A 57500-nucleotide genomic window follows, 5' to 3' on the forward strand; every position below is an offset into this window, starting at 1 on the left:
TTAAATAATTTAATAAATTTTAAATAATTTAATAAATTTTAAATAATTTAATAAATTTTAAATAATTTAATAAATTTTAAATAATTTAATAAATTTTAAATAATTTAATAAATTTTAAATAATTCAAAACTTAATAAATTAATCAACTTTATTATATTCATTGCTTTAAATAATTCTCAAGTCAATAAAAATAAGTTAACAGTATTTACTGACAGGCTTTAATGATATGGCATGTGAAAGTATAAAGTAAGAGTTATGTTTTTGAAGCTTCCACAAATACTTTGGTAAAAAAAAGTCAACACACATTAACTGTTTATTTCATAAAAATGATGCAGGGAAATAAAACCAAAAAGTGATACTAATATCAAAACGTGTCACATTTATTTAAAATTTTTTTTATATAAATGTGACACACTACATAAATACATGATAAATATGTAAAAAACACTCAATATATTTTTATTTGATTAGTTCACTGAAAATGTCTTAAATAGGATACATATCTATAGAAAAGGGATAATATTTCAAATTTGTTTTTATAAAATATTAAAAGAGAAGTAATGGGGATGAGAAGTCCCAAAATAGATTCTGGTTTCAATTCAATCAAGATAACTTTATTTGATTTTGGACATAACCAAAATCAACTAAAGATATCTTGAATATTTTTTACATCCTTATCATGTTTTTATATTAGTGTGTCACATTTATATAAAAAATTTCTTATACAAGAAGCAGGTTTTTATATTAGTGAATCACTTTTTGATTCAATTCCCCAACATCCATAAGCTACAAAACCAATATTTACATTGATATTTAGTGTCCAGGAGCTTTACAAATATTATGAGCTAAAAAACTAATAGATTTCAAAACATTTTATGTATTTATTTTCCTAATACAGTCCATAATCCTCTCAACATTTTTAGAGCTCCTGGACACCAGAGACTAAAATCAAAGTTTCTTATTTCCAAACTTGCAAATAAATAAACAGCATAAATAGTTTAAACTCTGGCATAAATGGATCAATTTTATGTCGGAAAATTTTTTTTCTAGAAAAATATAACTAGAGCTGTTGTAAATGATACTTACCCAAATGGGGTAATCATTAAAAGTCGTCAAAGGTTCCTCAAGGCTCTATCAGTGCTACTTTTTATTATATATGTTAACACCTGACACAATCAAACCTAAAGCTTCACTTTTTGCTGACGATACCAAAACCTTTCACTCTCTTGAAAATATTTAATCTCAGCAAGAATTATAAAACAATATTGAAGCTCTTTTCATATAATCTCAAAAATGGGGAATGAAAATTAACATTAAATGTTTCTTTTTAGTTATACAAACTCTGATATTAACAACTTTTTCTATAATCAGGTTGACATAAATTTTATGCCTATACAATTTATTTATTGCAAACTTTATTTATAATAATATAAAAAAATCAAATGGTAATTTTATGCTTGAGAAATTTTTGGGACTTTGTATCCCTGGGTAAATAGTCATCAATTTAGGATCTAGTTGATTAGTTTGGAATAATAGCAGAGAACATCAAAAAAAAAAAGTGTTTTGAAGCCAAGTTGATAGAAAATTTTTCAGCGCCAAACCAGTTTATGCAAAGCACACTGTCAGAATCATTTTTATCTATTATAATAAATAAATTTTTTTTTCTTCAAATGATTATTGAAGCATAAAGGACTTATACAATTTATAAGTCATAGCTATGTAACATTAAGTTATAAATAATTAATATGTTCGACTTTGTGTGTTATAAATATAGTCAATTTTTAATCTTTACAATAGAAATATAAAAATAGGGTTTCTAATATTAACTAAAAAATGAATTTTAAATGCAAATTTTTATTTTTTATTTTTTGACAGTGGCTTATCTATCTCACATTGGTACTGACAGAAATGATAGGTAATGGAGAGAAAAAAACTCTCAAACAAAGTTAGAGGATAGAATTTTGGGGTTTAAAAGATTTGGACTTATTAACAAACTTAAGTAACTTAATTTTAAAATTTATTTTATTTTAATAAATAATTTATTAATTAAAAATATTATTATATTAAACTTTTCATTCAGACTTTTTATCACATAAAAAAATTATAATTTTAATTCAATCCAATATTTGAAAAGAAAAAAATTATTGAAAAAAGGTAAGATATGATACATAACATAAAACTAATTAACATACTTTCAAGAATAAAGTAGTAAGAAAATATCTATGAATTGTAAATGCAAGTGTAATAGCAACAACAATTGCAACTTCCTCAAACAATATATGATTAGTTTCAACTACTTCTGCAAAAAAAGTGGGCAAAATTTTGTTAAAAGGTCCAATTTCAAGCCATCTTTTTTGTAACTCATTAATAGAGAGTGAAAACATTTCACTTGAATCTGACATGATAGTAATTCCGATTTGATAAACAACTTCCTGGACACTTTGTATATCTCTAAAAAAATTCAATTATAAAAATATTAATTTTTTAACCAAATATTGTGAACTTAAATATATAACTGTAACCTCACAAATCCAAATTATATGTATGTATGTATGTATGTATGTATGTATGTATGTATGTATGTATGTATGTATGTATGTATGTATGTATGTATGTATGTATGTATGTATGTATGTATATATATATATATATATATATATATATATATATATATATAGGGTCATTCCATATCAAATCACTTAATGGTCCCCAGGGTACCACCTCAAATTTGCTTCAAATTTTAACCATCCACAGCTTTTATGAAAAAAACACAATCCCGAAAATTTCAGCTTGATTGACCAAGCCGTTCAAAAGTTTTAATTGAATAATATTGACCAAAATTGGAAAAATTTGCGTATCTGGAGCTTACAGTAGATTTTTTTGATTTTTACCAGATCATAACTCTTTAAATAAAATAGATGATCACCTGAAATTTTTTTAGGGTAATAGTTTTTCACCAAAATTATCTATTTTTGTAAGTGTTTTTGACTGATTTTAAACAGTTTTTGAGTTCTTGTACTTCAAAGTTGCTAAATAACACAATATTAGAAAAAATTTTGGAAACTTTAATGTGCTACAGTCCAATACCAACAGACAAGCTGTGCCAATTTTTTGTTGCTTTTGTGTACTTAGAGTAACCACTTGTGGAAAAAATTAAAGTTATGTGTTAAAAGTTATTTTAGCACTTGCAGCAGCCTGTTAAAATTTCACTTTTTTTAAAAAATACGATAAATTACATTAACTTTGTTGGCAGAGAAAGTTGCGTAGGCAGTTAAAATAAATTATGAAACTTTTTATTGACAAAGTTCTATATATAGACAATCACCAAAAAAAAATTAAAGACCTATACTCTATCTTATCACATGATTGTAGCCCTTTGACTTAAGTGTATATTTTATTTTTCCCTATATAAATATAATCAGTTTTTCATAAAATAAAATTATCAGTTTCTTAACCTAATTTATTTGATGTGATTTTATAACACATATTTGTTAAACTTTATGCATATAATATAATTATAATGATATTTCCACATGGTTATAATTTGAGTGTAAAATTCTTCTATTTCTTCAAGACTTTGTATTAAAATCTAAATTTGCGCCGTATTTTCTGGATTTTATTATTTTAGTTTTTAATATTGCAAGAACCAAAAGTAAAAGTTTTGTGTATGCAGAAATAGTTATATGTAGAAATAGTTTATTGGTTGCATTTTAGACAGTTTTTGAGATTTGAGATTTCATTTTTACGATTTTATTACTGGAAAAATATAAAAAAGTTTATTTTTAGATAATGCTACATGTTTAACTTTAATATTTTTAGATTAGTAAAAAATGTCAGAGAAATGTTGTGTGGGAAGAGTTTTAAATAAATATTGTGATAAAATGTCATATTTTAGAATGGTAGGATAAATAAGACTAAAAGATACTGATATTGAAGTTTTAATGCAAAGGATAGAATACACTTTCGAACCAAATGAGGAGATATGTATTCACCATTAAAAAGCCTATATTTCTAGATATGAAGCACTTCAAAAATACTGTTGTGATCCATTTAAAACCCACAAAAAAAAATTATCAAGGGATTGTGTAAAGTTAACATATCAATAGCAAATCAACTTAAGATCAAACCTGGTCAAAAAAGTTTTTACTAACTGTATGAATGAGTTCAAACTTAATTACAGAAAGTATACAAAAAATTACAGAAAGTAGTTAAGATGAAGCTGCTGAAGAAGATTTGAGTTGTTGAGACCTTGATAAGACAATTCTTAATAAGAGCGTGTCTTTATTGGAAATATCTCCACTCAAAAATGTAAGAAGACGGGAAAAATTAGGATATGGAAAGCAAAAAGCTAAAAAATTTGCAACAAGTATGACAAACCTAGTGTCAGCATTGAATATAGACCCAAAAGTTAAATCAGAAAAAGAGCAAAAATGTATTAACTGTAATGATTTAGACCAACTGTTAGATGCAATAAAAAATAAAATGAAAATAAGCTTGAAGGAAGAAAAAGTTCAACTACTAACACTAACTTCTGATAGTTGGTAAATTGAAAAAACTTGCAAAACTTTTTAGAACATTTTCATCTTTAAAAAAGCTCAAAAGTTGAAAAAATGAAAAAGGAATACTTGCTAAACCTAAGGCTAAAATAGGACAGCCTTAGGAAGATATTGTAAAACAAAAAGTCATTGAAATTTATGAACCCAAAGAGTTCACAAGACAATGTCCAGGAAAAAAAGACTTTGTTTCTGTGCGTATAAGTAATGTAAAAGTTCATAAACAAAAACGTTTAATATTAGTTCAATTAAAGGAACTTTTTCTTGAGCTTATGAAGTTATACCCTTAACACAAAGTTGGATTCAGCAAGTTCTGTGAACTAAGACCAAAGTGTTGCATTACAGTTGACAGTAGTCGAAGTAGCTCAGTTTGCGTATGTTTTTATCATCAAAAAAGTAAGTTGATGTGCGCTGCTTTACCAAAGGGCCATTTAATATATTACAAAGATTTGATGAAAGTATGTGTTTGTAATATATATAGTCGAAGCTGCATATTCCATCTATGTTCCAATTCCCCTGGTAAAGTAAATTTAAAGACTTACTTGGAAAATGTCTTTGAAAATAATAATTTTGATTTTGATGATCATATTGTATACAAATAATGGGTGTCCAAACAAGCATTATTGAGTTTATTGAAACTCTAAGTGAAACTATGTATGATCTTTGTCACCACCACTTTATCAAAGAAGCGCAATCCTCGCACTTATCAGAGGCTAAAAGAACATTAAATCAACACATGTACCATCTTGAAGATCACAATATAAATGCTGAGCACCACTTCTTTGCTACATCCCATGGCAAAAGTCTATGTGATGGAATAGGAGAAACTATAAAAAGAGAAGCAGCAAAAGCAAGTCTACGAGCATCAATTTCTCACACAAAATGAACTGTTTACATGGGCTGAAAAAAACATTAAAGGTGTTTAATTATTTTACATTCCAAGTGATAATATCAATAATAATGAAACTTATTTAAGCCTAAAGAAATGATATGAAGAGATGAGCACAGTCCCAGGCTTAAGAAGCTATCACAGTTTTTACTAAGTGGAGAGAAATTATTTTTATGGAGAATATTTAGTGATACTGTCTATGATACCTATTTGCTGAAAAATATTAACTTGGCAAAAAAAGATCCTTTAAACTTTCAACCTGGTAAATACATTGCATGCTTTTACGATGATGAATGGTATATAGGGCTTGTACTTGAGATTTGTAGTGTAAACCAAGATGGTAATGTAAAATTCATACATAGAAACAAATTAAATTTAAAATGGACTAATGATGCACGATCAAGTCAATGTTGGGTTTCATTTGACAAAGTTATGTGTCAAATAAGTGACCCATCCATTAAGGGTAGAAACGCTTGTGACTACAAACTTGCTAATAATGATTATGAAAATACTATGAGTTAATTAAATCAGATATAAAGAAAGTAGTGTACTTGTGTTTCATACGTATATACACTTCTTCTTTCAGCATTTTTTATTTTTTTGAAGTATAATATAACTTGCGTTTATTGGTATCTTTTTAAACTAAAAAAGCATTGCACTCAAAATGCTAAAATCATGTCATAAGATAGAGTATGGGTCTTTAATTTTTTTTTGGTGATTGTCTATATATAGAACTTTGCCAGTAAAAAGTTTCATAATTTATTTTAACTGCCTACGCAACTTTTTCTGCCTACAAAGTTAATGTAATTTATCATATTTTTTAAAAAAAGTGAAATTTTAACAGGCTGCTGCAAGTGCTAAAATAACTTTTAAACACATAACTTTAATTTTTTCCACAAGTGGTTACTCTAAGTACACAAAAGCAACAAAAAATTGGCACAGCTTGTCTGTTGGTATTGGACTGTAGCACATTAAAGTTTCCAAAATTTTTTCTAATATTGTGTTATTTAGCAACTTTGAAGTACAAGAACTCAAAAACTGTTTAAAATCAGTCAAAAACACTTACAAAAATAGATAATTTTGGTGAAAAACTATTACCCTAAAAAAATTTCAGGTGATCATCTATTTTATTTAAAAAGTTATGATCTGGTAAAAATCAAAAAAATCTACTGTAAGCTCCAGATACTCAAATTTTTCCAATTTTGGTCAATATTAATTCAATTAAAACTTTTGAACGGTTTGGTCAATCAAGCTGAAATTTTCGGGATTGTGTTTTTTTCATAAAAGCTGTGGGTGGTCAAAATTTGAAGCAAATTTGAGGCTGTACCCTGAAGCACTTTTGAAAAATTAGGTGATTTCATATGAAATAATCCTATATATATATATATATATATATATATATATATATATATATATATATATATATATATATATATATATATATATATATATATATATATATACAGTTAGGTCGGCATTCAGCAATGCCGACCTAACTGCCAACCTGAAAGTGTTTAAGCAATTTTTTGCCGACCTCGTTTCTATGTTTTATGGTTAGATCTTTGTATCAAATAGTTTTTGCCGAACTGATGCCGACCTCAAAAAGATTGAGGTCAGCAAATTATTGCTGACCTCATTTTTCCTAATTCCGAGGGTTGTATATATTAGAGTTACAAATGTTAAAATAAGTGCTAAACATTGGCTTTCCCGGATCATTTTTGAAACCTGTCTGATGGGATAAAGATACACCTTTAAAAAAATGCAGGTGAGTTTTTCTTGGAAGTATTCCTTTTTTTTCATTCTTTACAAATAATGAGTTCATTAGATTGATAATGATTTTTGAAAAACCAACCAACCACAACCAACCACATTTTATTTAAAAAAGACAAAAATAACTTTCCGAGTGTTAAAAGCTTTTAAATCTTTATGAAAGAATATAGCTTTTCAAAATTAAATTAAAAATAGATAAACAATGCATATAAGAATACACACACACACACACACACACACACACACACACACACACACACACACACACACACACACACACACACACACACACACACACACACACACACACACACACACACATATATATATGAGCAGAGAAGGATACAGCATTTTTTGGTTTTTAATATAACTAACTTCCAACCAACGAACAAACCCCAAATATCTATGTATTTATACTTACGTAAAGTAAGGATGTTTTGCAAAAAATTGAAAGATTGGACCCTGGAAACAAAAACAACCCAAAGTTTATGCCACCCCTGCCCCAAACCTGAGAGCAACAAGTTCATAAAATTTTTTTTAACAATTCTTAACTAGAACTACATTCGTCAATAAATTCCAAGTTTCATAATATAATCTTATAGCGCCAAACTTTATATAATCATAATTTTTAATGGCAATTAATTAAATTATAATTGAAATAATTCACATTTAATTAAGTTTCAGGATAAATCTTAATTGCTAACTGTAACCTCCAGATTATTTTATTCTTAATCTCCATTCAATGATTTTAATCAATGATAAAATTATTCTAGACATAATATTTGTGGAAAACCAAATATTTTTTTAATTCAAATTGTTAATTATTAAGATAAATATTTTAACATTTTATGCCGTTTGCATATTAGCAAAACGTTTTTCGTATGCTCTTAAGGTCTAAAGCAAAAAAAAAAATTATTTAGTAAATTTTAAGTACTATTCATACTAAAGTATCACTTTTAATAAATATTTATAAACAATGAACAACATTTTAAATTATTTTAATTTTTTTCTTCAAATGAAGAGAAAAAACAAATGCAGTTCAATCTGGTTTGTAACTATATAGTACTAGATTTATAACCAGCACAACAATCCTATACATAATTCAAAACAATGCAGAGGTTACTTTAAATAAAAAGCTGAGGAAAAATTTTGAAGAAAATAATTTTGCCTCAAGAAAGATTAATCTTAATTTTAATAAATTACCAGGGGTGGGTGGAGCTTTTTTGATGTTTGAGCCCAAACAGCGAGAGCAACAAATTGATATAAAATATATCGATGAATATAAATTTAGTTGAGATTAGTAAAAAAAATATTTTATCAACTTATTGCTTTCAAGTTTAGGGCAGTTCCCAAAATTTAGGGCTTCTTTGTTCCCAGACTCCAGTCACAACTTTTTTTGCCAAGCATCTTTATTTGACATTAGTATAAAAATATAGTTTATACTAATAGAGTTTGCTTCATCTCAAACATCAAAAACACTGCATTTACCCTTGACTACTATGAGATAAACCAGAGCTGGAAAAAACCTACTTTTTATTATTTCAGAAAGTGGATTTTTGGGTTTTTTGGATTTTATTTTTAAATGCTAGATTATCAAAATGAAAAAATGAAATATTAATGACTGCATGACGATCATAATATGGATATTTCAAAAAAATTCAATGAATACCATAACGAAATTGTTAATGATATTAAAATTTTAGCAAAAAATGTCAATGTTATAATAATAGTTTTCAAAACTTAAATTGTAAAAACAAAAAATCCAAAAGAATCCAGAAATTCTATTTCATTGGGTTTTTTAAAAAACCCTAAAAACCCAAAACGCAAAAAAACCCACTTTATCCAGCCCTGAGACAAAATATATAATAGCCTACAATAAGTGCCTATCATTAAAAGAAGACAGCATCTTGAAATATAATTAGGACAATATATCACAAGAAAGAATAAAAAAATTGTTTTTTTAAATGCCTTCCAAAAATATAATTTATGTTAGGATTGCCAGATGTCCAGCTTTACAAAGGAGAATACAATACAAAAATTTGTTTTTACAGGCTTGGCGCTGTATTCTTCTCTGTAAAAGTAGGACGTCTGGCAACCCTAATCTATGAGTAGTTATTTGATAAAACTTATGTGAGTTTTCTTTATTTTTAACTCATTTTTTTATTTAAATTTATTTTAACAATAAATTTGTTTTTTCTCTTAATTATTAAGTATATGATTTTGTCAACATTTTTATTTTTTGTATAACAGTCTCAAACTTTGACCCTGGAATGGAAGTATCACCCTGACCTTGCAAAATTAATTTTTGAATGAATGAAAATGCATCAGCAACAAACTTTTGTTTGAATATATAAAGAGGAACTTATCAAAACACAAAAAATGATTTATGCACTAAAACATTTATATAGACATGCACATTAAGGTGTATTAATTTAAAATTTTTAGTATACTAACTTTAAGCAAACATATAAGTCGCTTGATTAAAATTTTTTTTTTAAATTTTATTTTTTTTATAGTTCCAGTAATTATACAAATCCAACTCAAGTAAACCTAGCTCTAAGTCGAAACCACTGAAATAAATATATATTAAAATCAACATTTGCAACAATTATAAAAATATTTCTTTTTATTCTAATCAGTAATTATTTTAAGTAAAATGATACGAAAATATCTGATAATGTTAAATTTGGTAACATTATATTGGCAAAAATATGGTTAGAATATTACATCTTACCAGCTAAGTTGGAATATTATAATAAAAATAGTCCTAATTACATTTATTCAAAAATAGCATCGAATTCATCCTTATTACTGTTACTTTTAATAAATCGAGATTAAATGTAGACTATAATGTAACAACGTCAAAGGAAATATGTCATAAAATTATGTAATGGCTATAACGTTAAGTGTGATTAACCTTTGATTATTTTCATTCAATTTCCTAAAAAACTTCCTAAACAAACTTTTTGTTGATAAAATCGTTCCGTATAACAAACATTTTAGTCTTCTACATAATGCCAAAATATTTGTCTGATATGAAAAGCAGAACTATATAATAATTTTCATAATAGTACAGCCCTTAATTGCAACTTGGTTTATTTTCGGTTATAACATCGTTAGCGTAGAAAGCGCCTCAATGACAATTTTTGAATTAAAATGGGCAGTTTCAACCTTGTTAATTGTTATTAATAGTTTGAAGTTGGATGGAAAACTTTGCTTAGACGACCACAGACGCATGAATCATTCAGATTCTTTATTCTTTTTCAGAACAGTAAATGGCGCAATGTGCAATGGGGTGCAATTCAAAAAGAAGAAAAAGATGTAAAAATGGAAATTTACAAGAGCGCTAGCCGTTGCACAGTGGATCATTGTTTGCAAAAATCCCAAAAATGAAAATTTCAAAATCTCATTTTTTGCTTTAGAATATTCAACTTGGATGCTTATTTACCAAGAAATCATTTTTGTTAATCCGTTAGTCAGTTTTAAAAGTTCACTAAGAACATCAGGTAAATAAATTTGGTTATTTTGTATAAAAAATACTTACAAAAGACGTTCCAAAATTAAATAGCTTTCAAAATGCCATTTGTACCATCAGGATTTACATTTTTAGATACAATATCAAATATGCCTAAAGCAAATTATGTAAAAAAAAAAATAAAAAAAAAACTTGTTTTATAGTATAGCATGTTTGCTTATTTATTATAAGTTTGCGCCGTAAGTTGTTAAGAAAGGAACTAAGTGAAGAAAGGAACTATACCCCACTTTTATAGTCCTTACCTTTTCAATTTTTTACACCTTTATTGCAATTTTGAAACTTATCTAGATTTAAATTTCTAAAAATAAATACTCCTTTAAAAATTTAAACATTCGGATTAAATCAGTTCTACCGCGTCTTATTTCAAGTATTGTTAAATGAGGTATTTTAGATTTCATAATGTAATAAGATGTCCGAGAAATGGCGCGGCGTTGAATTTGTTCGCGTACTTCTATATCTTTTTTCAAACGTGGTAAGCAGACGCGTTTTTTAATCTTTAAAAGTCTCAGTTAAGGCTTTTTTGAATAAAAATTTTTTAGCTTTAAAAAACTTTGAAACGTCTAAAAAATTGATAGTAATAGAACAACTGCAATGAATGAAAGAGATGTTTTTAGTATGCAAGAAAGAAAGAGAGAAACAACAAAAAAACAATAAACAATATAAGCATTATAAGTGGACTAAACTAAAATGACAGATAAAGACAGAAAAGATATTTATAACAACGGTAAAATGAATTAAGTCGCTTGAAACTGAATTGTATTGTAAAAAGTTTAAACTTTCACAAAGAACTTTTTTGATAGAAAAATAAGAACTTTTATTAATTCTCAAAAGAAAGAGAAAGTAAAGGGTTAAACAAAGATAACAGTTAAACAATTAAAAGATATAAGTAAGGGAGTTAACAAAAATACAAAAGATTACAATCAAACAATGGTTAATTCCTTCCCTTCGGAAAAAATTTTATCCTTCTCAATTCGCTTTTGTATCTGGTCCTTATTGCGGTACAACTAACGCTCTAATGGTAGTTATTTGGACCTTAAACAATCTCTTATCATCAGGTGGGTATGTTCGATGTATTAGTATCAAAAAAGCATTTGATAAATTTCTTATCTAGCTATCCTAAAAATGAATTTAAATTACCAGACACTGTTTTAACATAGAACTTTTACATTACCATTAACTTTAGCATAGAACATATACCGGACACTTTTATATACCGGACACTTTTATATACCGGACACTTTTAACTATAGAGCCACCTTAGCATAGTTTAAATCGTATTTATTTCACCGTTCTCAAAAAGTAATTATTTCCAGTGAACTCCACTAGTGGTATTAGTCTCATGGACTAATATTAAAAGTGGAGTAGTAGTGTTTGGACGATTTCTCTTCGCCAAGATTGTCAACGGTCGGTCCTTGACCAATCCAGAAGTCTCTTAAATTGTACGCCCATGACACTTCACTATTACATCATGTAGGACGCAATGACTCAGATAATTTGCAGAAAGAAATTAATAACTTTCTAATTTGGTCATTAAGTGCTAAAATTCATGTCAATGACGCAAAAACTCGATTGATTTCTCCATGGAAGGTTTTGTCAATATTTGTTACTTGCAGTAAGTTAGAAACCCAACCCTTATTCAAACTCCTCAGTGTGACATTACAAAATGATCTTAAGTTAAACACTCATTTCAAAAACATCCATCAGAAATGTTAAGCTAGAATGTGTGCTATTAATCGCTTGGCATCATTTGACATTCCTCCTGATTTATTATGGTATAATAATGGTACTTATCTTGCCTTAGCCTCTTTGCATATGGATTACGCTTAGCCCGTGTTTTGCAATATCTCTTACTCTAAATTCATAAAAATTTTGACCATAAAGAAACGTATAGAAATTATATGTAACAAGCGCCCGTGTTCAAATCAACCCTCAAAGCAACTTGAAGACATCTGGCTTAGATTAAATAAAAAAGTTGCCCAATTGAATGATCACCAACTTCAAACATTGTTTTTAGTTAGACCTATAATGAGAAATTTCAGGAACTTGTGTAAGCTGCAACTTCTCAATTAAAATCAACTTGATTAATAAAACCTTTTGCGGATTTTTGTAAATTCTCATAAATACCTAGTTGTTGTATTTATTTATAAAGGAAATGATAATAATAATAATAATAATAATAATAATAATAATAATAATAATAATAATAATAATAATAGTAATAACACACTAAGGTTATCAGGCAAATCGGAATTGATTATCAGGCAAATCGGAAAAATTAGCTGAGAAAGTTCAACAACGCCATCAGCTAATCGATATCTTTTTGACTAAAACCAAAAATCGACCAAAAGTCGCGCGTCTAATGCTATAACCGTAGGGCTATTTAAATCAGACTATGACGATATAACAACAAAAATTTTCAATGCATTTGGAGTCAACAGCAGAGTCAATTACTGGAATGAACTGTGTTAGTTTTCATTCCAGTAAGAAAAATAACACAGTTCATAGCTTTAAAAGCATCTCGGTCATAAGTGCTTCAGAAATGTAGACACCGCAATGTTAGTAAATTCTAAGGCATATCCTGTCGCAAAAATAAAAAACTCGTTCACAACAGGAGGAATTGGTATACGGAGAGAAATAAAGAAACTCAACGATGATTCTCAGGCTGCTGATGAACTGGATATTTATCCACAAGCGTAAAGGAAAAATCTGCGGCATTAATGTTCAAAAGTCAAGCGAGCAACATTGAAAGGTATTTGCCACTCCAGCAAGCACCCTCGCACAACATTACAAACGTCTTCTTACATCATGCAAACTCCAACCGCTTAAAACACGACCCACAAGTCAAACCAAAACAAAACCAATTTTGCTACAGAAACCATTGTTTTCGGACTACTTTGCAACATTTAAAGGCACTATTTGCAAATCTCTTTCATTTCTGGGTCAATTACCCTTTGCCACTGAACAGTGACAAGCGCTATTTGAACTTGTAGTAAAACTTTCCTCTATCAACCAATCTGAATGGCTGAATGTAATTTTTTTTTTCTAAGACCTGCTTTAGTTATACATTAGACACTGCCATAGCTGGTTATCAGCTGTACAAAACAGACCGTGATGGTAGAGGAGGCGATGTTGCAATCTACATCATAGTTAGACTCTTTAACAGTAAAGTCTTTACACTCACCTTTAAAACTTTACACTCACCTTGTCATCCGTGGACCAAAATAAAGCATAATCTACTTTGAAAATGAATCAGTATAGCGACACACTTACCCAGATCCTGGTCTAGTGAAGTTGATGAGCTTAACAAGAACACACATAAATCCCAAAATCATCATCAGCTTGTCTGGAATAAAGCAAAATTCATCACACATAACTTTTGAAGTTATACTAACCAATGTCTATGTAAACAACCTGTAGAGTTGGTTATTTCGCATATACAATAAACCGGTAAAATTGCACATTCATCAACAACAATCTCATTTACAGCTTAGCAAAATTTTTAGGTCCCATTGAAGTTTTAGATGAAGTAAAATTAAAACGTACTGTTTAGGCTTTGCTACCGGTAGAGATTCTCACGCAAAAATACGCAATGAACATCGAACATTATTGCATGTGGCTAAAATGGTCATTGCCATCATTTTTCATTTTGAACAATAACTTCTAAGCAGTTTCATGGATTTCCTATAACATCTTAACTCACACGTAAAAATGCAAGATCAAAATAAATATTTTGTAGTCTGTTTTGATGTTGCCAGCGGTGGCAATATCAAAACAGACTATAAAGTTACAAGCGCCACAATTAAAAATTATTTTTATTGAGCTTTTATCAATAAAACCACAGGTCTATCCAATTTTTGAGAACAACATCAACTTGTAAAATCAATGAAAGTTCATTTACATTTGCTGCTATAGCGGAAAACTACTTTTTTTGCCTTGACGAAACTTAATCTAAAAAACTGGATGGATTACATCCACTTGTCTTAAAAACTGTGCAAAACCTTTTGTAGTAACTCTTGCATTGCAATTTATTTAGATTTTTATTCAAAACTAGTGATGTCCCAAATCTCTGGCGTAAATCAAATGTCACGCTTATTTTCAAAAAAGGTAAACACACAACTTCGTAACTGCAGGCCAGTATCTCTCATTTCTGTACCGTGCAAGGTGTTGCGTTAGTTTGCTAACGCAGCAGCCAGTTGGTTTCTTGTTTTTATATATATAGAGAGAAAGCGCTCCTTTCTCGCCCTCTTGCTCTTGCTCTTGCTCTTGCTATTTTACTCTCTTGCGTTTATATTACAACGTGTGACTTGGCGTATTCACTTGGCGTGATACAAGGGTTTATTGTAAATAACGAGTCGTATCTTCAAGAAATATATTGTAAAGTAATCTTATCTACGTGATTTATTACTAGAGTCCCTTCTAAACCCTTTACAAGGTCATGGAGAGAATTATAAAAGAAAAGATTATAAAACGCTGCGTAATACACAAACTAATTTCAAAGTCTCAAAATGGATTTGTAAATCATAAAGACTGCCTTATAATATCTTGCGAAATACTCATAAAGTATACTGTAATCACCTCGTTGACATAATTTTAACAGAATTCGTCTCTGACTTCGTTCTTCGACCAATGCTATTTGCGCACTTTGTCAATGACTTACCAGACTGCATCACTAACGGATTTCAATTTGTATTTCAATGATAACAAAATCATTAGAATTATTGATATCAATCCATCATCCTATGATTATGAAAACTGCAAACAGACATCAACAGCGCTTTAAATTGGTCGTACTGATTTATGTACTTCAACGTTGAGAAGTGCATAATTATTCACGTTGGTTGTCGAAATAACAAATAAACACACAACACGGTTTCGGAGACAAGTTCCAAAGTTAACCATAATGTGGGAAAAATATAAAAAAACAAGTAAAAATAAGAATACAAAAAAAAAACCAAAAAAAAAAATTGTTAATTTAAAATAAACTTAAACTTCTGCATCATAAAAACAGTACTACTATTAATCTTTATGAAAGTTTTTTTTTTTGCCAGCCGAATTGTTTATAAGCAAAATACAAAAGATTTTGTGCAAGAATTCAACGCTATAGTGAAATGCTTAATTTTGACATGTATAGTTTCTTGGCTAAATTTTATGGAAACTATACATTTCAATAATAAAACTTGTGTTATTATACTTATTTTCTGGCTCAATTTATTGTTAATTGTTGCAAAACATTTTTCTTTGATTTATCTATAAACATACTTAAGTTTGAAATTTATTCTATGTCTGAAAGCTATTCAAACATTACAAAATCTGTCACAATCGCTGGCTCAAGAAAAAGGAAGCCGTTCTAATCATAGATGTTCTTAAATCCGTAGCTTATAAACATCATATGATGAAAATACAGCTAGAATACTTTTAAAGAAAAAATCTAATTTTTTTCTTAATTTCATAAAAGTTTTTAATAAAACTTTTAAAATGTTTTGTATCAGTTCTTTTCAGTTCATGTTCAATTCCTTTATTTTAATATTATAAAAATTACGCAGTGTTTGCCAGGACGCTGGGCTTAAAAAAAGAACAGTTGAGGATAAACTTTAATCTCTGTGTTCTGTCTTCTGACGAGGAGATCAATTCAATTTATTCTAAATTTATTGCTTAAACACTGCCCAGCTTTTTTTACGGTAGTGATATAGTTGGCATGGTTGCTTTGTGAACAAAAGTACATCGGAGTGTGAACAAAAATACATCGGCGAATCAAAAACGAAAATAGCAACAAGAACAAAACAACACCAAAAAAATGTTTAAAGAAAAAAAATTTTAAAGAAAAATTAGAACAATCTGCAATTCGGCATCATAAAACTAAATGCTCATGTTGTATAAAATGGGATCAAGTAAAGACGTTAAAAGTAGAACCAAAAAATTTAAAAGAAAAGTTCGAGTGGCAATCGAAATTCAGTTCAACATATGCGGACCTAAAATGGAGGTATAAATTTAGATGATGGTCAATATGTAAAAACGCAATTCTGGTCGCCATATTTTTTATACCTACGTAATATTAAAGAAGCCATTAAAGCGAACTTTAAAGAAGCCATTTAAAAGTGACGTTATCGTTTGTTTGTAATTTAATTTAATTAATAATTTGTAATTAAAGCTGAAGATGCTAGTATCAATAATCTAGCAAAAGTTTCTTAGATAGAATAAAAAAAATTAGTATTGAGAGAATTCGTATTTATTGATGTTCATATATTTAATATATATATATATATATATATATATATATATATATATATATATATATATATATATATATATATGTATATATATATATATATATATATATATATATATATATATATATATATATATATATATATATATATATATATATATTCTCTTCTGATGTTGATGCATCCGCGTACTTACCTGCATTTTTGTTTCACCTATGTAAACTTTGGAGCAGTTGCATTTTATTATATAGGTTCCAGGTTGGCTGTTACTTAGTAGTTTTGTTTTGTTTTTTGATGTTAATAAAGATCTTAAATTTGGGTTTGATTTAAATACTGCTCTGTACCCTGCTTTTTGGAATATTTTTCGAAGTTTCGGTGAAAGGCCTGGTACCCAAGGTAAAGACACTACAGGAAGGTTGTTGCATTCTGATGGAATTTTGTTTTTATTTTGTCTTTTTTGATGAAATTGGTGTGTAATATTCCTCAATAGCTTTTCATCGTACCCATTTTCAATAAACATGTCAATTAAAAAAATTTATTTCGTTTTGCAAATGATATTTACTACAGATGGAGTAAGCTCTGTGGAGAAAACCTTTAAATAGTTTTTGTTTTGTTTTCAACTTCAATTGTGTATTGTATTTCAGAATGTTGTTGATTTAAACTGTTTTGCTTATTTGATGTTAGGAAATCTTGCATGACTATCGTCAACGTATCTTAAAAATGATTTTAGATTAAGTGCAGGATTTTTCGTCAAAGCCATTTTAATTGCATTATTTTCATGGAATTGTAGAAAAGACTCCGCAAGAACAACCATGAAAGAAAGTCCGATTGGTCCTGAGTTTTCCATTACGTGAATCTCATTGTTCCAATGAAAATAACATTGATATAAGCAAAGTTCTATGAGTTGCTTTATTTCAGGTATACTTAGTTTTGTTAAGTTTTTATATGATAAATTGTTTGGCTTCTTTTAACGGAATTGACGGGTACAAATTTACAACATCATAAGACACTTGAATACCATTGTTGGCGACATTCCAATTTTCAGCTTTTTTTATAAAGTCAAAAGAGTTTTTTAATCGTGTCGGATTTTCATTTAAGACTGGTTGTATTGTCTTAACTAAGAATTCTGATATTTCGTGGTTTGGTGTGCCAATGGTAGAAATAATTATTCTCATAGGGTACGAATTTTCTGGTTTATGAGCTTTTATTACTCCATACATCCAAGGTGGGATAGGATCACTTGGATATATTTTTTCGTATTCCTCTTTAGAAAAACGCTGTTTTTTATTTAGTTTTGAAAGAAATCTTCTAATTTTTGCCGCGTAACTGGCAGTAGGGTCTTCACTAATAATTTTTGTCGGACCAATTTGTTCACGGATTTTTTCTAAAGCTTTAGAATGTTCAATTCTTACAAAACCTGTTCCTTTGTCAAACGGGTATAAAGCAATGGTTTCATCGTTTTTTATTTCTCTAAAAGATATTCTCTGTTCTTTTGTCAGATTGTTATTTATTTTTTTCTCCGTTTTTAGTATTCTTAAAACATTTTTCCTTAAATTTTGTGCGTTTTCTACTTTGTTGTTGTATTCTAATTTTAACGCAGAAGACTCTGTTGTTGTTATAATATCCATGTATAGTATCGACTTTAAAGATGGTGCAAAATTTGGACCAAGGTTTAGAAAATCATTGTGACTTATGGAAATATCGGTATCGCAAAGGTTTAAAACTTCGTCCTTTTTATATTTTGTTGTTTTTCTCGCAATATCTTTTCCATTTGCATGTTCACTTTGAAGTATGTTAAACTTTTTTATTAATCGTTCTTTTGATTTAATAAACATGCTTTCCCTTGATTTTTCAGTTATTTTTTCTAATTTAATATAGTCTTCTTCATTAAGTTTACATTTAAGAAAGTTTTGAAGTTTTTTAACATCATTCATAAGATTAAAGAATCGTTTCTTTGAATCATTTTTTATGCAAATTAAGAGTTCAAATCTAAAACGAAAAATTATACCTACTGCTCTTTTACTTTTTATTGGAGAGTTTATTCGTAACGACTTTGGAATAAATTTATGTTTTTCGCATTTTTGTAAAAAAATGTATTGGTTTTTCGATTTAGCAACAGATTTTTTTAATGATTGTAATTGTTCAGTGCTTTTGTAGATTTCAGCTCTGTATTTAACTGTAATTAGAAATTTGAAAGATGACATCTTGTATATTATATATTATTTTAAAACATCAAGAAATACAGTTTTGATGAAGGCCAATATGTCAAAACTATGTTTTGGACGCCATTTTTTAAGTTTTCAAATCAAAAGAAGCCATTCAACCGCTGACGTCAATAGTAACTAATTTATATAAACTATAACGATTAAAAATTATTGTAATATTTTACAAGCTGATGATGCTGGTATCCATAACCCAGCGAAAATTTCTTATATAATAATATTATTTTTATTGAGAGAAACTGTATTTCTTGATGTTTTAAAATAATATATATATATATATATATATATATATATATATATATATATATATATATATATATATATATATATATATATATATATATATATATATATATATCGTTTGATTTAGTATTGTATTAAAATAATACAAAACTCTATGAACTCAGGAAATGGAGAAGATAAAGAAACATTTTGTACAAGTTTTTAAAAATAACAATCTTCTTATCTCTATTAAATGTAATTTGAAAATAGTTAACTATCTCGATTTAACGCTAAACCTTAACAATGGTTATTTTCAGCCATATTGCAAACCAGATAATATACTGAATTATATACATATTAGTTCTAATCATCCACCAAGTGTAAAAAAAAGTATTCCTAAAACTATTGAATTAAGATTATCAGCAACATCATCAAGTGAACCGATTTTTAAAGAAAGTATTCTTCCTTATCAAGAAGCCGTGAAAAAATCGGGTTACAATTGCAAACTTGCATACCATCCAAGTATAAAATCAACAAACGGCAACCATTAACGCAAGATAATTTGGTATAATCCTCCTTTCAGTGCAAATGTTGTTACAAAAATAGGTAAATGTTTTTTGAACCTCATCGACCTCCACTTTCCATTTAACCACAGACTTCGTAAAATATTTAATTGAAACACAATCAAAATAAGTTATTCCTGCATGCTAAACATAAAAAATCCATTATCAACTCTCACAATAAAAGCATTTTACATAAAGAGGCAAAAATTAATAAAATGAAATGCAACTGCATTGACAAAGCCAAATGTCCAATGAACAACCATTGCCTTTTCAACAACATTGTTTATCAGGCTACCATCCATTCAAACAATCCGGAATATAAAGAAAAAGTGTATTTTGGAGTTAGCGAAACACCTTTTAAAGTTCGGTATGCAAATCACTTAAAATCTTTTAATGCAGTTAGGTACAAGAATGATACAGAGCTATCAAAAGAAGTATGGAAATTAAAAGGAAAAAACTTTACACATTTTGTCAAATGGAAGATTGTTAAAAAATGCAAACCATACAACCCAACAGCAAGAGTTTGTAACCTTTGTTTGAACGAGAAGTTCCAAATTTTGATGTATAAAGGAGAAAATCAATTAAATACAAGTAGTAAAATAATATCGAAGTGCAGGCACAAAAATAATTTCCTTATTTCCTGATACCGAAGATTGATCCAGGTTGGTTTACGTCACGTTTACGTCACATTATACTCTCAAAACTTTTATATATTTGTTTCCATGGAGTCATTAGAACTCACGCGACCGTTAAACAAGAGTTACTCATCAGACAGAAGCAGACTGAATTGTTTGTTTGAAAAACATTTTGTTTATTTTAGAATTTTTAAACAAAATATATGACAAACAGATTTGATTAAAACATATTAGGGGAGAGTTGCCGAAATTGGAACTGCTCCTTAATTGGAACACTTAGCTTTATTTAGAAACTGGAACTTATTCTACTTTCATGAATATTTTTTCTTGTAAAGAAAATAATTTTCTTTATTTTTTGAAACTTCTAGTATTTAAACTTAAAAACTGCACGTATGTGAATAAAATTACTTTTTTTTAAAGAAAAAAATTTTTGCGATCTAATTTTATCGTTGCATTTAAACGATTACAGAAGCTTAACGATATTGAGTTTGATGATAATATTTTTAAAATTTTAAATTTTAAGGGTTTCAAGTCTATGTGATATTAAGAGCTTATATCGTAAGTTGTTACTTGTATGTAAATATTTTGCTACAACACCATGGTCCTATGTTGCCCAGAATGGAACTTCAAAAGTTGCCGTAATTGAAACGATGTCATCTCATAACACGCTACTTGACGTCCGAATTATCAGAAAATTTCATTAGTCCGACTGTATAATATTTTTTAAAGCGAGTTTCTTTTATAGACATAGTATTATTGTTAGACATTTGTTGCTTTTTTGGAATTGGTATTTAGTCTTGCTTTAAAGTATGAAATGATTTTTCACAAAATTTTTTTCATAGTCTAAAGTCTAGTCATAGTCTAAGGATATAAAGTTGATTGTAAACATCGTATACTTTAATTAACAAATCATTTCATCTTTTAGTAAAAAAAAAAATGTAAAAGTTTTACAAAAGTTATACATTTCTATTTAACGGATAAACTTGTAAGACAACATAAAGTATATACCCAGCATAAGTTTTTTACTGTATATAGAAGTTAATATATAAAGTTGCAAACTTTATATAGTTTATATAGATTTTGATTTATATAGTTAATGATTAACTAAACAAAAATGATGAAAAATAATGATTATATAATGAGTATATAATTAACTTAATCATATATGAATAACAAATAAATATATGAAAAAAAAGCCTGTAATAAGATTATAAAACTCTCCTTATGTATCTTCATAGTAATTTGCTTTTATTTTAGATGCAAACACCACGAAAATATGGAAAATGGAAAGTAGAAAACTTGAAAAAGGCTGTTGAAGCAATAAAACAAGGAGAAATCAGCTTAAATGAAGCCGCTTATGAATTTTGTATTCCAAAAGCAACTTTGTCAAGGCATATAAATGAAAAAAACAAAGTTGCTGTTGCAAATGTGAAACTTCATGGTCGACTTACCACCTTACCTAATGAAATTGAAACAGAACTAGCTGATCACTGTTTATTATTAGAATCAATGTACTTTGGATTAAGGATTGATGATCTTCGTCGTCTAGCATTTGATATTGCGGAAGCTAACAACATCACACATAATTTTAACAAACAAACACGAATGGCAGGAAAAAAGTGGTATTATGCATTTATGCAAAGGCACCCACAACTGTCGCTTCGTGGGCCTAAATCAACATCAATCGCATGTGCACAAGGTTTTAATAAAGAGCGAGTGCAATCTTTCTTTAATTTACTTTCAAAGTTATACATGGAAGAAAAGTTAACTCCAGACAGACTTTATAATATGGATGAAACTAGTTTATCAACAGTACAAGATGGTCAGATAAAAATTATTAGTGCAAGGGGCAAAAAACGAGTTGGAATTATGACTAGTAGTGAACGAGGAAATTCAGTAACAGCTGTAGCTTGCGTATCTGCAGCAGGATTTTATGTTCCACCAATGTTAATATATAAACGCAAAAGAATGAAGCCAGAAATAACAAATGGTGCACTTCCAGGAACTGTATTTAGTACTCAAGAGAAAGGATGGATGTCAAATGAAGGTTTTTTAGATTGGCTCAATCATTTCATTAAAGTTGTTAAACCTTTAAAACAATCAAAAGTTTTGTTGATACTTGATGGTCATGTTACACATTCAAAAAATTTGGCAGCGATATATCTAGCACGAAATGCTGGAGTGCGTATGATATCACTACCTCCCCATACTACACACAGACTGCAACCATTAGACGTTGCGTTCTTTGGACCACTTGGTACATACTATGATGAAGCTATGCGAAAATGGATGCGGTCACATATATCTCAACCAGTAACAACTTGGCAAGTTGCAGAATTATTTGGTGACGCATATAGTCAGGCAGCATCATTGAGAATTGCTATGAAAGGATTCCAGGCTAGTGGGTTGTGGCCTTTGGACATAAATGTATTCACTGATTCTGATTTTACAGCCTCTTCATTTACTGATGTTGGTCCTTCAAACAATCTTCAGTAATCTAAAAGTATAGATGGGATGACAAAACTATCTACAGATAAATCAAGTGAAAAAAAATTAAAATGTCATGTTTCAGTTTCAACTTTGTCACTTTTGCCAGTGGTTTCACTTGAAGTAAAAAACAAAAAAAGAAGATCACAAACAACTCAGGCGGCTGATCTTACAAGCTCCCCATATAGACGTGCTCTAGAAATTACACCAAGAAATCAAAAGCACACACTAAATCAAATAGCTTCCAAACAAATTAAAAAATCTACAAAAAAAAAGCTCACACTAAATCCAATAACTGCCAAACTATTGCAAAAACCACAGGAAAGCAAAGTAGCACTTGGTTCAATCACCATGGACCGAATGAAATTGAGCACATCAAATAAAATCACCATCGCCACCACAGCACACCACATATCACCACTACCATCCCAAGTGCAGAAGCTGCAAGAAAAAAAGACTTATGAGTTGCGAAAAAAGGATTAAATATTTGTTGTAATTTTTATTTGTTATTATATCTTTTAAATATCTTTTATTAAAAAGCTAATCAATTAATTTTTCCTTTGAGCCATAAGTTTTATAGCTGTAATTTATTCAAATATTAGAACTGTTCTAATTAAAGAATAAATGTGTTCCATTCAAGGAGACCAGTTGCCTTTACTGGAACAAAATGGTGCCTTGAAAAATCAAAGTTTATATCCAATAAGGGTGCGATCAATAGAGTCGAATCATTAATAAAAGCATAGTAGGGTTGTATATCTATATTATTTAATTCATAAATGTTTTCATAGTTAAGCCATCTTTGGTTAATAAATATTTTTTCCTAAAGTGTTCCAATTAAGGCAACTCTCCCCTATGTGAAATTGTGTAGCGCTGTATAGTGTATATATTACACTATAATTTTGAAGGAACTGTTAAAAACGATCATGAATTGACCTGTCCTCAGGAAAGATATTGACATCTGGTTATTAGGAAAACCATTAACTGAGTTATCACCAAAAAAAATTTCTTCGAAGGGAGATGTGCTGCGTTTCTATTTCTTTTTGAAGGACGGGCCGATGAAACAAACCAAACATGTCAGTTGTAATGGTGCTATAGCTGAAAAAGTTGTATTGGAAATTCAAAATCAATGGAATAAAGCTGGAATTGCAATACAACGCAAAGCCAAAGTTAAAGCTAAAATATTGGATCTCTATAACATTTATAGAACACTCCAGAAGAAAAAAGGATGTCAATTAAATGAAGCAAAGGAAAAACTGTTTGTTGAAGATATGAAAAAATACTTTTATATTGTTCACCAAGATGCTCAAAACAAAATAGAAACGGACCGGCTTCGTGATAACGAGCAAAAAAAAAGAAGATGTTGAATTTCTTACAGCAGTTAAATCTCAAGAAAGAGTTATTTTGGAATCAGAAGACAAAAAGTACAAACGAAAAGTTTCTCAAAAAATACAGAGAGCGAGAATTGAATTGGCAAGAAAAATGACTGAAGAACTGAGAAGTCAAAATAATCTGGCAGCAACAATGAGCAACAATCCTGAAACGATAAGTGTTGACTCCCCCGAGTCAGAAATGGAATCAGAAGAGGGTATTAGTGTTACATGTAGTTCAGACGAATGTGAAGATGAAGATTTTGAATGTCAGGAAGCTGAGCCTGCAACAAAGAAAACCAAACTTGACAGAGAAGACAAAATTACACTGGATCTTCCAAGAAATCCTTTCAACAGTGACAAAATTTCAACAATGGCGGACCGCTTGAATTTATAAGCTGGTATAAGAACGGCCTTCATGGCGGCTATACTCGCAGAGGGTGGAGCTGGTTTGAAGTGTGTGACTTTATCAAAAACAAGCAGTAGGATGGCTGCTAAAAAGCTTTGAATAGAGAATGCCAATGAGATTGAAAGTACATTTGTTTCCCCGAAGTACGTAACATTACATTGGGATGGGAAAATTTGTTTCTGAGGATGCTGAACGGCTAGGTGTTCTTGTGGCTGGGATGCCAAACTATAAAGAAGGTAAACTTCTTGGGGTTCCAGTTATCTTGAATAGAACTGGTGCTACAATGGCTAATAGTAGCTATTCTCTTGCAGTCAAGTGGAAAGTAGAACAGTCCATTGTTGGTCTTGTTTTCGATACTAATGCATCAAATTCAGGATGGAAAAATGGTGCATGTGTGCAGTTGGAATTGATGCTAAACAAGAAAGTATTATATTTTGCTTGTCTTCATCATGTGATGGAGAAAATTTTGTGTTCCGCATGGCAACAGATTTTTGGTCCAACATCCAGTCCGAACAACCCTGAATTCATTGAATTTAAAAAATCTTGGGATACAATAAAACAACGGTCGAATTTCAAAATTTTAAATATTACTGATCGACGTCTCAAGCAACAGAAGGAAAATGTTGTTCATTTCTTGCAACAAATTTTGGCCTCAGAAGGTAACAGCATGCCTCGTGATGACTACAGAGAATGTGCAGAACTTGTGCTCATACTTCTAGGAGAAACGCCTCTTCGTGGAGTGCACTGACTCAAGCCTGGTGCACATCATCATGCACGCTGGATGGCAACTGTTATATACAGTGCTAAAATGTATGCTTTTTGGTGATCAGCTGAATTATGATCCTGAAAAAATGGAAGTTGAGTTGTATTTGCACATTCAATGCCCTATTTTATGTGAAAGCGTTGTTAGCCGTCCCTTCTGCAGCCGATGCACCATCAAATAATCTTCAGTTATGGCATGATCTACATATGTTCAAGAAAATTGACCTCGAGGTAGCTGGAGCGACAATTTCAGGATTGAACAGCAATATGTGGTATCTGGCAGAAGAAACGGTCACATTTTCGCTCTTTATAAATTTGGTGTCAGATTCAGAAAAAAAAACAAATTGCCAGACAACTTATTAAAGCAAAAAAAGACAAACCACTAGATAAAGGTGTTCCTATCTTCCCACAGCTAGTATCCTCAACAAAATTGGTACATCTGATTAGCAAGAAATCCTGGCTCCTGTTCAATTTACTTAGAATTGAAACAACCTGGTTGCACTTGCCTCCAAAGCAGTGGGAAACCAACAATAATTTTCAAGAAGCGGCAACGTTTATACGTCACAGACTTTGCAAATACTTTAACAAGAGACGAAGCACAAAAACAAAGTTACAAGTGTTGGAACAACACCGGTGCAATGTACCAGATTTCAGAAAAAAAACACTGAAAAATCTATGAAAAAACATACATAATTATTTTTCCGAATACGACTGGATCAGTATTTTTCTTAGGCCTAACATTATCATATCATGGTAGCTAGGCTAGATCATTGTTTACACCTAAATTTTGATTGTTTAAATTCAACTTTTAATAACTCTAGTTTACTTCGAACAATTTATGTTACTTTTTCAATGTTAAACAATGTGACAAACATTTTTGTCATGGTAGCAAGGCTTAGAGTTATTTTAAAATCTTGATGATTTTTTCACTTTAAATACTGAAAGGAATGGGAAAACACCTGGGGAGCAAAGTAATTTTGAGAAAAAGAAATTTAGAGTACCCTAATATATATATATATATATATATATATATATATATATATATATATATATATATATATATATATATATATATATATATATATATATATATATATATATATATATATATATATATATATATATATATATATGGGTAGAATTCAATAAATACGGCTGCGTATAAACTTTTTTTAAAATATATATATTTATTTTAATAATATATAATTATTTCGATATTTCGTTGATCTATCTTTTTTTAATAAAATCTGCTGACGTCAGTTATTTGAAAAAAAAATTTGTATTATATTTTGGCTTTTTAGTGTTATTTTTTTAACGGTTTGTTTTTACTATAACGATTTCTTTGTAACTATTTTATTTATTATACCTGATGACGCTGATCACGATAGATCAGCGAAATATCGAAATAATTATATATTATTAAAATATATATATATTTTTAAAAAAGTTTATACGCAGCCGTATTTATTGAATTCTACCCATATTTTAACGAATAACAAGAAAATGACTTTCAAAGATTATATATATATATATATATATATATATATATATATATATATATATATATATATATACCGTTCATGTTTATTCCCCGGTGGGCACAGGACGTAAAAAAGACGTCTTTTAAACGTCTATTGAACGTTTTGGACGTCTTTTGAACGTTCAAAAGACGTCTTATTTAGGTCCTGTGTCCACTGGGTCGAATGACATAAACCTTTTTAAAAAATGCTTTAAATTATTATTTTTTTAATGTTTATTTTTGCATTATCAGATAATTTAATAAATGTAAAAGTATTTTGATAAAAATGTTTTAATAAAGATCATTAAAAAAATATAAAAAGACTAAAGTGGACTCCTAAAACCAAAGATTTGAAACATCAATACTGACGTGTTGATGTTTCAAATCTTTGGTTTTACGAGAAGATTATTTGTCTGAAGAAAAGTCGTTTAACGTATGATAAAACAGTGTGTATTATCGACTGTGAAATATGGTGGATAAAGTGTTAAGGTGTGGGGCTGTTTAGATCGGAATGTCACAGGTGACGTAGTAAAAATAGAGTGAACAGTGATAAATGACAAAATTAGTTTATTTGAACATTTAAAAAAAGAGATGCTTTATCTTAGGAAAGTTTGATTAATGGAAGCCATTCATTTTGTTAGAAAAAAAAGGCATCCAAATCTTAAATTCAAAACATATTCTTCAAAAAAATGTATAAGCTGTTTGTCTGAGTTAGAGAATGATCAACTATTGAATAAAAGGATGAGGCCTCCCGAATCACCAGATTTTTCTCCTATCGGACTTTTATAAGATGAATTAAAAGAATCTTAAAAACTAATGCTAATGATGCAAAAGATGCGGAGTGACCAAACTTGCAAAAAATTGTATTGACGTAAAGCTGAGCTTTAATTGAAAAATGCTGAGTTAAAGCAAATTTTTTTTTATTCTACCCGCCCATTATCGCAAAGGGTGATTAAATATAAAATATAGATTAGTTTATAATTACAAATAAGGGAATTATAAAATATAAATTTTTTTATAAATTTTTTATGTAAACTTAATAAACTTAATTTTATTTTCAGTTTTTCTCCCAACAGTAAATAAACTTTCATATCTTATTTTGAAAAATTCAAAAATAATCATAGTTTTATAAAAAAAAACATCATAAAAGAAGAATTATAGCAAAAAAAAAATTTTTTAAAAATGCACTTTTTTTCATTTTTAGTTAAAAAGTATCATATTCTACACAGTAAAATCCAAAAAAATTACTTTTTTTTAAATGATTGTTATTTTTGAAAATTGTATATAAATTCGCTTCATTTGCCAACAAAATAAACGAAAAACTTTTTTTTATAAATATTAGTCTTGAAACACTTCTAAATATATATGTATATATATATATATATATATATATATATATATATATATATATATATATATATATATATATATATATATATATATATATATATATATATATATAAATATATATATATATAAAAAAAAGGAAGAGGAGTTGGTGTTCATGATTTAAACAAATATTCATATAAAATAAAAAATAAACTATGCTCGTCAAATCCTAATTATGAAAGTCTAAAAATTATTGAAATAATAAGTGACAAAGATAAAAACATTTTAGTTGGGTGCCTATATCGACCGCCGAGTGGAAAAATTAAATTGTTTGAAGAATTTATAAAAAGTACATAAAGAAAATCTCAAAAATATATAAAGAAAAAAAAATTTGTACATTTCCGGTGACATAAATTTGAACGCACTGACATATAAAAAATATCAAAAAACAAAATCTTTTTTTGACATTTTTTAAATATAACATCTTACCAGTTATAAATAAACCAATTAGGGTAACTAAAAGTTCGGCAACAATCGATAATATCTTTATTAACAACTGTATAGAAACGTCATTTCAGACAGATATTTTTAAAATTGATATTAGTGATCGCTTCCCAATATACGTTAAAATAAATTCTTTCAAAGTCCCATCCAACGAGGATCCAAAAGTTATAGCTCTAAAAAAGGCAACCTATCAGAAGTTTATAAAAATAATCTTTCTGATAAACTAAAGCTAGAGATGTGGAATCAGGTTTTTAAATGTGATAATACAAATAAAGCATTTATTATTTTCTTAAAAAAATTTCTTGATATTTATAACGAAACATGCCCATATGAATTAAAAATAACTAAAAAAAACAAACAATATTCAATCCTTGGATGGATAAAACTTTTATAAAGTGTTCAAAAAATAAACAAAAACTTTACAATAAATATTTAAAAAACAGAACTGAAGGTAATGAAAAAAGTTACAAAAAATATAAACGCTTTTACGAAAATCTCCTCAAGAAAGCTAAAAAAACTATTATAGTAAAGAAATTACAAAAAACAAATTCGCTAATTACATGCCATATTTTTTACACATTACATGCGTAAAAAATATGGCATGTAATTAACGATATAATGGGAAGAAAGAAAATAAATACGGCTATACTATCTCAAAAAATATATATCAATAAAACAGTTATCTATTGTTCATTACAAATCTCGAATGAGTTAAATAAATACTTAACAAACATTGGCCCTAACCTTGCTAAAATAACCATAATTACACCAAATTCTTTTTAAAAATATCTTAAATCTTTAAATGGCGCGATACTGCAAGATCGCGACTTTTTTATAAAGAGTATGAAAATGCTTTTTCTTTTTTAAAAAAGAATAAATCACCTGGCTTCGATGACGTTTTAAGTAATATAGTTATTTTAAACAAAAACTACATCTACAGACCTTTGCTCCTTATTATAAAGCTTTCAATAAAAGAAGAGATTTTTCCTGAAGCACTAAAGTTAGCAAAAGTATATCCAACTTACAAAATTAATGATCTGAAATCTCTAGTTATAGATCTGTATCAGTTACACTCTCTGAATTTTCAAAAATATTTGAACGTGTAGTTTATAATTGAATCTATAACCATTTTAATGAAAGTAATTTATTTTACACAAAACAATTTGGTTTTGGAACTCGCAATAATTAAAATAGTTGACCAAATTACCAAAGGATTTAAAATAATAGCTTCACTCTATGATTATTTGTTGACCTATCAAAAGCATTTTGTATGGTTGATCACCTCATTCTTTTAGAAAAAATAAAACACTACGGAGTGTACAGATCTCATCCTTTCAAACTGTGGCATTAATCATCTGTATTCTGACATGATTTAGAATTAAAGAATACCGATGAATGGTTTAAGTCTAATTAAGTCTAATTAAGTCTAAACTTTCACTCAATGTAGAAAAAACAAAATATACTTTGTTTCATAAAAAATCACAAGATGAAAAACTTTCTTTAAAATTACCTGGTTTGATTTTAAATGATACACCAATTAGTAAAAATGATTCAATAAAATTTTTAGGAGTTCTTATTGATGAAAATTTATCATGGCTTCCCCATATAAATTATGTTCACTCAAAATTTAGTAAAACAATTGGTTTGATGTACCAAATTTGTCCATATGTAGCATCAAAAAGTCTAAAACTAGTATATTTTGGCCTAATACATTTTCTCGTATACTATTCCAATATTACATGGGCTAGTACTCAACCAACAAAAGTTAAAAAAATATTTTCTTTACAAAAACATGCATGCAGACTTATATATAAGAAAAAAAATATTAACATGCAAAACCATTAATGGAAACATGCAAATGACGAGTATATATGAAATCAATGTTTACCAACACCTAATTTTTATGTATAAATGTAATAACGGCTTGATTCTTAAAAACTTTATTGATAAATTTACAAAAAATTTAAACAAAAGTATTCTCTTAGAATAAACCAATGGAATACTTATAAATTGCCAAAAATTAGTAGTAAGTATTCTGAATATGGAATATCATACCGCGGGCTAAAACTATGGAACACTTCAAAAAACAAGAAATTTAAATACGGTAAAATCGTTAAATTCCTGTAAGTTTGTAATAAAAAATGAAATTTTTAAATTAGATAAATAGTTTTCTTGATTTTTTGAAATGAAAATTGAACTCCGTTATTCTTAGTTTTTTACTTGTTTAAGTGGCTCTTATTTTGAGATTTAACATAGTTGCTAGTATATTTAAATGACTATTGCTAAAACTATATTGATATTTTTTACTTTCTTGATGAAAAGTGGATGACTCATCGAGTACATTACCGTTCATAAATATAGGAAGATCTAAATTATTGCGATAACGATTGGCTGAAAAAAATTGAGTTTTATCTGAATTAAAGTTCACCAGCCACTGTGAGCTAGTGTATGCTGTAGCAGAAGTGAGATCCTTTTCAAGCTCAAATGCCCCCTCCAAGTAATCAGAGGGTGTTGGTTTTTATCAGGACAAGAATAAATGGTAGTATCATCAGCAAACAATGTCGCCTTAGATGTGAGAATATCTGGAAGATCGTTGATGTAAATTAAAGAGTATAGGGCCAAGGATAGAACCTTGAGGAACCCCTGAAGTTACAGAATAAGAAGAAGAGTGCTGTCCATCGAGGATAACTTTTATACTACGATTGGAAAGGAAGGATTCAATAATCTTAAAGATGTTGCCAGATACCCCATAAGAAAAAAACTTATGGAGAAGACCAGCATGCCAAACTTTATCAAAAGCTTTTGAAATGTCAACAGCAATGGCCTTAACCTCTTTACCTTTATCTAATGCACGATAAAACCTATCAGTTATTACTGTTAGAAAATCAGCTGTAGAACGAGAAGATCGAAATCCATAATGCTGGTCAAAAAGTAAGTTATTAGATTCAAGATGAGAAATTAAGTGTTTGTTAATTAAAGATTCAAAAACCTTGCTTATGATAGGAAGAAGACTAATGGGACAGTAGTTAGACGAATCAGATCGCTCTCCAGAATTTTTGAAGATGGGGATAACAGATGCCGCTTTCCAACAGGCTGGAAAACAAGACTCTGATAAGCACTTGTTGAATAGTTTTGAGAGTATAGACGACAGCTCCAAAGAACACTTCTGCAAGACAATAACAGGTATGTTGTCCGGCCACAAGCTGTAGAAGTATCTAGACAGGAAATCACTTTAGATACAGAAGCTGGAGTAATATGAGTATCAAGCAATGGATCAACCTGCTTGTTGGCAATATCAGTTAGAACGCAACTAGTGGAATCAAGAGATGGTATTGATGAAAAGTTTTTAGCAAGTCTTTAGGTGAGGTGACAAAGTCTGAACCATACAAGAGAGGTAGAATTAAAGATTTGCCGTTATACTATTAAAGATTCTCCAGAAGTCACAAGAGCCTAATTTTTGAGATGAGATACGAGATTTCATGATCTGAGAATAGCGGGCTATGGCGTTAGACAAAACCTTTTTACAATTGTTTCTGGCAGTAATAAACAGACGTCTGTTGGAGAATTGTTTTGCTGATGAATATGGAAGTAACAGTTTTGATTGGCATTCACAGCAGCACAGCGTGAGGAAAACCATGGAGGAGAGTGAGGATTGACCTGGAATCGTCGAGAGGGAACAAAAGATTCCATGCTAGCTTAAATCCACGAAGTTATGTAAGATGCACATTTGTCGACAGAAAGATAAAAGATTTCTACCCAAGGGCCATCACGAAGAAAATCACGGAAAGAATCCCAGTAAGCTTTACTGCAGTTGTAAGAGGTATGATAATAGGGGGATTCAGGCGATGAAGAAGAATGAGATACTAGTTTTAGAGAGATCAATCTGTGATCAGAAGCACCTAAGGGTGAATATGGAGAAACTGAGCACTGACTAGGATCAGAAACAAGATATAAGTTGAGTAGAGAAGGTAAATGATTCAGATTGTCTGGAAAGCGAGTTGGAAAGTTGACTATTTGAGTTAAGGATTGTGAAAGGCAAAAGTTGTGGGCTTTAAAGCCTGCAGAGTCACTTACACTAATCACAACAACTATATTAGCTGATGGATAAAGAGAGAGGGCTTGGTCAATATGATCAGAAATAACCTCAAAAAGAGTGCAGTCTTGAGATGAAGGAGAGCGATATAGAACAAAGAGAAAGGCAATAGAGTGAAGTGGTGCTAAACGAAAGCACATGAAAGAATAGTCTGTGGATTCAAACCTAGTTTCACGACAAACGGGTGAATTCTTACGAATGTAATTGCCCATGCCAAGCATGTGACTATTGGAGTCTTTATGAGTTAAAGGAAGATAACCATGAACACTAAGATCACAAGATGAGATAGCTGAACTCAAATTAGTCTCACAAAGAGCAAGTAAGTCTGCTGAACTTTGCACGAGATAAGACTCAACAGAAGAAAAGTTACTTCGAAAACCACGAATATTAGTGAATGATAGGTTTAGAAAACTTGGTGATGATGATGGTTTTTTAGCAGCAACTTCAGGCATATTACAATTAACAACGATACAATTAACAAATCTCAGCAAATAATAAAAACAAAAGTGTCAATGAATAAATGTTAAACTAACAAGACAAGCTTAATATGGTTGTTCTTTATTTAAAACAACATTGTTATTTGTTTGATTTTGGTGTAGAAAGTTTTCAGTGGTTTTTTATAAACTAATATAGAAAAGTATATTGTGATGATAACACTCAATTTCAATTAAATAATGCATTAAAGCATAAAATTATTGAGTATGGAAGTCAAACAAACTTTAATCTAATTGAAGAAAAGCCATTTAACAGTATTGTCAAAAGGACTTTTTAACCCACCATTCTTTTAAATGTTGATACTTTATGCCTATTTTCGGATTTTTTTCATGCTGTACAAAAATCCAAAACAAACTTTCTTTGTTTATCATTTAGATCTCTGAGGAAGCTTTTCGATCATTATCGAACCTAAAATATACGCCCACATTTTTTAGATTAAAAGTTTTCCATTATGTGACAGCAAGTATAGTAAAATCACCAGTCTTGTTAAGGTTTGAGATAGTAGAAGTTTCAGGGTGATTAATAAGAACATAGTAAATATTATCAGAAAAAAAAGTTTTGCTTTCTGAGTCCATTATTTTGTATATTTTAGATAATGTCGGCAAAAGTCAAACAATAAAAGAGTTTCACCTGTAGTTAACCAAAGTTTTTCATTAAATGTTAGAGCTAGATTTTTATCACATATAATTGCCTTTGCTTTGCTATTTGACTTTCTTACTGATTCTAAAGTTAAATTAACTTGATCACATAAAAATTAGGAATTTATTTGTTTACAGGTTTTCACAAAATTTTCAAAAGAAATTTAGGATCATTAAACATATAACTTGTATTACATTGTAACATATAACTTGTATTACACTTGTATTACATTGTAACATATAACTTGTATTACACTTGTATTACATTGTAACATATAACTTGTACACACTAAACATATAACTTGTATTACACTTGTATATCAAATATATAACTTGTATTATAAGTTATCATAACATCTAAAACACTTTTCGAAAAAGAATTTATATCAATGGTTTTCCAAAAACAACGACTTCCTGATACAATAAAATTTTTGTAACATAACCTTTTTTGTAACATAACCATTTTTGTAACATAACCTTGTCACAGAGAATAATAGTTCCTAGTAGAAATTTCCAAACTACAAAAAAAAGTAGGAGAAAGTTCTTTTGATATATTTTTATTAGACAATTCCTAGGGAGTCGTCTAATAAAACTATATTGCCATTTTTAATTTGAGCTTAGCGTTTAACTTTGGAAGATTTATGATATTCACGCAGATTCTTTAAATATTCGTCTTTCCATCTTGATCGGAAATGCGTTAATAACATGGAAAGATGTTTACTATGTTAATTTATATCTATATTATAATCATTTTCAAAAGAGAATTTATATAATTGGTTTTCCAAAAACAGCAACTTCCTGATACAATAACATTTTTGTAACATACACCTTGTCACAGAGAATAATAGTTTCTAGAAGAAATTTCCAAATTAAAAAAAAAAGTAGTAGAAAACTCCTTGCAATTTTAGAATAAAATAAAAATCTATTTGAGAGGAAAATTGTGCAAAATTTTATTTTAGTTTAACCTTTTCAAAGTTTTGGTGCCAATCAGAATAAATGTCAGATCATATAATGAAGTGTTAATAGACGTTTTAAAACTCGCATTAGGTAAACATTCTATCTAACGTGTTTTCTTCTTTTTGTTTCTGTGAAATCTATAAATTTTTTATCAGAGACGTAGTGAAACCTGAAATACAGGTACGAATTTCGAGAGACAAATAAGCAATCAAAGAAAATTATATTTATACTAAAATAAGTTTTTCTTGGATGCAAAATATTACGTAACTCATTTGTATCAGCAATTTTTATTATGTGTGAGTGGGTCGAATTCCACATTTTTTCATGTTCCATTGACAAGAGAACACGATCCCCAACATGCTCTTATGTCAACCGATTTGCTAAACGAGTTTTGAAAAGTTTCAGTTTGCTGAAAACTCTCTCACACTCTGCTGAATTTGTTTGAATTGAACTAAATATATTGTATAGAACTGCAACAGAGTGGAATACAGCATAAAATTGTAAATAGTGAGGAAAGAGGGCAAAGTTTTGTATCCTTCTCAGTAGCCTTTTTGTAGATCTCCATAAAATCAACCATTTCAGTAGTGAATTCATTTAAACTGATACCAGTTTTGAATTTATCAAGCACTATTTGAATTTTTTCTTGTGAATTAGAGTTATGAAAATTATGACTAATATCTTAACTCATATTCTTGAATAAAAGTGTGAAGAAAATTTGTCAACAATAACTGCAGTTGTTAAATCCGCTATGATCTTTAGCCTGAGTAAGTTTCTCATCTTATGTTTCATCGAAGTCTAGTCGTTTTTTTCTGCGAGTCCTATTCTCAACAAATTTTTTCTATTCAAGCTGAACTTCAGTTGCAAGTAGTATATAATGCGGGTTCTGGCACATTTTGATTTCGACCATTTTAGTATCCACATTTTTTTCATATTATTTCAGGTTCATTTCAAACTGTATTTTATAAATTTTTGATAAAATTCAATTTTTTTTCTTATCGATTTGATCGTTTTTTTATTTCTGGGTCAATTCAATCTAAAAAAATTTGATCGCGATCAAATTTTTTATAAAATTTGTCTATTTTATAAAAAATATTATTCTATATTATAATTTTTTCAATTTTTTATTATCTATCCAAGAGTTAAACGATTCAGGATACCCATACCACTTTACAAATGATTTGTCTTTGAGTTTTCGAATTACTTTTTCGATTCTAAATATTTCCTGATTTGTTTTTTGTAGTTCTTGTTCATAAAATGTACCTTGTATTTCTTCACCATTATAGTCGTTTATTTTATAAGTTGGAGGATCTGTGTATTGAATTTTTGATATAGTAAAAACTTCTTCAGTCCATCTTGGTGTATATCCTTTTTCAAATGTTTTCTTCTTTTTAGTTATCCTAACTTTATCACCTGTTGAAAATCTAGGATGCATTGGTCCTGATCTTACATTTCCGTTCAAGTTTAACCAAACAATATTCTCATTCTTTTTATCACTAGCTTCAACTGGCGTCATTTTAATGGAAGAATGTCTTGTATTGTTATAATTATTTACCATTTCATCTAAAATATCGATATATCTTCTAGTTGAATTAGCTGAAAAGTATTTAAACATTTTCTCTTTTATGGTTCTATTCCAACGTTCAACTACAGAACTTTTTTCTTCATTTTCAGTTGAGTATATATCTGTCCCTAACGCTTTAACATGCTTATTATAAAATTCTTTGCCTTTATCTACCCACAATTTTTCACACTTTTTATACTCAAATATTTTATTTAAAGCATGAGCAACGTCAAGTCCAGTTTTACTCTTCAATGGAACAATCCATCCATACTTTGAAAATACATCTATGACCATGAGTAAGTATTTTATACCGTCATTGAATTTCGATAAAGATTGCATATCAACTAAATCAGCAGCCCATATTTTATCAATTCCATTGACAATCACTTTTCTTTTTTTAAAATGTTTTATAACAGGTTTATGAAGTTCGTTTGCAAGTTCGTCAGTCCATTTCAATTTTTTTTCCTTGTCTTTTTTACTGATCGATTGTAGTTTTTTTGAGTATTTTCAAAACCAAGTCCAAATCTAGCTTTAGATGCTATAATAGGTTTTATAATACCTCTTTCAATTTTTTCACGTGTTGTTGGATTTTTTATAGCATCCATTTCTTCAATCATCATTTTATCAGCTAAATTTCTATTTGGAGTATCTGTAAAGTGCTGATAAGCAAGATCATGATGATAAGCGGCATTATCAACTCTATCGATAGGTTTACTCCATTCTTTATATGCATCAGTAGAAGTGAGCCTTTCATCTAAATTAGTTCCAGGACCAGCAAAGTTCATTCCAGGTAAATGCATTTCACCAGGAAATTTTGCCCATGGTAATTTTATTTTTTTAGTTATTGAATTAATTGAATTCACTAAATCTCCACCTTTCGAAGCTGAGACAAATTGAGTTTTTTTTGTTCCACAAACTTCACATTTTCCATGTAACATATTTCTATTGTTTTTACTAACAACGTTTTGTAGGTTTAGTGTATCTGTTTTTCTTTTACATTTGAAGCAATACATTTTTATAATGTAAATATTTTTTTATATTTCCAATAAAAAATAAGCATCATTGATTTATCCTGGAATGCAAATAAAAATAAGAGAAATAATAGCACGTTGCTCCCTAGAAGTATAAGAGGCTTATTTGTTGGAAAGTCAGGTTGTGGAAAAACTAATTTGTTATTAAATTTACTTTTGAGACCTGGATGATTAGATTATAATAATTTACAAATTTATGGAAAGTCGTTATATCAAGATGAGTATAAGATAATAAAAAAGTGTTTTGAAGAAAAATTACCAAAAGAAGTTATTCTTAATTTGTTTAAATATCAAGACAAAATAGAAGATCCAGATTTAATGATTAAAGAAGTTTCAAAAAATATAAAAGATAAATCTGATATTGAGTGTCATTTTTTTGAAAAAGGAGATGATGTACCAGATCCTGCAGATCTTGATTCAAAAAATAACAATTTAATAATATTCGATGATATTTTGCTTTCAAACCAAAATAAGTGTGAGGCATATTATACAAGAGGAAGACATAGTAATGTAGATTGTTTTTATCTTTCACAAAATTATTTTAAATTACCTAGACAAACTATAAGAAAAAATTCCAATTTTATTTGCTTATTTCCTCAAGATTCAAAGAATTTAAATCACATATATAATGATCATGTTTCAAGTGATATGTCAAAAGATGAGTTTAAAAAGTTATGTAAAACTGCTTGGTCAGAACCTCATGGATTTGTTGTTATAGATTTATCTTCTAAAATAGATAATGGAAAATATAGAAGTGGTCTAGATAGTTTTTATTTTACGAATGAATTTTTTAATAATTAATTTTTTTCTTTCATATAAAAAATGCCATGTATACATGTAAGTGGAAATACAAGTTTAATAAAAACTACATTCTCATCTAGTATATCTCTTGAAGATGATAAAGAATATGAAATGGCTCTAGTAAGTTTAGAGACGTATTACAGTTTTCCGAATACTGATTTTTCAAATAACAATTTTAAATATAGTTCAGACAATGGAACAACTTGGTTTAATATAAATATTCCTGTAGGAGCTTACGAGATTGGAGATATAAATGAATATATTCAATTAGCTATGATTAAAAATGGAAGTACTATATCAGGAGCTGCAGCTATTACAATTGGAGCTAATAACAATACATTAAAATCAACTTTGAGTATTCCTACTGGATATCAAGTAGATTTTGCAGTTCCAAACTCAATTAGAACGTTTTTAGGTTTTGATTATCAAATATATTCATCTGGATATCGTGAATCAGAAAATATTGTAAATATATTAAAAGTGAATAGTATTCGTATTACGTCTGATATATTAGGTTCAACTTATTTAGATGGACAAACATCTAATATTGCATATTCATTTTTTCCAGATGTAGGCCCTGGATATAAAATTGTTGAAAAGCCAACTAATTTAATTTACGTAAAAGTAGTTATGAAGCAAATTTCTCAAATGGTAACTAAAATAACGGATCAAGATGGAAATTTATTGAATTTACGAGGAGAAAAAATAGATATTAGGTTCCATATAAGGGAGAGACAAGATTCAATCCTTGAAAGAACATTTACAAATGCTAATAGTAAATTTTTTCGTAAGTTATAATTTTTTTTCGTGAGTTATAAAAATGACTAATTACACTAATATTAAAGTGAATATTTCAGAAGGGCAATTGAAAAAAATTAAAAAAGCAGTTAGTAATGAACTCAATGCTAGTATCAAATTATCGTATGAAGATCTAAATGGTGAGCATGTATTAGCTGTAACAAAAAGACAATTGAATAAAATTAAAAGTGCATATGAAAAAGGTACTGGAGTTGCTATTAATTTAAGTAAAGCTCAACTTATACACAATTCTAAAATAGAAGGAGGATTTCTTGGAGCACTTTTACCTTTTCTAACATCAGCTGGTAGCTTTTTAGCATCAAAAGTTATACCATCACTCGCAACAGGTCTACTTACAGGAGTAGGTGCTGCAACTGGAAACAATTTAATTAATAAAATTGCTGGAAATGGTATTTCTAAAACATTATATACTAAGATGAATGGTAAAGGAATTAAATTTACTAAATTAGGAAAAGGTTTCTATCTATCACCATGGAATAAAGGAGGAAACTTGGGAGATGGTCTATACTTGAATAGTGGTAATGGCTATGAAAAGACTGGTAAAGGTCTATTATTAGGTCCTAATTCACCATTTGCTAATATTCCATTTTTAAATTTAATTTTTTAGGTCCTTCGGACTCATGCGGAGTAGGTCTTTCGGACTCATGAAAAATATTAACATATATAAAGTAAATTTTTATATATGTAAAAACATGAGATATCCAATACATAAATTTATAAATAAGGTACCCATGGTTGATACTTATGCATCTAATTCACATTTTAAATTTAATGAAAAATTAGATCATCCTACAGTATTAATAAATGGTACAAAATGTGAAATATTTGCACAGCAAGATAGTAAATTAGATTTTATGTCTCAAAAAAGTATTTCATTAAAAATAGGTATTGAAATTATTGGCAATAGTGTTGCATTAGTTTCACTTAAAAATGAACTTAAATTAAAATTGCTATGTTTACAAAATTCTGTTATATCAGAGTCTGTAGATGATATAGTTATTATCATTAAAAATAATTCATTTGAAGATGTAACAATTAATAAAGGAGATAGTTTATGCTTTATTAATTTATTATAAAAATTTTTTATTTCCTTTATAAAATGGAGTATTCAGATAAACCTAATAATAAATTATATCCGTCTTTACCAAACGAATATACTGAAATAGAAACTCAAGCAAGTGCTACTGTATACCGTTTGAATAAAATAAGTGAAATTCAAAAAGAAATTGAAATGGAGAGAGAAAAAAGATCTACATTAAGTAAAAAGTATAATAAAGCAATAAAAATAATTTCAGCAGTTGATGTTGCATTAATTGGAAGTACAATGGCACTTGGAACTGTTGGTATTGGTTTTTTAGCTACAATAGTAGCAGCACCAATAGCTATTGCATGTGAAGGAGCAGCATTAGCAATTGGAGCTCTTTCATTGATAGGAGGGCAAGTGAATAAAAAATTAAGTTTAAAAGCACAAAAACATGAAAGTATTAAAATACTTGCAAATTCAAAATTAAATACAATAATGGATCATATTTCTAAAGCTTTAGTAGACGGACAAATAGATGATAAAGAATTTGAGCTGATACTTAGTGAATTTGAAAAATTTAAAGTGATGCTTGAAGATATTAGATCAAAAATTAAAAAAGATATTGATGAACAAACTAAAATATCTTTGATTAATCAAGGAAGAGAGGAGGCAATTAATCTATTACAAATGAGATTTAATAAATCTGAAAATATTAAGAAAATAACTTAAGTAAATTATTTCTTATTATTAAAAATATGTTTTACTTTTACCCTTTCTTTTTAGAATGTAGCAAGCGTGAAAACGATTTGAATAAAAAAAGGTATTTAGAAAAATTAGCATTTGGAAAAGCAGGCTTTATAAGAAATAAGATGCTAATTACTGATGGAGGTAGCTTTAAAATACCTACTCAGTATAGTGATGAAGCTAGAGATAAGCTATATTATCTTATTCAGTTTAAATATCATAAAGATTATCGTAATGTTGAAAATGAGATTAAAGAATCATATAAAGAATGGAAAAATATTAGTAAGAAAGAAAAGTGTAGATTAGTTGATAGATATGTATATAATTTAGATTGTAATCTTAAAGAAAAAAAATGTACAAGAAGCAAACTATTGTCTAATTTAATATTTAATCCGATAGAAGATATTGATATTAATTATAGTGATTTTGAAATTAAAGATATCCTTTATAAAAATTAAAAACGCATAACATCTTTTGTGTTATGTGTTTTATTTTTTTCTTAAATATATAAAAATGTCGTTGTTTAAATTTACAGATCCTGATAAAAGAGATCAACTTGTAAAAGAAATCATATATCTTAGGAAAAAAGTACAACAAGATAATATTGCTGAAAAGGTGGGTGACTATAACCTACAGATGGATTTATCAAAGTTATATAGACCCTTAATTGATAGTCAATCTGGAATAAATAATAGTATATCTAATTTGAAAGATCAATTAGCACTCACTTTTTCAAATCCTGAAAAAGATCTTGCTATGCTTCGCATGGGTCCTTCGGACCTACTTCCTATTGATAAAGGGTCTGAAGTTCCTGAAAGATCAAATCTTTTAAATTTTGGAAAAATTGCAACAAATTATCTTAGATTGTATACAAAAAGTAAAAAGGCTACAGATCCTACATTTGGGATACATTCAAAAGGAGATGAACTATATATTGGTAAAAAGCCAATTACAATTAATAATGATGATATAACTGTTGATGGAAAGAAATATGAGGGTACACCAGGCCTTTGGGAATTAGTAACAAAGTTTAAACCTGATAAAGAGGTATATAGTACTGAAGATCTTAAAAATTATAGAGAAATATTAATAAATACAGATGCTCTTATTACTGACAAAGGTAAAGTAAGATCATCTAGAAGTGAAAAATATAATGAATTAATATCTCCAATTTGGAAAGATATAAGAACTCCTATATTATCAAAGAGAAAACTTGAATATGGAACTGGAGTTAAAAGAACAAGAATACAAACTGTAATTCTTCCTAGTGATCCTAATGCTCTAGTTGAGATGCTTCAGTTACGTATAGCTGCATGGGAAGCAGGTAATAGTTCATCAAGAAATGAAGCTGTTGCAATTAGCGATGAATTATTAAGACAAGGTGTATTAAGTAAGGGTAAGTATGAAGCAATACAGAATACTCTTGCAATATAAAAAAAATTTTTCCCTAATTAAAAATGATCATTGTTCAAAATAAAAGATTTGTGAAAAAACATTTTATTGGTGGTAGTGGATTTTTTGATACTTTAAGAGAAATGTTTAGACGAGCAGCAGCATCAAATGTAACAAAAGTATCATCAGCTATGCTTAAAAAGTTAGCAGCTACTGATTTAGGAAAAACTGCAGTAACTGCTGCTAAATCAGCAGGAAAAGAGCTATCTATATCAGCAATAGAAGCTGCTAAAAATGCTACAATTGAAAAAGGAAATAAATTAATTAATAAAGTAGCTCCAAAAGTAAATCTTAGTAAAAAAAGTGAGGATATATTATCAAAATTAGCAAAGTCAGGAGATGAAGCAGTAACAAATTTAAATAATATAATTAATGGAAATGGGGTAAAGCTATCGCGTAAGAATGCTATTAGAATAGAGGATATAGTTAAAAAAGGGAGAGGCCTTCGGAGTATATAAAAAAAATTGTTTTTCTATTATATAAAAAATGACAACTTCTCAATCAATTTTAAATATTACAGAAACACCAATTGTAGATGAATCAATTGAAAAATATTATCATCGAGATTATGATCCAGCATCTCGACCTAATCTAAATAATACTGGAAATATTATAATAAATATTAAACAATCCGATTTATATTCGGTACCCTCTGATGCCTATCTGTTGTTTGAAGGAAGACTTCTTAAAACTGATAATAAAGCTTATGCTAATGCAGATGCAGTAGCTCTTACAAATAACGGCATTATGTATCTATTTAGTCAAATAGCTTATCAATTATCTAATCAAGATATTGAAGTAGTTTTTAATCCTGGACAGGCAACTACAATGTTAGGGATGCTTAAATACCTGAACGATTATCAATTAGCTCAAGGGTTGAATCAATTATGGTATAAAGATTCAGCAACAACACCAGTCATTGCAGAAAACACAGGATTTGCAGCAAGACAAGGATACTTGATTCAAAAACCAACTGCAAAAGGTACATTTTCATTTTGCGTACCTTTAAAGCATATCTTCGGATTCTGTGATGATTATGATAAAGTTATTTATGGATTTAAACATACAATAATTCTTACTAGAAAATCTGATGATGATGCTATTTTTAGAGGAGCTACTGTAGCTGCTGGAAAAGTAGACCTCCAAAGAGTGACATTGTTTATGCCGCATGTACAACCAGCCCTAGCACAACAAAATGAACTTTTAAGTATTATAGCATCTAAAGCAACAATTCCAGTTGCTTTTAGAACTAGACAATGCGATAGTTTAGAAATTCCACAAACTCTATCCACTACTTGGAAACTTAGTGTAAAAACATCTAGTGAAAGACCAAAATATATTATTGTTGGATTTCAAACAAATAAAAATGGAGATCAAACAACTAATCCAGCCATATTCGATCATTGTGACTTGAAAAGTATTTACGTTATGCTAAGTTCTGATAAATATCCAGTAACTGATTATAGCTTATCATTTCCAAATCAACAATTCTTAAGAGCTTATAGAGATGCAGCTGTATTTAGTGAAAAATATTATGGAATGAACGAATTGATTACTCAAAGTAACATACAACCTCTTGATTATAAAGATTTGTACCCTATATTTGTTATTGATGTAAGTAATCAACCAGAAAGATATAAATCATCAGTAATAGATATACAAATTAAAATGAACTTTAATACAGCAGTTCCTCAATATACGTTAGGATATGCTGTAGTAATATCAGATAAATTAGTGAATTTTAAATCAGATGGAAGTAAATTAGACCTTATTATTAATTAAAAAATGATATAAATAATTTTTTTTCTTTATATAATAAAAATGTATTATACAAGGACAGCATTGCAAAATTTATTAAAAGAAAATAACATTTCACAAATATCTAAAAATTATGTCACATTATTAATGCTTGCTATAGATAATGGTTTGATTGATAAGGATGCGATCATGTCAAAAGCAACAGAATTAACTGATGTGAAAAGACCTATTGGAAGACCTAGATTAAATAAAGTAAAAGAAGTTCGTGAGAGAAAACCAGTAGGAAGACCTAGATTAAATAAAGTAAAAGAAGAAAAAGAAAAAAAAGAAATTGATCCAAAATATGAAAGATTAAGAATAATTAGGAAAGAACCAGTCACTATTAAACTCACAAACATAGAAACAGGAGAAGAAATAATATATAAATCATTATATATGGCTATGAAAGAAACTGGACATGGACTTGGTTATTTTGAATTACGTGATGGTAAGATTGAGGATGGATATAAGATTGAAGTACTCAATTCTAAAAAATTAAAAAAATTTTTCATGGATCCGAAGGATCTAAAAAATTAAAAGAAGTTTTCATGGATCCGAAGGATCTAAAAAATTAAAAAAATCTTTAGATTTTTGATGTGCTAAAATCGCTTAAAAAAAGATTGATATATAAAAATGGGAGATAAAGGTATGGAACTTTATAAAATGTTTATACCAACTTCATGTCAATTGTATTGGAAAAAATCAAATGGATTTGTGCAATCTACTTCAGATCCTTTTGAAAAATGTGAATCCTACAAAACCGCTATAAAAAGACCAAAAAAATAAAATTTATAAAATATTAAATTTCATATGATCTGATCATATAAAATTTTTGATAAGAAAAAAAAATTTTGAAAAAAATGATATAAAGAAATTAAAAAAATATAAAAAATAAAAATCTTATGGATATAAAAATGGAAAACAAAACGGTAAAAGAATTAAAACAAATCGCTAAAGAGCGAGGAATTAAACATTATTATAATATGCGAAAAGGTGAACTTGTTAATGCATTATCACAAGTTCCTTCTGCTCGTCATACCACTTCGGATCTAATAACATTTGATAATTCTAATATATTAGCTCCATCTCCTGTACAAAGACATGTAAATCATATATTAAACGAACAAATTCCATCAAGTTCATCCCCTGTTTTACAACCTGGATTATTTTCAAAGTTGACTACAGCTGTAAAAAATGCATCATCGTATGTTGTCAACAGAATTATAGATGTTGAAGAATGGATTAAACCCTATGTACCAGATCCGATTAAGAAAAAAGTAGAAGATATAGGATCTGAGCTTAAAAGAAAAATAGACTCAATAAAATCTCTAGTTTACTCTACAATATACAAAAATCCTTTGAAGCCAATCAAAGTGGAATTTAAATTGACACAATCAGCAGTTAAGAATGTGACAAAAAAATATTCAGCTCAAGGTATAAAAGGATATGATCTTGAAACTTTTATGAATGTTGCTAAAAATAGTGCAAAAAAAAAGTAAAGTACTAAATGAAAATAGAGGATCTAAAGTGAATATAGTTGTCATTTGTAAAATGGAAAAAACTAGTATTTTAACAGGAGATGTTATAACTGCAACTCCTAGATTTGCAACGAATAGTACTGTTATATTAGAATCTACAAATTTAGATGAAATTTATGAAATATCAAAGTCTAAAATTTTAGAAACTTTTTCAATGTTTCAACAGTTAGGATCAAACTGGATATTTGTTTCTATTAAAAAAATGGATATAAGTATTATAGAGTATAATCCACTTAAAGCAAAATCTTATATTCCACTTGATAAAAAATTAGCAGCTAAAAAAGCAATCATTAATATACAAAATGAAGATAATCAATGCTTTAAGTGGTGTATTGCAAGAGCATTAAACCCAACAGATAATAATCCTCAAAGAATAGATAAAGATCTTATAACTCAAGCTGAAAAAATAAATTGGGATAAAATAGAATTTCCAGTTTCATTAAAACAAATTACACAATTTGAGAAAAATAATCAAGATATAAGTGTGAATGTATATGGATACGAGAGTTCAGTTTATCCTTTACGTATTTCAAAGAATAATGATAGACAACATTTAATAGATGTGTTGTTAATATCTGATGGTGAAACGAATCATTATTGTTTAATAAATAATTTAAGTAGATTACTTTCATCACAAACATCAAAAAGAAATTGTGCAACTCACTATTGTAGAAATTGTTTATTAGGATTTAGTTCAGAAGAATCATTATCTAAGCATAAATTGTATTGTGATACATATGATTCAGTTCGTATTGATCTTCCAAAACCAGGTTCAATAATGTATTTTAAACATTATTTTAAATCAATGAGAGTACCCTTTGTAATATATGCAGACTTTGAAAGTTTTATTAAACCTATCAATACTTGTACTCCCAATCCAAATGAATCCTATACGAAGCAGTATCAAAAACATATACCAAGTTCATTCTGTTACTATATTAAATGTTTTGATGAAAGTATTTACAAAAGCAGTCCAGTTTCATATACTGCATATAGTGAAGATGAAGATATTGCACAAATATTTGTTGATAGCTTAAAAGAAGATATCTTAGAAATTTGTAATAAAGTAGATTTTAAAAAGCCTATGATATTTACAAGTAAAAATAAGAAGGAGTTTAAAGCAGCAATAAAGTGTCATATTTGTGAAAAAGATTTAGGAAAAGACAGAGTGCGAGATCATTGTCATTTAACTGGATATTACAGAGATGCTGCTCATAAAGATTGTAATTTGAAATATAGAATTCCAGAGTTCTTCCCAGTACTATTTCATAACTTATCTGGTTATGATAGTCACTTGTTCATAAAGAAATTATCAGGAGGTAAATTAAGCTGTATACCTAACAATGAAGAAAAATATATCAGCTTTTCTAGAGAGATTAAAGTTGGAGAGTTTATTAATAAAGAGGGTAAAACTATGGATATTAGGCGAGAGATTCGTTTCTTAGACAGTTATAGATTTATGCCATCTAGTTTAGATGCTCTATCAAAAAATTTAACAAAAGAACAATGTAAAAATATTGGAGAATTTTATAAAGGGAAACAATTAGATTTGTTAATGAAAAAAGGTGTATACCCTTATGATTGGGTTGATTCAATTGATAAATTTAATGAAGCACAACTACCTCCAAAAGAATCATTCTTTTCTAAATTGAATGATGAAGGAATTAATGATGATGCTTACTTACATGCGCAAACTGTATGGAATGAGTTTCATTGTAAATCTTTTAAAGATTATTATAACTTATATAATGTTTCAGATGTACTTTTACTAGCTGATGTCTTTGAAAATTTCTTATAAGTTAGATCCAGCTTGGTATTATACATCACCAGGATTAGCTTGGGATGCTGCATTGAGAAAAACAAAAGTAGAGTTAGAACTATTGAGTGATTATGATATGATCCTCTTGATACAAAAAGGAATAAGAGGTGGAATCAGTACAATATCAAATAGATTAGGAAAATCTAATAATAAGTATATGGATAATTATGATGAAACTAAACCATCCAAATTTATCCAATATCTAGATGCTAATAATCTATATGGATGGGCTATGAGTAAACCACTTCCTACACATGGATTTAATTGGATGGATGAAGATGAATTGGAAAATTGGAAATCAGTTCCATGTATACTTGAAGTTGATTTAGATTATCCAGATCATCTTCATGATGAGCATAATGACTATCCACTTGCTCCTGAAAGAGTCAAAGTGGGTAAAGTTGAAAAATTAATTCCAAACTTGAATAATAAGAAAAATTATGTGGTACATTATACAAATCTTAAATTATATGAAAGATTAGGGCTAAAGATAACAAAAATCCATAGAGGAATAAGCTTTGAAGAAAGTGCATGGTTAAGCGAATATATTGAACTTAATACTAATCTAAGAACTAAAGCAACAAATGAATTTGAAAAAGATTTCTTTAAACTCATGAACAATTCAGTCTTTGGAAAAACAATGGAAAACATTGCAAAAAGAGTTGATGTAAGATTAGTTACAAACAGAGATGAAGCTGTTAAATTAGCATCAAGACCAAACTATGAAAGTAGGACAATATTTGATGAAAATTTAATAGCGATTCATATGAAAAGAACTAAATTAAAGTATAACAAACCAATTTACTTAGGAATGTGTATATTAGATTTGAGCAAAACTCTAATGTATGAATTTCATTACGATTACATAAAAAAAAAATATTCTAATAAGGCAAAACTATTATTCGCAGATACAGATTCATAAGCATACGAAATAAAAACAGAGGGTTTTTATGAAGATATTAAAAACGATATTGAAAATAAATTTGATACTAGTGAATTTGTTCCAAATCATCCAGCAATTAACAACGGATTTAAAGTTGGATTAAATAAAAAAGTACTTGGAATGTTCAAAGATGAAGCAGGAGGAAAACAAATTGAAGAATTTGTAGGATTAAGATCCAAGTTGTATTCATACAAGATGAATGGAAAAGAAAACAAAAAATGTAAAGGAGTAAAAAAGAATGTTGTTAAGAACTACATAACACACAACGATTATAAAGATTGTTTACTTAATAGAAAAGAACACATTAGGAAAATGAATATTATAAGATCACATGCACATGAAGTTTATACAGAAGAGATTAATAAAGTAGCATTAAGTGCAGAAGATGATAAAAGAGTCATATTAGAAGATGGAATTCATACATTAGCATATGGACACTGTAATCTCATTAATAAGCCAAAAATCGTATCTATAACAGTTAGGCGAAAGGCAACAAATTATTTTAAAAAACTTTTTATATAAATTTAAAAGAACGTTAAAAATAAATAATTTTATTTCTACATAAAGAAATAAAATTAAAAAAAATTAAAATAAAATAATTTTTTTTCTTTATATATAAAATGGATATGGATAACAAAAAATACAATGAATATTATGATAATAAATACTATAATGTACAGGGCGATATATCCGAATATGAAGAAATAAATAATGATTCGTGTCTCTATTATAGTTATAATAAAGCAACTCAAATTTTAGAATTACGAATAAATTATGGTAAAATGGAATTTGAAAAAAATTATTGTTTAAAAAATGTTGATATATTAGACTTTTCTTACAAAATATTAGAACAAATTAAGAGTCATATAAATTTACATTTACCTGAACTAAAAGAATTTTTCATTTCACCTGACTATTTAGATTTACTTATTAGTTTATATGGAAGAGAATATTCTTTAAATGTATTTCTTAAAGAACCAGAAAATGAGATTGAACGTGAAGTTAGAGAAATTTGGATTAAATAATTTTATTTCTACATAAAACTTCACGTGAACTAAAAATCAAATCTATATGTAATAATAATAAAATTGTAATAGCTATTAATAATTCTGATATAGATTTATTAGAAGAAGCAATAGAAGAAGCAAAAAATTTATACGAGAATGACTATGTTGAAGACGATTTAGCTATTGACGTCTTATGCATCGAAAACATTAACGAATTTAATTCAATTGAAAATTATTGTAATAATGTCATAAATATAATAAAGTTAAGTAAATGAAAATTTAATAAAACATGAGTATTGTTTTATTAAATAACAAAATAATAACACAATTTGACAAAGATAATAAAGAGTTTGAAGAATATTTAAATGTTTTAAATAACAATTTAAAAGATAATTCATTTTCATTTGAAACTATTAAAATCATTCAAGATATAAAGGAGAAAATTAAAAAAAAAATACTTGAAAAAAAATCATTTATAACTAAAACTCATTGTATTATTGAAAAGTTTAATGAAATTTTACAAACAGCAATTCCATTCCATGAAAAGGAAAAATTTAACGCTGAAAAGGCAAAACTTCAAGAAGAGTGTTTAAAATTTGCAAATGAAGTTATTTTTTTACGTAAATGGGCAGACTTGAATATTAATCCAGTTGTTGAACAGGTTATAAAATGTAATCAATGTCAAAATGAGGATTATTTAAAATTTGAAATTGATGATAGTAATAAAAAATTTTGCATTGTATGCTCATCTCAACAGGATATACTTGAAAACGATACAACTTATAGGGATTACGAAAGAAGTAATGTTGCAACTAAATTTACATATTCAAGAATAATTCATTTTCAAGAATGTATTAAACAATACAATGGAAAACAAAATTGTAAAATTCCAAAAGAAGTATTTACAAATTTAAAAAAAAAATTTAAAGCATATAATCTTTTAGTTGACTCTAAAATTAAAAATGTTAAATATTCAAAAACTACAAAAGAGCATATTATTATTTTTTTTAAAAAATTAGGGTATACTAATCATTATGAAAGTGCTAATTATATTTATTATGTATTACATGGAAAAAGGATTGATGATATTGGATATTTAGAAGAACAACTATTAAAAGATTTTAAAGAACTGTCATCTTTATATGATTCAATTTACGGTAAAGATAAACCTAAAGAAATTAAAAGAAAAAACTTTATGAATGTGCAATATATTTTATTTCAATTACTGAAAAATAGAGGGCATAATTGTAAACTTGAAGATTTTTCAGTATTAAAAACAATTGAAAGGAAAAAATTCCACGATGAAAAATGTTCACATTTATTTAGTATTTTAGGATGGAATTTCACCCCAACAATTTGATTAAAATAAATAAAAGTATCCTTTTAAAATAAATGGATAATTTTAAAAGGAAATGTATTAACGATTATGAAACTGGCACTTGTATTGAAGACATTAACAATTTTAATTCAATTTAAAATTATTGTAATAATATAATAAAATTAAGTAAATAAAGTTATAAATTACAAAAAAATTATAAAATAAATTACAAAAAAATTATAACTTACAATAAAAAATTTTTTTTTTCTTTATATAAAATGGAAATGCAGATGAAACGAAGATTTAAATTAAAAACTTTATTGAATAGAAAAAAGGGTAAAATTTTTTTAACAGTTTTAACAAAATATGCTGATAAAATGACACTTAAAAATAGAACAAATGATCTCATAAACGCAATAAAAAAATATTACAAATTTTACCATGCAAAATGTATTGACAATGTCGAATTTAATATCATCTACAGCCAAAAAATTGATAAATATGATCCGCATAAAGGATACTATAACTTAGTTGAAATCTATATATGAAAAAAAAAATCCTTTTTCATATATAAAATGAACAAATTTATAAATGTTGAAGGAATAATTCTACCTAATGTACCACTTACAAATTTTCAATTAGAAAAAGCAGCAAAAAAACTAAAAATAAAAAATTTTAGAGGTGTATTTGTAAGAGATCAACTACCAAAGAAAATGAATAAAAAAGAATGTGGAATAGTAAATACAGGAGATTTAAGTACAGATGGGTTTCATTGGATCTGTTGGTATAAAGTCAATGACAAAAAGTATGTCTTTGACTCTTATGCTCAACCTCCACCTGTTGAACTTGTTGATTATTTTAAAAATCAAGGCTATTATAATAGTGAAAGAGTTCAATTTGGAGACACTTCATTCTGTGGACACTTGTGTCTTTACGTTTTAAAAAAACTAGATGAAGGAGTTGATTTTCAAGATATTATTAATAAATTAAATTAAAAAAATCTTATATATATAAAAAATGCCGGTTGATGTATTCGGAAGAACAACAAATTCAAATTCAAATTCACAAACAGTAGTTGATGGATTAACAATGACTCAAGCTAATAGCATATTTCTTAGAAGAGACGGATTGAATAATATGACTGCTAAAATTGATATGAATGGTAACACAATAGAAAATCTACCAACTCCTTGACTACTAAATGATGTTACTTCAAAAGATTACGTCGATCGTATAGTACCTTCTTCTCACATTTTAAAAATAGTACCAAATTCAAGTTTAACATGTATTGGATCGAAAAAACAAACTCTTCCACCAAGTACAGGTGATAAGGGAACAGATGTATTTACTATATCATTTAATAACAATAATAGTGGTATCCTAAAAAAACTATGGTTAGCATTAAATAAAACAGTTACTACAGGACCAAGTGTTGCAGGTAACGTATTTCTTAAAATATATGCAGATGATGTACTTAGCATAGGAAATTTAATTCATACTACAGATAGTACTGGAATGGATACTATTGGTCTAGCCTGTGATTTTTTGTGTTCTCCACTTGGTGGATCATATTATGCTAACTCTTTGCAAGGATGTAATATGCATACTCCTACTCAATTTGGAGGATATTTTACATTTGATATGCCATTTAAACACACTTTAAAAATTGAACTTTATAACGCTACTGGAGTTAATGTTGAGTATTGGATACAACCTTTTGTTTCTAGAAATCCAGCATTACCACCTTACATCTCAGATCTTACTTTACGATCTGTTGTATTTAGATATATGAATACATCTTATGGTACTGAATATATATTGTTAGATACTGCAGGAAAGGGTAATGGGGTTTATTTAAAATATATATTAGAATGCATGTTATTGGTCTATCTGGAAGTTGGTGGGAATCAAGAGTACGAATGTATGATGGTAACATTCCTCCTAAACATGCTAACCGTGCTATAACCTCTTGGACTCCATACAACTATGGTAATTATTCAATATCTAGTGGATATGTAGATGAAAATAATCAGTCTAGTGATAGTCATTGTATATTCATGTCATCTGGATTAGAAGATTTTTATCTCACCTCGTGGAATGGTGCTAATCTTTATTCATTTAATAATGAAGAATCTGGACTATTAGCTCAAATAGACAGTAATGGTGCTCCAACACCTTCAATTGTATCTACAACTACTATCTCATTTTATAGACATTTTAAAGATTCAATGCCTGCTGTTGGAGCTGGAAGAAGATTAGTAGTTACATTAAACTCCGGTGATGCACAAGTTGATCAATCTGGACGTTTTCATGTCATTGGTGTAGCTTACTATTACAATTAAGTTCTCTTAAACAAAAAAATATTTTTTTTTTTGAAAAATGATATAAATAATTTTCTTGCGTATATAAAATGGAAATGAAAAATGCTAATGAAATATTTATAACTCCTGAAAAATTTAACATTGAAAACTTATTTGTAAAAAAAGTATTTAAAGCTGACAAACCTGTTCCATATCAAAAATTACATCTTGCATATAGATATGCTAATGGAAATGAGGGGCCCGTTTTAATAAAAACATTACCTTTATTTTCATATGCGTTTGCGAAAATAAAGATATGAAAACGAATGAACTTAATGGCTATTCACTTTCTTTAGTATGTTTTGATGAAAAAGAAGGTATAACTGAAAAACAACAAAAATTTATTGAAATGATTGAAGCTATTGAAGAATTTTGTAGAGAACAAATTGAAAAGTATGAAGATGAAATAAGAAAAGGTGGACGAAAATCCAAAGTTAATATTTCAAATTTAAAAATTTTAAGATATAATACAGATAAACCTAATGCACCTCCAGTAATATATGGAAAGTTATTTACAGAAAAGAAAAAAGATTTAAGAATAACTTCACTATTTTATCGTAAAAATAATAAATCCCTTGTTGAAACTTCAGGTCATGATTATATAAATCAAAGATGTAATGTCGTTGGATGCTTAAAAATTGATGGTATTTTTATCGGTTCAATGATTGAATCCATACAAATTAAATTAACAGAAGTAGCTATTATTAAAAAGATTTCTAATTTTACAAGTATTATGACAGATTTAGATTTAGGAAATGAGTCAGATGAAGAAAATATGTAAAGTCCTGAATCGTTTAACTCTTGTATAGATAATAAAAAATTGAAAAAATTATAATATAGAATAATATTTTTTATAAAATAGACAAATTTTATAAAAAATTTGATCGCGATCAAATTTTTTTAGATTGAATTGACCCAGAAATAAAAAAACGATCAAATCGATAAGAAAAAAAATTGAATTTTATCAAAAATTTATAAAATACAGTTTGAAATGAACCTGAAATAATATGAAAAAAATGTGGATACTAAAATGGTCGAAATCAAAATGTGCCAGAACCCGCATTATATACTACTGTTGCAATTTTAAAAGCATATAAAATAGCATTTTGGCCGGCACTGTCCATTGATACTTGAAGCAGTTGGTCTGTAGCATTTTGTAAAGCACTGAAACGAACACTGTGGGTAACAGCCAGTTCAATAGACGGATTCACATCCTCAAGAAGAGATTTGCACTTCTCAAAAATATCATTACGTTTCCTTGAGTTTTCGTATAGAAAAGTCTTTAATTTCTGCGCATCACCAGGCAGTTTTCTGTTCCAAAAAAGTAAACAGAAACAACAGAAGATTTTGCTCAAGCTTTTATTACCAGATTTGTTCCATGAAATCTACAATAAAAATTTTTTGCCATGGGAGAACACTGCTTCAAATGTGTTGCAACTCCTTTGTTTATTTCTTGCATAATGCTCGAACCATCAAAAGACATACCTACACACTTTTTAATATCTTCGTTAATTGATTTGATTTCATCTTTGATTTTTTCACTTATTCCTTCATCAGTAGTTGTTCCAGTTTCAACCATTGAAATCAGATGTTCCTTTACAACGGCCTCTTCTGCAGAAAGCGTAACAGAACGTAATACAATAGAACTTTGCTCATAGAGGTAATATCATTGGTGCCATCGGCTGATGGTAAAAAGAATACTGAGGTATTTATCTCTTCTGAAATATTCTTCTTGACTATCTGTGTCATAGTATGAATTAGCTTGTTTTGTGTATAATTAGAGAGAAGCGTAATTCTAGCACCCCTTCATGCAGATTGTTTTGAGTACTGCAAACACTTGAAAGTTTTTCAGTCAGCACCTCATCATACTGACTGAGTAAATTTAACAAACTTAGAAACTTACCTGCGCCACATTGAAAGACTTCACTTTTCTTATTTTCACGTAAAGAAATACTCACTGCGATCAAATACCAAATAGCATCAATAACTCGTATTAGGTATTGATGTAGTTTCCCCGCTTCTTTACGTTTTTTGTTCAGATGTCTCATGGTTTCAATATTTAATGTTTTACCAATTGTGGAGTCAGATATTGCATGAACTATAGCTTCAGCAGCATTTCAATGGATTTTCTCGGTGCAATGCTTTGTTATGATGTGACTTAAGTTTGACCAATTATCAAACCCATCACGTAAAGAATTTGTATCCTCTCTTGATCCAAAGCATAAACAAACAAAAAATAGAGAGTAAGTTAGCCATGAACCTTTATGCGCAACTTCAATATCATTAACTTTAACTGATTAAGTGTAATACTTAGATAACCTTGAATGTTTTGTTTTCTGATTTGGCTCTAATACATTAAATTGCATTTTATCAGTCATCTTTGCATTTTTCAGCCCTTGAAATTTAGCGGGATCATTTTCATTGACATTTACAACGTTGTCTAGTTGCTTCTAAATAATCTTTTTTGCTAGAGTTAGGTCCACTGCTGCAGTTGCAGGCACTTCATAGTTACCGATTTCTACAGGCACTCTCTCAATTTCAGTAATGTTTCGGTTTCTGAATGCGTCTGAATATTGCAGTTATGCTCCTTTATCTGCTGCAGTTATGACACTTTGATTATTGTCTGTTTATTGTACAGATAATTGGTCACTAATCTCTGTTATTGACTCTGTTTCAGTAATATGCTTACTTGTGATATTCACAATGGGTGTTGATGTTAATTCTACATTTTCTGTTGCTGTAAATGATGTCCCAGCTTTTCTCTGTATTTATGGCACTTGCACTGACGCGAGACCTGCCGTTAACTTTAATTGTTTTTGATCATTACCAGCTGCTTTCAGTTCATGCTGACGCTTTTGAGCATTTTTACCAGCACCAGATTTGTATTTCCATGTTGATTCTTTTCTTTTTTTGTTCCTTTATTTCACCTGAAATATAAACAAATTTAAAATTAAAACTATTCCTATGATAGAAACCAGGGCAATGGTTTCTTTTGTTTGAGTTATAACTACTACCGGTCCATGGAATTTATACATAGTAGTATTATTTATAAATTCCATGGACCGATAGGGAGTGGACTGGAGCATATTGAGTTGTAGTGAATCAAAGTAATGGCAAAAGTTCATTAAACTCACAACATTATTTATCAAACATATATTAACCATATTTATTAATGTAAAGCAAATGAATTTATGCATTTTATATATTTACTGTTTTCAACATTTCAATAACAATTTTCTCTTTTTTCTGATAAGATATACATTTTTTTTTTACTTATTCACTTTAAAAACTTTAATTATTATTTTTAATTACTATTTATAAGTAAAGTATTAAAACGATACTTACTTTTTTAGAGTATAAAATCTATCAATTTCAGGTCAACAACGTTTTTTGTAATTATTATTTAACATCGATTTTATTTATTTACGCTAAACAAAGCTTGTTGTTTTTTGTTTGTTTAAATTACTTTTCTTAACGATTTCTTTTATTTACGTTAAACTAAAGTTTAGTGTATTTCTTTTATTATTACCGCTGACCGCTGATGTAAAAGCAAGTTAAATAAAATGTTGTAAAAAATGCCCTTATAGAAACTTGTAGAACTAAAATAAATTTTTTCTGTTTGAGGATTGGGGGCACAGTTTCCTGAGCCAGAATAAGGGCCCAGTACAAGTCCTCGTACCCTCGTACTGCGCCACCACGTCCCTGATATATATATATATATATATATATATATATATATATATATATATATATATATATATATATATATATATATATATTAATTTTGATAACTTAAGTAGCAAAATTAAACTTTCACTACTTGCTTGATGATTGTGGTAACACATGAAACTCATATATTATAAATATTAGCATTTAGCTAATTCCTGGTACTGCAGGTAACAGTAACATACATACTATATAGCTCTAGTTTATCTATTGAGCACTCTTTTAAGTATACAACATTATACATGATAATATAAAGATATTTTCTTTATTCATATATATACACTTACGTATATATATATATATATATATATATATATATATATATATATATATATATATATATATATATATATATATATATATATATATATATATATATATATATAT

At 28.3% G+C, this 57500-nt stretch overlaps 6 protein-coding genes across 6 annotated transcripts in view; 4 read left to right on the forward strand and 2 right to left on the reverse strand.

Annotated features, from left to right (window-relative positions):
- The window catches only part of LOC100215789 (ceramide synthase 1), a 17271-nt gene extending 6950 nt beyond the window's left edge, over window positions 1–10321 (reverse strand). Inside the window, exons 1-2 of the mRNA XM_065792867.1 lie at window positions 10130–10321; window positions 2193–2451 (exon numbers count right to left, since the gene is read on the reverse strand). Coding sequence (XP_065648939.1) covers window positions 2193–2402 — 210 coding nt within the window. The 5' untranslated portion in view covers window positions 2403–2451; window positions 10130–10321. The remainder of the gene's footprint in view (window positions 1–2192; window positions 2452–10129) is intronic.
- A 7591-nt stretch (window positions 10322–17912) lies between these two features.
- Window positions 17913–19175, reverse strand: LOC136078602 (uncharacterized). The gene has a single exon (XM_065794384.1). The coding sequence runs from the start codon at window positions 19173–19175 to the stop codon at window positions 17913–17915; it is 1263 nt and encodes a 420-aa protein (XP_065650456.1).
- A 2153-nt stretch (window positions 19176–21328) lies between these two features.
- On the forward strand, window positions 21329–23574 carry LOC136077698 (uncharacterized). Its single transcript, XM_065791917.1, has 2 exons — window positions 21329–21420; window positions 21871–23574. The coding sequence occupies exon 2, from the start codon at window positions 21871–21873 to the stop codon at window positions 23107–23109; it is 1239 nt and encodes a 412-aa protein (XP_065647989.1). The 5' UTR covers window positions 21329–21420; the 3' UTR covers window positions 23110–23574.
- An 18092-nt stretch (window positions 23575–41666) lies between these two features.
- LOC136078603 (uncharacterized) lies at window positions 41667–42587 on the forward strand. The gene has a single exon (XM_065794385.1). The coding sequence runs from the start codon at window positions 41667–41669 to the stop codon at window positions 42585–42587; it is 921 nt and encodes a 306-aa protein (XP_065650457.1).
- A 504-nt stretch (window positions 42588–43091) lies between these two features.
- LOC136078604 (uncharacterized) lies at window positions 43092–44387 on the forward strand. The gene has a single exon (XM_065794386.1). The coding sequence runs from the start codon at window positions 43092–43094 to the stop codon at window positions 44385–44387; it is 1296 nt and encodes a 431-aa protein (XP_065650458.1).
- A 1566-nt stretch (window positions 44388–45953) lies between these two features.
- LOC136078605 (uncharacterized) lies at window positions 45954–49984 on the forward strand. Its single transcript, XM_065794387.1, has 5 exons — window positions 45954–47636; window positions 47713–48487; window positions 48701–49167; window positions 49383–49698; window positions 49800–49984. The coding sequence occupies exons 1-5, from the start codon at window positions 45954–45956 to the stop codon at window positions 49982–49984; spliced, it is 3426 nt and encodes a 1141-aa protein (XP_065650459.1).
- Window positions 49985–57500: the final 7516 nt, after the last annotated feature.

The sequence above is a fragment of the Hydra vulgaris genome, chromosome 03, assembly GCF_038396675.1.
Source record: "Hydra vulgaris chromosome 03, alternate assembly HydraT2T_AEP".
NCBI lineage: Eukaryota > Metazoa > Cnidaria > Hydrozoa > Anthoathecata > Hydridae > Hydra > Hydra vulgaris.

Excerpts from the sequence above, each read along its gene's own strand:
- LOC136078602 (XM_065794384.1), bottom strand. The coding sequence starts at position 19,175 with ATGTCATCTTTCAAATTTCTAATTACAGTTAAATACAGAGCTGAAATC.
- LOC136077698 (XM_065791917.1), top strand. The coding sequence starts at position 21,871 with ATGCAAACACCACGAAAATATGGAAAATGGAAAGTAGAAAACTTGAAA.
- LOC136078604 (XM_065794386.1), top strand. The coding sequence starts at position 43,092 with ATGACAACTTCTCAATCAATTTTAAATATTACAGAAACACCAATTGTA.
- LOC136078603 (XM_065794385.1), top strand. The coding sequence starts at position 41,667 with ATGTCGTTGTTTAAATTTACAGATCCTGATAAAAGAGATCAACTTGTA.
- LOC136078605 (XM_065794387.1), top strand. The coding sequence starts at position 45,954 with ATGGAAAAAACTAGTATTTTAACAGGAGATGTTATAACTGCAACTCCT. Across the intron at positions 48,488-48,700 it reads ATCAAGACCAAACTATGAAA|AGGGTTTTTATGAAGATATT; the intron begins GTAGGACAATAT and ends AAATAAAAACAG. Across the intron at positions 49,699-49,799 it reads ACCAGAAAATGAGATTGAAC|CTATTAATAATTCTGATATA; the intron begins GTGAAGTTAGAG and ends AAATTGTAATAG.